Genomic DNA, 72,089 nt, shown 5'->3' with positions numbered 1-72,089 from the left:
TGCCGCCACGGAGGAGGACCGCCATCTACACAGGACTCCAAACAAACCCCTTGCTCAATGCCGTCCTGTAGGCCGGATAAAAATATGTCCATACCAATATCCGTCAAATGCACCCCATCCGGCCTCATGAGGGCCCTGTTATCACCTTCCAACTGACGGTGTCTAACCACCACTCCTCCCGAGAGCGAATAAAACGAGAAATCCGGGCAATCAAGACCCTGCGGCATCTCTCCAGTGCCTCTCCATTCCTGGCTCCGTGCCACACCACATCTCCAACCGGAGACCTAGATCCACCACTTCTGGCAAGAGCTGGGACCAACGAAGCCCCCGTATACCCTTCCAGAAGAGCTCCACATCCCGGAATCCGAGGCTCCGGCCCCCAGGCCTGCAATCCGCCCTTTGCGCCGCCCAAAAGATATAGGAGTGGCCTAACAGCCACACCACCGGACGAACGGCCCCTGAAAGAGAAAAGCCATTAGAGACACACCCTTCATAACACATATTAACATGTACATCTCCATTTCTCACCTTGTCCACATTCCTTTTTTTTTTTTTTTGGCAACCCATGCAAGCGCAGCAACCTCACAACAGCAAATCAGAGCTAATATATATCGCAAAGCAAGCCGACCGCCACCTGCCAATCAGCATCACCTCCGATTCAGACAAACCTGCCCTAGCCGCCTCTGTGGCAGCCCCTATGCGAAAAGAGTGAGTACCGAATTCGCTCGATTCTACCCCTGAGTGCCTCAAGCACTTGCGCAACACCGAAGAAAATTGAAACTTTGCAAACGGGGACCCATCAGCATGCGTGAAAAATTAACCCCCTTTTCCCTCACCAACCTATACTCAGACACCAACCGAACCGGACAAGCAATACCCTGCGCCGGAGAAATCGGCAACCACACCCTGTTCCCAAACTGGTTAGTCTTCGTTCTTCTAATAAGGACCCTGAGGGCATTATTGCCTAGCACCACATCTCCATCCAACAGGCCACCAAGTCTGGAGCCGGAAGGCGCCACAAGTTCACCCACCCTCAAAGCTGCAAAAAAGGCAAGACTGAAACTAGCGGCTACCATAGATCACTCAAATGCCGATGAGCAAACCTCCCCGCAACTCCCAATTAACTTACACAGTAAAGCGAAAGAAATAGGCCGTCCGCTGTCTCGTACCACATACTATCGTTGCTAACCCTTCATGGCCTGCCTCACCACAAAATTATTTGTCACATTCGTCCAACCACACAGCTTAAAGTAGAATGCTACCCCCGCCAGCCGCCGCCGCGCAACCGGGGCAGAAACCCCCAAAGACCTCAGACCCAACAGCCATTCCACCGTGACTTCCAAGCACAAATCATCCCTCCTCGCAACATCCCTAACCCCACTCACCACCAACCAGTCTGCCCAGGCCTTACCATGCGCCTGCCACGTTGCCAGAGACACTGACATCAATTGCTGACCACTATCTGCCACAGGTACTGCGGGCATTCCACTCCATCCGCCTCCGGGAGCAGGTCCCGAAAAACCTGCCAATTAAAGCGAGAGAGAGCATCAGCAATGCAATTTTTAACCCCCGGAACGTGCCTGGCCCTAAAATAGATGTTACGTTCCAGACAACGGAGGACGAGGTGCCGCAGCAAGGACAAAACCGGGAGGGATGAAGAAGACAAATGATTAATGCATTGAACAGTCCCCAAATTATCTGACCAAAAACAAATGTGACGATTCGCCAGCTGCTCCCCTCAAATCTCCACCGCCACCACTATAGGGAACAGTTCCAATAACGTAAGATTCCGAACAAGTCCGGAATCGCACAAATCCACCGGCCACGGAGCCGCACACCACTCGTTGCCCAACACTGTCCCAAAACCACAGGAACCGGCCGCATCCGACCACAATGCCAGTTCAGAGTTCGAAACCTCAGCCGCAAGAAAGCAGGTGTGACCGTTATACGAACCTAGAAAGGAACGCCAAACCCTCAAGTCAGCCTTCAGGGACTTCGTAAGCCGAATATGATGCCGAGGGGAACGGGCCCCCCGCGTGGCCAATGAGAGGCGCCGCGAGGAAACCCGGCCCATGGGCATAACCCGGCAAGCAAAACAAAGCAAACCCAAGAGCGACTGGAGTTGACGCAAGGAAACTTTCTTTACCACCGCAAAACCGTCAATAAAACCAACCAGAGTATTCAACTTCTCCAAGGGGAGCCAAAACACCATGGCAACCGAGTCAATCTTAATGCCTAGGAAGGAGAGACAAGTCACCGGACCCTCCGTCTTTTCCGCCGAAATAGGGACACCAAAACGCGCCATTATCTCCAGAAACGTAGAAAGGAGAAAGCGACAGCCGTCACTATCCCCCGGCGCCACAAAAAGGAAATCGTCCACATAATGAATTACAGACGACATTCCCGATTCGACGCGCACCACCCATTCCAAGAATGAACTGAACATCTGGAAATAATGGCACGAAATGGAGCACCCCATAGGCAAACACATGTCATAATAAAACCGCCCTTCAAAACACCCCCCCAACACATGGAAACACTCAGGATGGATGGCCAAAAGTCTAAATGCCGACTCTATATCAGACTTGGCCATGAGAGCCCCTTGACCTGCCGCCCTCACCAGAGCCACCGCCCTATCGAACGAGACATACGTCACCGATGCCTCCTCCTGCGAAATAGCATAATTAACGGATGAACCCTGAGGGTGAGACAGGTGATGTACGAGTTGAAATTTACCGGTCCCCTTTTTGGGAACCACCCCCCACGGCGAAACCCGAAGGTTTAGGAAAAGGAGGGGCAACAAATGGACCGGCAATCCTCCCTGCAACTTCGCCTCCAACACCCCGGGATGTTCCCTGGCCGACTTAAGAATATCCGAAAAAAACGGGGACCTCTGCAAAACAAACGGGATGAAAAAACCAACCGAAAAACCCGTCTTCAAAGTGGAAGCAGCCTCCCTATTGGGGTACCTGTCTAACCACGGCCCCATCTCTACTACGCTGACCGGCGTCCTTTTGCTCAAAGGGGAGGGATGTTTACCGGGGTTAACTGAGGACCTGGAGCATCGTTTCGCTGGGTGGGGGCCTCCACATGCCGAGCACTCATGCTTGTATCTGCACAGACCAGCGTACTTGCAGAATCCCTTATTAAACAACCTGGTCGTCGGACGGCCACTGAACCCTGGGCTGCAAGGGCCCCGGCCTCTGGGACACCATCAACCGAAGCCAGACATCCGTCGCCTTAACCCCCCACCCCAGCGTCGGCTGCAGCGCCAAGCGCCTCCTAAACTCCTCGTCATATCTCCACCACGCGCTACCACCATGCGCCTTATAAGCGCTATAAATAGTGTCCAAGTAAATGAACAACTCAGCACAGCGCTCAGGGTGCCGCTGACCCATAACACAACCCAGAACAGCAAATGCCTGTAACCAGTTGTTCATGGACTTAGACACCTTAACCCTCCTATCATTAGACTTATCCAGAAAACGCTTCTCCCTATCAACCGTATGCTGGTCCACCGATATCAGGGACCAAATATCCACAAATTGATTGGACCAAATTTTTTCCCTCACCGCATCATCCATGTGAGAGCCTAACGGACTGACCCCACAGAAAAACGAGTCCTTGTGCACACCCGCCAATGCCGGGGAAACCCCACTCGAAGACGACGAAGTCTCAGGCGGATGAGACACCAACACCGGCGGATTAGGCACAGGAGCCGCAGGGGGCAACAACGAGGGAAGCTTATCCAACAACGACTTCAACAACACCGCTAAACCCGTACTTGATCCGCCCGCTCCCCAAGCCCCGGCATATTGGTACTCACCAGCCACAGGAGGCATCGGCGCCGAAACTGCCGGTACAGGCACGACCTCCCTGTGTGCTGCTGAAGTAGCCAGGCTAGGAGCCCTGGATCCATCAGCCGGACCCAGCCTGCCCCTTCTGGAATGCGGTGTCCGCACAGACTCCACCGATGCGCCCGAGGACACGTCTGAGGATGACGGGGAGCGCCACCGCGAGGATCTGAACCGCCTGCTCCTACTCCTGCGATCCCTGGATGATGCAGGAGACAAGGACACCTCCCTGCGCCTGGGTGAGCGGGCAGGGGAAGCCGCAATGGGACGAGGGAGGGGCAAGGGGGAAACGAGAAAAGTCCCAGCAGCGGGAGTACCCGCATCAGAAGCCCCCCCAGCCGTAGCAACCGGCGCTGGAAATACAACATCTGCAGCAGGAGGGGTTAAAATCTACCCCAGGGAGGGTAAGGGAACAGACTGGGACTCAGGAGGGGTTAATGGGCGGTCATCCGCCAGAGTTGCACTATTATTGGCCCCCATCTCACACACGGCCGCCGCTTGCCACGCCGGAGACCACAGTGGCTGAACCGGAAGGGGCGGAGCTAACTGCTGGCGGCGCGAAACCACCGTCGGCCGGCGCGCTGAACCAGCGCTCCTGCGGCCTCCAGCAGGAGCCAACACAGAACCCCTGGAGGAGTCCGGACTATGCCCCAGCCGTACCGGATGGCGATGCGCCCGAGCCGACCGCCGCTCACCAGGTACACCAGGGTAAGGGGCGGAAGGGGTTAAAACATGCGGCGTCCCCGCCACGGCCGAAACCGCAGGCGCATGAGGGACAGAGGAAGGGGGAGCAGACAGACTCCCAAGAAAGGAGCGAAGCCACCCCTCCCCCTCCTCATTAAATCTCGCCAGGAGCGCATTGCGCAGCTCAGTGTCTCCTGCGGACATCTCTGTGGGGACAGGCAGCCACTCACCAGCTTGCCTTCTCCGTAAAGAGAAAGAGGCAGGGGCATGGAGGGCGTATTTAACCCTTCCCCATGCTACCTCCCCTTCCTGCTCCCTAGCTCCACCACTCTCCTCTTTAACCCCTACACTCCTTCTCCGGCATCCCATCCCATTTCACCAATTACCGCCACGTACATCAAAATTAGGGGGCCATACATATTAAACACCCAGGAAAGGGTAGGGGAACCACCAGTCCCTCATCACCCTCCCTAAACCGTCGGGTGCTGTCCAAAATAATAGGCACGGAGTGTTAGCCCACCAAGGTCAAGATACTATAGGACTTTCACACCATGTCCAAATGGATGATGCTGATAGCATCCCACTAAAGTAGCCAAATAAGGATGGTCACATATAATCAATAGTATGCGCCATCTCATTCAAGTTAGATAGTGTTACTTGCGTGCCCAGGTTGGAAATAGATGGTCCCATGTAGTCACTGGGATCTATGGCATGTCACCGGCGGTCCAATTTGACCCATAAGCAATCAGTGCAGAAAACAGGGGATATGAAACAATGTTAGTCCAGATCAATAGAACAACCTCCTTCATGTGGAGACCGGGTCAGAAGTCGCTTCAGAGCAACACTCACATGTGCCGGCGCCTCACTGGTTCCTTGTGTGAGGTCATCGGCTATGTGTGGTTTAAATAGCCCGCCCTGCTTGTTGGTGGAAGGGGCTAATTTTGACGTTCAAACCATCGTCAGTATGCAGCTCTCAATTGATGGGCGTGGACCTGTGGCGTCATGGGCTCCACGTCGCCGCGCCTTCTGGTCACGTGACGGGGCGTCGCCGTCCCCAAGACATTGCCACGCCTCCCTAAAAGGTCAGGGCACTTCGCGATGACGTGGACCAAGTAGTGTCGGATTGAGGTGACGTGATTCGTACTAAGGTGACGTAATTCGCGCCATCGTATTCCCGATCACATGAGGGCACGCCTTCATGTCCTCGATCGCATAGTAGATAATTGTGTGCGGACACTGTGTCGGCCGCTATTCACGATTATTCAAATAACATTTCGTAAGCCCCTGATTCTGACCGGCATATAGTATATGATAAAATATACGATTATCAGGATCCTGGGCCATATAAAGACACTGCGTTGGCCACTATTCACCCGATGATTTTGTGATATTACATACGCCCCCGATTCTTTTTGGCATGCAACCGCCGATTATATATATAATCATCTCTGTCCTGGGCCAAGGCATATACCAAAATGTTAAGGTATATCCGTTGTCCCATTGGAAAACACAGATGCAGACTACCGGTGGTAAAATCAATAGTTCACCATACATGTATAATAGGAATATTCTTGGCTATTAATTCTATTTCTGTGCCTGGACGGTGTGGGCAGAAATATTGATATTATTTGTGTTTGTAATATTACATATCTGGAAAGTGAAACGAATATAATGTAGGAGACGGCTACAGACCACCCCATTTTTGGATTAACATTATATTCTAGTATACACTAGTTCCTTTATGGATAAATCATGGTCAGCTATAGAAAGCAAGAGAAATCAATGTTCTCATTTAATCCTACTGGTGACATAGTATTTAGCATATGGATCCACTTGGACTCTTTTTGTTTTAGAATAATATCTATGTCCCCTCCCCTGATAGAATGTTTAATCGTTTCTATCATGGAGAAGCGTAATGTGTTAGGATCAGTTCCATGTTGGAGTACAACATGTCTAGACAGTGGTTTATCGCGTCTATGGCGAACATCACCTACATGTTCCAATATCCTCTTTTTAAAAGCCCTACAGGTTTTCCCAACATATCTCAGGCCACATCCGCATTGTGCCATATAAACAAAGCCAACAGTGTTACAGTTCGCAAAGCTCCGAGCTGTGTATATGTAGTCTTGCTTGGTGTTTGTAAAGGAGTTTCCTACCTCAATAAATGAGCAGGCCTTACACCTGCCACATTTATGGGTGCCACTTCTTCTATCCACAAGCCAGGTATTAGGCGCAGGAGACACCTCATAGTGGCTATGTACAGCTGGTCTCCTATGCTACGGCCACGTCTAAAGGTGATCGATGGACGTTCAGGGAGTAGATCAGTCAGGTACGGGTCATATTTTAGTAATGACCAATAGCGTCCTATTATTTCGCGGACCTGATTAGATTCAGTGTCATAGGTCCCAATGATCCTTATGACATCTTGTGATGTTTTATTCTTGCCTTCAGAATGAATTAGCGCAGACCGGTCTACAGACCCAGCATGGTTCCAGGCCTCGTATAGACAGTCATCAGAGTAGCCTCTCTGTTTAAAACGATGAAACATTATAGAGGCTTGTCTGCTAAAGTCAGTCTGATCTGAGCAGTTTCTGCGTATCCGCAGGAACTGCCCTTTGGGGATGCCCCGTTTCAATGGCTTGGGATGGAAGCTTTCCCATCTAAGCAAGCTGTTTGTTGAGGTTTGCTTTCGAAACAATGTCGTCGTTAGGGTATTATTGACACTCCTACTGATTTGTAGATCCAGGAAGCTTATGGTCTGATACTGCAACTCACATGTGAAGAATAAACCAATGTGATTTATATTTAAGTCCCGATAGGAACCTTGACGCGCGTTTCGCCTCAGCTTCGTCGTGAGGTAAGTGAAAATGTAGCCATATCCCCATATTCATAACTCCCATAGATCCCAAACACGTGATCTAAGTGGAAAATCACAGCAGCTGATGCCTGGTATCGAGCGCTTCATACCTGATGATGCACGCCGAGCCCACAATGACGACGACGCACTCGTCAGGAGGAGGGGTGGAACGCACGCTATGCGTTCCAGCCCGCCTCCCAAGGAAGCGTCCCCATGTGACCCGGCGCACAGCGCATACAGCAGAGCGCTGCATCAGCTGATCAAATAAACAAGATACCAAAGTAAACGGAATATATCCAAAACATCCACCCCAGTAATAGGGAATCAGGCATATGGGATATATATGGGAGTGGGAGATATCGATCGTCCAGTGGACTAGTATTTTATAAATCATAATGAGTCTATTATAATTAAATAAACTATATTTTTGGAATATTTTGGGCATTCTTTTTGTTGTTTGTTCTTTAACAACATTGTAGGTTAGACGAGGACTTCACGGACAGACTTAGGGGATGCTGGTGGGAATTTCTCCAAGACAACAGGGAGCACGCCCCCCAATTAGCCTTGTTATGGGATACGGCAAAGGCGGTCTTGAGAGGACGTATCATGTCGTATACCGCGGGGGGAAAAAAGGAGGCTAGAGTTAAATTCGACTACGCCACTAAACGCCTTTGTGAGATATACACAGCCTTCCTAAATCAACCTTCAGAACATAACAAGACACTATGGGTAACAGCCAAACACTCCTACGATTATAGCTTAGAGCAGGTATCCAAATGGTATGGAGACCGTAAACGGGCAGACTTATTCCAGCACGGGAATAAAGCGGGCAGGTTACTTTCAAATCTAATTAAATTTTACACAACGCAAGCACATTATCACCCTCTGAAAGATAAAAGGGAGGTGCTCCATACCCAACCAGGTGACATAGTAGGGATCCTGGGAGACTACTTTCAAACCTTATACTCGCGAGACGCCTTTGATGAGGGAAGAGCCAACGACCTTCTGGGAAAAAATCAGTTACCACTCATGTCAGATGAGGCTAAGGCTATGCTTAATAAAGAGGTAACGGAGAATGAAATCAAACATACGATAAAATCCCTCCCGAACGGTAAAGCCCCGGGACCGGACGGCTTCTCGGCAGGCTTCTATAAAATTCTGCGAGACAAAGTGACCCCGACGCTCGTTCCCAAACTTCCCAAAAGCTTTTAGTGAAACTCTTAGCCAACCGGTTAACCATTATACTGCCGGAAATAATTGGGAATCACCAGGTAGGCTTTATGAAAGGCAGGATCAGCGGTCACCAGGGTACTAGCAGTGCAGGATAGCCTGAGGGGACAGAAACGAAGGGGAAATCTGGCTTTATTGGCAGTGGATGCCGAAAAAGCTTTTGATAACGTGAGTTGGCAATGGCTCGGCAAGGTCCTGGACACTATCGGCCTGGACGGAGAATTCCGGAATTGTATAAGGGCCTTGTACTCCCAGCCCCAAGCGAAAGTCTTCATTCCGGGTTTCCTCTCTAATACCATACGGTTAGAGAAGGGGACAAGACAGGGGTGTCCTTTGTCCCCGCTACTGTTCAATCTAGCAATTGGTGTTATACTTGAAAGAATCCACCCTGTGTCGGGGGATAAGAGTAGGCAAAGAAGAAGTAAAACTAGCATGTTTTGCGGATGATTTACTGTTGTTCATAGACTCCCCAGACACCCAGCTTCAGGAGGTACTAGAGTTCCTGTCATACTATGGCTCAGTCACGGGTTATAAAATCAATGTCACTAAAAGCCAACTTCTTTTTTTAACCAGCTTGCCATCTGACACATTGTGTTACAGTAGGGTGGAGGTCAGGAAGGACTATGGGACATACCTGGGCATTAAAATAGGAAGGGATTCTGGAAAACTGTATTCCCTGAACTATCCCCCTATAATACAAAAAATATTACAAGATTTGTCCAAGTGGAAGGACCTCCCGCTTTCTTTGAGTGGCAGGGCACACTTAATCAAGATGTCATGCTTTTCGAGATTATTATACCCCCTGCAGACCATTCCTCTATTACTGAAGCATAAGGATATTATGGGGTTACAGTCAGCTTTCACAGCCTTTCTCTGGAAGCATAAAAGGCCTCAGCTAGCGTACAATAAACTCACGATGCTAAAGTAGGAGGGAGGTCTACAATTACCGAATATTAGGCATTATAATTTAGCGGCCCTATTCCGCCATGCGCGAGATTGGACATGGGGATCCTCTCACTTCTCAGCGACCCCACTAGAGAGGGAACTGCCTCATCCGTGGCATCTGGCAGCGCTCCTTCACACAAGGCTACGCGACGCTCCTCCCTAAATAAAACAAAGTGTGTTACTGAGAGACACGATGATGGCATGGAAAGCTACGAGGAAACTATAGACTCCCATACTATGTGTCCCCACAAATGCCCCTTTGGACACTACCGGCATTCCCCCGAGGTAGGGATAACAAGATGTTTAGAGCATGGAAATAAAAAGGGATTAGCCGGTTGAACCACATGTTAGACCCATCAGGTCAGACCCTGATTATCTGGGAAGATTTCAAATCCAAGTATCAGTTGACGGACACTAATTTTCTCTCATACCACCAGGTAAAATCCTATTGTAACTCATAAGCGACCAAGCTGGGAGAGTCGGACAGACTTGTATGGTTTGAGGCGCTTCTGGGCAGAGAGACTGCAACGCTATCCCTGTCAGAAATATACTTCAAGATTCACAGTACTCAAATAGTGGGACTGGTGGGGAGAGCTTTTCAAGCCTGGGAGAGAGAGCTAGGTGATCAGACCATAAGTAAAAAGATGAGGGATAGTTTTGAATTTATCAGGAAAGCTATTCAAAACGAGCAATGGAGAGAGACCCAATTGAGGATTCTACATAGGGCCACCTATGCATTCAATCTGTCTTATAGGGACGCCCCATCCCACTACCTTAGAAAACAAGTAAGACTTTAGATCATTTTCATGCTTTATTTGCTGTCAAAGCAATATGCGATATTTACTACCCGTATTTTGTCTTGCTAACAATAAAAAGATTTAAAAAAAAAAAAAAAAAAACAACATTGTAAGTTTATATGGTCTCTAATCCCTTGCCTAGACTTATAGCTTGTATATTGAGGCGTTCTTTTTGGTTCTAGAATTTCAAAATAGTTGATACGTTTACAGATGTTGATTCCTCTTCCATATGACTACATTCCTCCGGCGCTGTCGGCTGCGTGCTTGCCTCAAAGGATCCTTTTCTACTAAGTCGGCGATCCTTCTTCGATGTTTCCTCAATTATATTTTCCCCTTCTGCAAATATTGGGAATATGGTTGGAAATGCATCCGGTTTCAAATAAATTCCTTTGGGACCAATGTTGTAGCAATCGTAGTTGAAGTGACACGAGCAAAGTCTGTATTTATTATTTTGCCAATCCATCTATATCCTTGAATTCTTGTCCAGTGTTTTGGAGCCAGATTTTGATTTGAATAATGTCTTTTGGGAAACGATGTAGAATTATATTTTCTTTCTGCCAGACTTGCTGAGACACTGGTTTACTATGCAAGAAGGCATTTTGGAATGGTGTTTGTGACCTTCGTTTTTGGATAAAAAATAAATAAAATGACGTTAATGGTCATTCCCAATGCCATATATTAAATTAACAAAAATATACTGATGTTTTTTTTTTTTAATAAAATATAGAATAGTTTTTTTTTACTGCAATTTGTCAATACTGTACCAAAAAATTTGATCCCCTGACTTGTCAGAATTATGAACTTTAAAGGGGTATTCCCATCACAGACAATGGGGGCATACAGCTGCATACAGCTCGGGTATGCCGCCATTTTTTTTATAGGTGCTGAAATAATAAACAGACAATACCTGGGTAGTGGTAATAACAGGGGATCCAACCTCCAGTCAGCCGTCAGCACACCCCGACGTACGTTTCGCTCCTGCTTTCTCAAGGGGCGTGAGAATGCCCTTGAGAAAGCAGGAGCGAAACGTACGTCGGGGTGTGCTGACGGCTGACTGGAGGTTGGATCCCCTGTTATTACCACTACCCAGGTATTGTCTGTTTATTATTTTAGTATATTGTAGCCTGTAAGCCCACTTTAGGTTACCTGCAGGGACCTAATGCGAGGGTTAATTTATAAGGCCTTTTCTGATATATCAGACACTCCTGAGGATTATACTGGTATACGAATAAAGAATTCCTCTTTTTAGGCACTATTGGTTTTTACTAGGTGCCTAGTTTAATTTAACATTCTGGGATCTTATACCATGCCGGTCAGCATGTGAGCTGCCATTTGCTACATCACCTTTATTGCTGCTTGATATTTTAATCTATTGTCTTATATGGTCTTGTTATTACGTGTATGTAATTATTCACAAAAATTTCATATTTTGTGTATGTATGGGTATCCCGTGTGGATTACTTTTTGGTTTTTTTTAAAGGCATTTTTGCAAAACTCAAATTTCAGAACAAGTTCCATGTAAAAAAAAATATTATAAATGTATATAAAGATAAAATGTAGTGACTAGCATTTAGCTATGTATAAACATCTAAATTTAAAATGTTCTAAACATAATCGCATTACACATTGTATTAAAAAAAAAAAAATTACCTAATAATTTCTAATTGGCGGATAAAAAGTCTTATATTTTGAATAAGCCTGTAAAAAAATTTATATAGAATTTAGGATCACTTTCCGATTCTAAAAATTAACCTACATCAGACGCAAATTGGCCTGCCATCATAGACCCCACCTGACTCAGACTGTTCCCCCATGAGAGCTCAGAACATAATTGTAAAGTACCACACTTGTTTGTTTTCACTGTTCTTTTGCACTTGGACCTGACGTGGAACAGCATGAGGTCATAGTAACTGCACACTCTAATATGCACGACAGCTCGACGGGGCATCTTGTACACTAACCCCTCTTTGGGCCTATGTGAGGCCACTCACCTCCAACAATCTGGCTATGGACTATTGTTTAGGCCAGTGATGCCCACTCTGTGGCCCTCCAGCTATTGTAAAACTACTATTCCGACCATGCCCTGCTGTAGGCTGATAGCTGTAGCCTGTCCAAGCATGATGGGAATTGTACTATTGCAACAGTTGGAGGGACCGCCGGTTGAACATCACTGGTTTAGGAAATACCATCTGGATGTATTGTCCAGGGATCAAAGCTTATGCTTCCTCCACCCTGTGGACATGCCGCTGTTACAAGAAGAAAAGGCGGTAATAACCGCTGCGCTGCATGATGGTGAAGGAGGCAATAGCAGGTTTCAACACTGCAAGTAGTTTCGCTAGATAACATTAGTTACTGAATTATTACGGTTAGTTGCATTACATGAAGGCCTCATTCAGACGACCGTATATGTTTTGCGGATCCGCAAATATGCGGATCTGTTCTTCCGTGAAAAAACGGAAGGTGTCTTTGTAATTTTTAAAAAAAGTGATATAAATAATTCCTGTCAGATAGCTTGAGCGCCATTTTGTCTGGCTTTGATTGCACCGAGAGCTTAGTGTGAGACTTGTGCTTGGTCGGCATCTGTTTCGTGCTATATTTCTGGTCTATCATCGAGAGGTTCTTCTTTACTGGCTAATTTCTCGCAGATTTGGACAGCAGCCAGCTATGCTGTCTGAAGAACCGAGGAGGAGGCAGTGGGTTCATCCCATTGTCTCGCAGCGTCTACAGAAGGGCCACTTTCACAAATTATACTTTGACTAAAATTATTGAATGGCTAGACCAGGGATGGCCAAACTCGACCCTCCAGCTGTTTCAAAACTACAACTCCCAGACTGCCTACAGCTATCAGCCTACTACATGGCATGGTGGGAGTTGTAGTTTTCCAACAGCTGAAGGGCCACAGTTTGATGAATCCTGTTATTAACGAAACTACAGTGTGTAAGGTGCAACCTCTTCCAATCTAGCTTTTTTTTTTCATTATTTTTTTTAAAGAACACTTAAATTAGAAAAAAAAAATGCCGAGACATTTTTTATCAAACAATGTAGTGTAAGAGCTTACATTACCGTGCTCTAGCTCATTGGACACAATCTAGAGTTACCTGAATTAATAAAACAATATGAAAAAGCCATAAATGTGTTTGAACCCAAAATTTTTTATAAAGAAACAAATAGAAATCATAACTCATACAGGTCTTGGGTAAAAGAGTAACCCTCACATGTTGAGGAGGTAGAGGCGGGGGGGGTAAACTCGTGTGACCCTTTGAGGCTGGCTCAATACTGGCTCAAACGTTGGCTGGTCAGCCGTTACATGCAGCTTTTTTCTCGCCTCATTTAAATAATTAAAAATATTTATGGGCATTATTGGCCCTGCAAATAATTCTAGGACAGCAGTCAATGACGACGCGCACATATGCTTCCTTGACCGTGGTACTCTTTGTAGAAATGGTCCCAGTCCTAGCATTATAGAGTCCTTCTGGCACTCCGGCCTGTTTTGGGATAAATACTCGAGAACGTGAGTATCCACCAGGTCTCGATTATTTGATCCCGAAAGGAGGGGGACTCTGTCGTCTCCTCTTCCTGGATGCTCTGCTAGTCTGGGGTTCATCCGGAAGGTCAGCTGGTGGAGTTGAAGGCTGCGGTGGTGTACGCGCTGGAGAGCAGGGGTCCGGAGGTGACATCACCGGATTACTATCCACAGACCGCGTTTCAGGTGGGCCTTCATCCAGACTGTCGACAGTTCTTAATAAGGAATAAAACAAGAATTTTTTTATTAATAATTTTAAATTTATAGAATGTTAATTTTTTTAGAAAAAAAATTAACATAAATAAACTTACGACCGCAATTCAAAAATGGGCTTCAGGAACTAAAGTTGCTTGGTGTATAGATATGTTTTAGTTTTTTTTCCACCACTATCGCCACTACGTCCTTTTTTTTTACGTCTCCTCCCGCCGAAATTGATCACGGCAAGAGTGCCATCTTGTTTTCAAGTTTTTGACTGTATTTAAATAAAATTAATAAAAGAAAAAAATTAATATAGTGTGAATTTTTTTATGTCACAATACAATTTCAAAATGTAAAAAATAAAGTACATGCAAGTACACTAAAAGCAAATGACATGATGCACGTGCACTTAGATAACATGCTATGGATGCTCAGGGAAGTTTGCAAAGTTCTCTGAGCATGCTACACTACAATAAAACCTATACAACTTTAAATTTTTTTCTTTTTTTATACATTTTTAGTTTACTTACCAAGTTTCTTGTGCACCTTGCCATCGCCCTTCGCCCACTCCTCAGGCAGAAGCTCCTTAGAGATTTCGTACCACGACCTATCCTTACGGACACGGTCGTGGTACAAATCAGAGCGTGTATCCCACAGCTCTGGCTTTTCTTTTATTAATACTATCAAGCGCTCCACAGAGAAAGACATCTTTGCTGTCAGACAAATATGGCTCTTCTATCTGATGTTTGTGAGGGGCACATAGACATGTCTGATAAAAGTATCAATTTTTATTGGGGGCAGGGATATGTAAATTGCGGACATTCATCCGTATTTTTGCGGATAACATACGGAAGCACTTCCGTATGATCCGCATTTTTGCGGAACCATAGACTTGAATGGGGCTACGGAACGTTTAATGCGGACAACTATAGGACATGTGAGTTTATTTTTGCGGATCCGCGGAACGGAACTACGGATGCGGACAGCACACGGTGTGCTGTCCTCATCTTTTCAGAGCCCATAGAAATGAATGGATCCGCATACCATCTGCAAAAATGCGGAACGGATGCGGATCCGTTCATACGGTCGTGTGAACGGGCCCTAATATGTATACAGGGGATAAAATTCATTGTGGTTGAGTGCTATAAAAAGAACTTGCATATGACTGAAGTTTTCTATAGTTATTGCTGACAATTAGTGGTTCTTTAACCTTTATAATTTGAGCATGGATGCTCTCTTGTACGACAGCGGATTGTCTTGACTTCCTCTCAAAAGTCAAGTGGAATCTAATAAATAAAGTGGATATAGTGTGTTTGTTTGTTTGAATAAAGGATGTTTCACATCATGGTTTGTTTTGTACATCTTAGTTTTTCATGACCTACCTTCCCCTATATTTCCCTTGAACTGCAATCCACCAGGAAGACAGGTTTTCCCCCACTGCCCTTTTTGACAACAAAATCATAAAAAAAAATAACATGGGGCCCCCCCCCTTTTTTTTTTTTTACTATAACCAGCCAAATTTTAACCACCAGCTGGGGGCAGTGGCGTGCCTAGGGTATTTGGCACCCAGGGCAGGTACTTTCTATATATATATATATTTTTTTTTTCCACCTCTGTGAATGGCTATCAGTACATGGAGGAGGAGAGGAGTTACCAGTGACTGACAGCTATCTCTCTATGCACACTCATACACACAGTGCTATCAATCACCTCCTCCCTGTACTGGTAGATCTTCACGGGGCTGCAAAGATGCAAATCTATAAAACATAGGTTTCACTGAATCTTTTGCAACTCAACTATATATCAATCTGCTCAGCTTCTCCTGCTCTATAACATGTTGCTTTCAGGCAACAGGTCCTCTCCAAGTGCATTTTATGAAGAAGAAAAAAAACCGCAAAATCCCATCTTAACATTCTGCCTTTACGGTCTCTTCTGTCGTGCCTTAATTTCTGCAAAACAATCAATGAACTCATCAAAATTCACCTTGTTTACATATTCATGTTCAATTAAAAGTAAAGCCAGATTTGTCAATCTTGTCTGGCTCATAGTTGATCGTAAGTAATTCTTTATCAATTTCAATTTGGAAAAACGTATTTCACATGAAGCAATAGATACACAGACAGTCAAAAAGAATCTAAAACACAGTGACAAGTTTGGTAGATATTCACAAAAATCCCATTTCACAGTAAACTCCAGAAATTGCAACCCTGTCCATTTCTTTGCCTCTTGAATGCTGATTTTGGCAGCCTCCAAATGCCTCCGCAGTCGTCCAATTTCCACACTGATATCTTCATCACAGAAGTCAGTTTTGGAATATACTTCCTAACTTCTTCTTCGGATGCAACAAGCAAAGTGTTTGGCTGAATAACAGCAAAGATTGATGCAATTTCATCCATTGCTTTAGAACGAGTCTCCAACTCTTGACTAAAGCGATGAGGACATTCCAACATGGCTCTTTTCACCTCCTCTGGCAATGTAAGAACTGCATCCTTTGCAATCTCTCCTGACATTCTTTTTCTTACCCTCCCTCTTCTCTCCAAAGAAATTTCCATTTTCTCACACGTAACAGTTGCATAATGAATGGCCCTCTCCACAATTTCATTTCTGTGATCTTCAAGAAAACATTTTAAAGCCTGGAGCTTCACAATGAACATATCCAGGCTGATTCCAACCATTTGCAAGTACTTTTGTGTAAGATTAATTTGTTCCAGAACTTCACACCAGAAAGAAAGGTAGCTCAAAAACGAAAAGTCACATACAGCAGACAACAAAGTCTGGGATGATCCTCTTGTGTCCAAATTTTCTTTGGGATCACACAGTGCTTCAAATGTTGAGGCCAACTTTTCAAAATGTGCCTTCACTGGTTTCACAGCCTGATATTGGGCACTCCATCTTGTCTGGGAAAGTCTTTTGACTGTCACTCCTACATTCCCTATCAGCATTTCTTATCGATGAGGTGAGACTGAAAAGAAGGAATAGACTCTCTCCAAGGTTCCAAAAAAAGGCACACATGAAGAAGTGCTTCCAAACGAGTGCACTCCACAAAGGTTCAGAGAATGATTTGCACAAGGCACAAGGCACAAACAAAGCCTTTGGATTAATCTCTCTGATCTTTGACTGAACACCACCATGAATTCCAGCCATTGTTGCAGCATTATCATACCCTTGTCCACGGCACAGGTTTATATCCAATCCATTGCTCTCCAGATGTTGCAGGATATTCTCTGTGAGTGCAGCAGCAGTCTTTCCAGCAATAGGCAAGAATCTTAAGAGTGATTCTTTTACTTCAACTTTGTTTCCTTTACTATGGACATATCGCATTACTTCACACATCTTATTAGTATGGGACACGTCAGGAGTGCTGTCAAAAAGAATCCCAAAATACTTTGCTTTCCTGGTATCAGCCACAATTTTTTCTTTGCAAGATATGAAGAGATAAAAGATAGGCGGCACTGCCAGACGTCACATGTGATAATTACCCGGTTCTCAACTACCTGTCTCTTTAACACATTTCAGTGGTGCACAGCCTTGACAGCACGTATGTGAGGATATAGAGAATAATAGAACAGAGTAAACCATCCATGTTCTTAAAACGTTATCGCCATTTGGCAAAGTCTTATAGAACCATGCTGTAGTCAGCTGCCGACTTTTCCCTTTGGATTTCTCTCCTTTTCTTTGAACTTTTCGAAAGGTTCACTTCCCCTCTTAATTAGATCAACCCTCAAGTCATCTGGAACCGGGATTGGCCAATCAGCGGCATCAAAATAAACTGAAAGTCTATCCATCTCCTCTTCTTCATCAAAGTTTTCCTCCTGTTGGTGTGGTCTTCTGCAGAAACCTCGTTATCAGTTTCATTGCTTTCAGTAGATGGATTGCCATCCTCCAATTCTTGCTCTCTCTCATTTGAATCCTCTTGTGAAGGTTCTTTTTGTATTTCCCCTTCAGATTCACCAGGTTGAATATCTGAAGGACTTTCTTCTATTGTACTTGATGTTGAAGGCGTCACATACTTCAAAATTGCTCCAGACATTGTCTGAGCCACCTTTTCTCTTGCCTTCTTCATTCTTCTTTGTTGGAACCCGCTGGGTCGATTTGGCTTCATATTGGCGTTCTCTGCAAAAAGTCGATAGCATAGTTTGTGATATCCACTTGACAACTGTATCTACAGTTGCAAGGAAAAATAAGGGAACTGCATTGATTACTATTCAAATGCAATCTGATTATCTAAGACACATTCGCGTGTTTTATTGAGCACATTAAGCAAACAACCAACTGTGCAGTAAGAAAAAGTAAAGATAGCCTACATCTTAGATTTCAGACGTCTGTTAGTTGGCCGTTGGATAGAGCAATCCCACCATCAAAAAAAATCAACCAAACTGACTCATCAGGGGGCAGTTTAGTTGATTAGTATAAATTCACAGCCAGTGAGTCTGCGCAAGTAGGCAGGTTGGATATTTTAGGACACCCGCAGCAGGTCTGTCATTAAAGTCAGTAAAGAGAAGAGTTAGAGGAGCAGAAGATACTTTAGTCTAATGGTCAACAATAGCAATGGTACAAGATGTGTAATGTTATGTGCTAAGCATCTACACCAGGCATCCTCAAACTGCGGCCCTCCAGCTGTTGCAAAACTACAACTCCCAGCATGCCTGAACAGCCTACAGGTATCAGCCTACAGCAGGGCATTGTGGGAGTTGTAGTTTTACAACAGCTGGAGGGCCGCAGTTTGAGGATGCCTGATCTACACTGCCCCATGCACAACAACCTGTGATGCACTCTTTCCTGACACCTTTCTATCATAGCCAGCATTATTTTTTTCAGCAGCTTGCTCTATAGTAGCTCTGAGCCTCCAAACTGACCCCTTCACTCTCCACACTACGATTTCTCTTCTTTGTATTTATCTATTTTACTTACATTTTGTTCTTCGTTTGGCTATCTTAGTTCAGACAAGCACTGCAGGTCTTTCCTAGTCTTTGTTGTGACTTGAACCTATAAATAGTACATACAAACATAGAATACTCTATTAATGGATGTGGTGAAAGAACAAGGACAAGTCATCAATACCAGATCACCTGGGGTCCGGCTCCCGCCACCCCCATTGATTGGCTGTTTGAAGAGAAGGCTGTGCTCGTACGAGCACATACAGCAATCTCTGCTTAGTTCACTTTCTCGCCATTGCAAGTGCAGTAGTGAGCAGGTGTAATTACACCTCAGCCATCCCATTCATTTCTATGGGACAGCTCCTCCCTCCCTGTTCAAGTGAATGGAGACGCCATAGTTGTAAATACACCTGCTCACCACTGCAATTGTGACGGTGAGCAGGTAGAGAATGAAGAGAAGGCATGTGTCTACATTTTCTGAAAGCCATTTCTTTTCTTTTTCTGCCAATCGTCTTGTGTACAGTCGTGGCCAAAAGTTTTGAGAATTACATAAATATTGGAAATTGTAAAAGTTGCTGCTTAAGTTTTTATAATAGCAATTTGCATATACTCCAGAATGTTATGAAGAGTGATCAGATGAATTGCATAGTCCTTCTTTGCCATGAACATTAACTTAATCCCCAAAAACCTTTCCACTGCATTTCATTGCTGTCATTAAAGGACCTGCTGAGATCATTTCAGTAATTGTCTTGTTAACTCAGGTGAGAATGTTGACGAGCACAAGGCTGGAGATCATTATGTCAGGCTGATTGGGTTAAAATGGCAGACTTGACCTGTTAAAAGGAGGGTGATGCTTGAAATCATTGTTCTTCCATTGTTAACCATGGTGACCTGCAAAGAAACGCGTGCAGCCATCATTGTGTTGCATAAAAATGGCTTCACAGGCAAGGATATTGTGGCTACTAAGATTTCACCTCAATCAACAATTTATAGCAGGGGTGCACAACCTTTTCTGGTTGTGGGCCACATTGTCAACCTGAACCATTTCCAAGGGCCGAAAATAAACTTAAAAGGGGTATTATCAAGTGTTAATACTATGTTTATGGCATATTGAACATACAATATATATTATAAATGTCTAGTTACACTTTTAGTACTCCCATCTAATGGGACAATACATGAAAGATTCATGTGAGCAGCCATAAGACATAGACATACATGTCTGCTACCAGATAGCTGGGGGCCGCATAGAATGGTATTGAGGGCCGCAGGTTGTGCACCCCTGTTTTATAGGATCATCAAGAACTTCAAGGAAAGCGGTTCAATTCTTGTTAAGAAGGCTTCAGGGCGTCCAAGAAAGTCCAGCAAGCGCCAGGATCGTCTCCTAAAGAGGATTCAGCTGCGGGATCGGAGTGCCACCAGTGCAGAGCTTGCTCAGGAATGGCAGCAGGCAGGTGTGAGTGCATCTGCACGCACAGTGAGGCAAAGAACTTTTGGAAGATGGCCTGGTGTCAAGAAGGGCAGCAAAGAAGCCACTTCTCTCCAAAAAAACCCATCAGGGACAGATTGATCTTCTGCAGAAAATATGGTGAATGGACTGCTGAGGACTGGGGCAAAGTCATATTCTCCGATGAAGCCTCTTTCCGATTGTTTGGGGCATCAGGAAAAAGGCTTGTCCGGAGAAGAAAAGGTGAGCGCTACCATCAGTCCTGTGTCATGCCAACAGTAAAGCATCCTGAGACCATTCATGTGTGGGGTTGCTTCTCATCCAAGGGAGTGGGCTCACTCACAATTTTGCCCAAAAACACAGCCATGAATAAATAATGGTACCAAAACACCCTCCAACAGCAACTTCTTCCAACAATCCAACAACAGTTTGGTGAAGAACAATGCATTTTCCAGCACAATGGAGCATCGTGCCATAAGGCAAAAGTGATAACTAAGTGGCTTGGGGACCAAAACGTTGACATTTGGCCACGACTGTAGAGGCTCACGTTTTGCGGGATGAGGTACGGTTTGATAGATACCATTTTGGGGTAGATATTACTTTTTGGACGCTTGGTATTACACTTTTTGTGAGGCAAGGTGACCAAAAAATTCCAGTTTTAGCAGTTTTTATTTTATTTTTACTGAATTCATCTGTGGGTTGATCATGTGATATTTTCATACAGCAGTTCATTACAGACACAGCTATACCCAATATGTCTCTTTTTTTGCAGTGATGGTTGGGTACCATTTTGCGGTACATATGACTTTTTGGACGCTTGGTATTACAATTTTTGCGAGGCAAGGTGAACTAAAAATGCCAGTTTTAGCACAGCTTTTATTTTATTTTTACTGAATTCATCTGCGGGTAGATCATGTGATATTTTCATACAGCAGGTCATTACGGACACAGCGATACCCAATATGTCTCTTTTTTTGCAGTGATGGTTAGGTACCATTTTGTGGTACATAATGACTTTATGGATGCTTGGTATTACACTGTTTGTAAGGCAAGGTGAAGAAAAAATTGCTGTTTTTGCACAGCTTTTTTTTTATTTATTTTTTTATAGGTTGACCTGACGGGGCTGATCATGTTATATTTTTATAGAGTGGTGGGCTAGAGTTTTCACTGATGCCGGACAGGTTAATAAGCCTGGTCCTTTTTCCCATCCATATTTGGGCCCCTTGTAAATTTCTGCCCTGACTGGCCGCAGCAGCCTGGTGACTCCTCAACACCTCCCCCCCTTGAAAATTCAAGGCAGCAGCAAGGCCCTTAAGTTAACTGAAAAAAATCCTCTCTGTCTAGTCTGCCTCAGTGCCTCCTGCGACCGTCTGTCTGTTCTGCACACTCCTAACTGCCACGCGGTACACACACCAGTGCTTTTTTTTTTAACTGAGGGGCAAGGCTCAGTGGCTGTAGGCTGTGGCTGCAGTATCTGCAGAGGCCCTGTCTGCGACACTGTCGTCACTTGACTTCACTAGAAGGCACACAAACAGCCTGGCAGGCCGCACAGAGCAAGCCATGCCTACTGCAAGCAAGGAGCAAGAAGGACTGCTTTTCCCGCCTGGAAACAACAATACACACACAAGAAGTGAATGACTGTGTGAAATAGGCGTGCGCGCTTTCTGACTTTTCAGAGTGCGCGCGGCACGCTACTTCATAGGCTAAAGCGGCGGCGCCCACGTGATCTCCCCGCCCCTCTCTCTGTCACTCGAGTCCCGGCTGCGCTGCTCCTGGTCGTCTCCCATCCCGAGACCCATCAACCGGACTCGCCAAATTGCCATTCATATGGCTGTGGCAGGAATCAGGATGCGCATGCGCTAGAGGCTAGAGTCTACAATTTTATAACATTTGACATCACAGTACATGTCAACGTTTTAGTATTTTAAATTACTAACTGGTGGTCACTATGGACCTAATTACGTTTTTGGATCAAGTACTGTTTTTTAATTTAAAACTTCACTTTTATTGTTTTATTTAATACAGATTGTCCTTTATTTTCACTATATCAACTAATATTCTATAGACTCTTTAAAACTATCAGTGATGCGGGCCCGCTCAGTCTTATTGTTTATATTATTTTCTATTTTTATATAAATGCGTGTTTCGCAGTTATTACTGGCCTATCAGTATATCAAAATTACTACTTTCATCCCTTGTATAATTTTTAGGGGGGGGAATGGGCGCTCCTATATTTTAAATCATTACCCTGGTCTCTAGGGTCGAGGATATAATCCTTACTGTGTTTCTACTCGTTGTTACCACAGCCTCTGCTGCTTCTATGCACCTCTTTTTTCTTATCAGCTACTATTCTTGGCCTGTGTTATACCTATATCTGCTGCCAACTGTGTCACTTTGTATATTTGCTCCTATATTTGAGCTTTGCCCGCTATTCACTGCCTAAAACTTGACACCCTGCACCCTGACATGTTTCGTTGTGTAACCAGCATCTTCAGGGGATAATGCAGGTGTGAGTGTTGGGGGCGAGACCATCTCTTAAGGACTCGTGTTAAATCACGTGCACCCTAATAATACAAGCCCGCAGCCGCCTCAAGAGCAGAACCATCTGATAAAATGGTTCTACTCCTGACGGCAACCAGGCTCTTCCCGGTACCCCTGAGGCTTTGGGTACCGGGGTATTAGAGGTGGAGGGGGTTAATGTCAGCCCTGAAGACCACCGCTGGCCAACACTAAGACCCGGTGATAGTTTTAAAGGTCTCTACCAGGGGCTTCCATAACTAACACATACCCAGAAAAATGTGCAAAATAAACCTTGATGGGGAAAAAACCTTTATTGAAATAAACACTCCCCAACTACAGCCCTCTTTTACCATTTTATTATTAATAAATTCCACTTGACTCTTTCGATTAGTCCGACAAAATGTCGTAGTCCAGTACAAGAGCGGATCTGCGAAATAAGAATAATATTATATAATTTATACAATTTTATATATAGAGAGAGAAAAAAGGTTCGGCGGCACCAGTAAACTTGGAGTCTTGGAGTGTTGTCCCATTTCATGCGTGTCTATATATGTCCCCCACTGTGGCCTCCGCAGTAAAAATATCCCCCACCCACGTCCACCAACAGTAACAGTGGCCCTAAACGGTAGTTATGTCCCCTAGTGGCCCCCGAAAGGTAGATATGTGCCCCAAAAATCGTGGCACCAAGCTGTACTTATGTCCCCCCAGTGGCCCCCAAAGGTAGTGTGAAAGGGTCTAGGGGATGTACTTACCTCTCTGTGACAGGCTCCAGACAGCAGCTCGGCTTTCCTCCTCTTCTCCTGCCCACCTCTGGTCCACCTCCTTGCCGCTGGCCGGCACATGCGCATTAGCGTCAGTGGTGCCGTGCCCACAATGGGCATTGCAGTGTGCATGCCTCGGCCCAGCGAGGGAGAGCGCAGGCGCGGGATCTCGCTGGGAGAGAAGGAGGACGCAAGGGAAGAGAAGGGCAGGCAGAGGCTGGGGCGGGGATATGAGCAAAAGAGGCAGAGCAGCCTGGGCTCCAAAGAAGTGAACGCCGCCCCTGGGCACTTGCGAGCCCTCATTTACATACAAACAAAAGTCTGTTTTTGCCTCGGGTAAACTTCACTAGAACACAACAAAGATACCATTTGAATCATCTACAGTTATGCTACATGTAAGCGGTCTATGATGTCAAAATGTGGTGACAGACTCCCATTAATGAACAATCGCCACTGTAGATGTTTCCTTTCTCATCAGAATGTTCTTGTGGTCAATGACCCATTCTTAGGTAGCAACGTGAATGCAATATTTCCACTGAGATTTTTCAAACTCCAGGTGTGCCAACCATAACCACACAAGGTGATTTGCTTCCAGTTGGAATATAATTGATAGTTACAGGAGAAGAGAAATTATCATCCTATTATGAAATCTGTGGGATATTTCTCAATCCTACAATTTCATGTCATGCGTTTTCCTCAAATAGTATGAATCCCTAACAATTGAGATTTGGTCTTGCATCCATCAGAAGCTTAACAGCAGAATAATGCCGGTAGTGGTTGGCCAGGTCTAAGGCAGTGTAGCCGTCTACAGTAGTAGCACTGATGTTGGCACCATGATGGATAAGGAGTCGGGCCGTGCAGGTATGACCCGTCTCAGCCGCAATGTGTAGAGGTGTCTTCAACTGGATATTTGGAATATTTACGTCACAACCAAGTTCCACCAGGATTCGAACCACTCGGTAATGTCCTCTTTTTGCCGCTAAATGCAACGGTGTTCTTCCGTCGGATGTCTGGCAGTTCAGATTGGCCTTGCATTGCTTGGCAAGAAGCTTCACAATATTTAGATGACCTTGCCAAGTCGCATAGTGTAAGGACACCCAGTTCTCCAGTCCTGGGACATCTATGTTTGCGCCCCGTCGTATGAAAAGTCGGACAATGCTTTCTTGACCGTGCTGGCAAGCCACGTGAAGAGGTGTTCTGCCTTTACTGTCAACCTCACTCAAAGAGGCGTTCTTCTCCAAGATCAATCGAGTTATAACCTCATCTCCATTTTGGGCAGCAAAATGAAGTGCTGTGAAGTGATCTTCATCCTTGGCATTGATGTTGATCTTCTTCGAAAGGAGTAGTTCCACAATGCCTTTCAGTTTCTTTTCAGCAGCAATGTGGAGTGGAGTAGAACCTTTCAAGTTGGTCATATTGGGGCTGGAATTGTAAAGGAGAAGCATTTTGGCACACCCCTCCTGTCCGGTCTCGACTGCCAAGTGAAGAAGGCTTGACCTCCCTTCCAACACTAACTGAGCATCTTGAGGCTGGAGGATCTTAAGAAGCTTAGCATCGTCTCCGGCGACAATGGCGTCAATCAGTTTCTTTTTCTGGATCTCTGTGGTATTAAGGTCTGCATTTGGAAAAAAAGAAGAAATAATCACATTAGAATTTTATAATATGAAATACTTGATATTCACATTGATGTGGATGAGCACCATGTACCGTAATTCTTCACTTCCCTAGTGCTACAGCTGCAGGAGAACTCTTGCTAACAGGTTTCCCTGCAGAATAGCTGATCACAAATGATCCTAGCAGTCCCAGACAACCTCTTCTTAGAATGAGACCACCCTGACAATAAACTGGCCTATATGGGTCCAGCTAACCGTGGTCTAACCAATGCTGCCACAGGTCCCTTACAGTGGAAATGTAGTATTGTTCTTCCATTTTCCCCACCTCCCTAGTTAGCAGTGCCCATTGCAGGAGAAATTAAGTATTAAATGGTGGCCTTTCAGGTGACCAACTGGACATCAAGGATGGATCAAGTTTGCCAGAACAGGAGCCACTCTCATACAATGTCTCTTCATCCTGGCTCATACAGGGGATTCCAAAGCGGGTGAGTCCCTCTATGACGTCTGTATGCCCTAGGAGGACATATAGACACGGGTTGTCTTTATGAAGAAACCACTTGAAAGTACATGGATAACTCACTGTCATTGTATCTACTAATTTTATGCCAACCTACCTTTTACGAAGCCATCCTTTTCGAAGGACAAGTTGAGAGAGCCTCTGGACGAGAATGCCGAGTCAATGGAGGAGATTCTGGAGAGGCACTTGTCGCTAGGTGCCAGCTCCGGCTCAGAAGCACTGTAACACAAGCTCTCTGACCCTTCTATGGTTTGTGAAATCCCAGAATCCAGTTGGGAGAGAAGCTCGGAGAGACTGTAGTCTTTCTCATACATTGGATATCCTTTGGGTTCTGACAGGTTGGTCAAATCCTAAATAGTAAAAAAAAAAAGTATATAGCGATCAGTACGTGCATCTTCAGGACTAACCTTACTAAGCAAATGTAGACTCTCACAAGGGGGATATAATTATTAAATTGTAGGGCGACTATATTAGGAGAGGCCGAGATCAGTCACATGTATATAAATGTCCCTAGTGGTTCTTAGTACTGGAGATATGTCAAACAAAGTAGTGTTCATGGAGTGGAGTCCGGATTCTGCTGCCTGTATTTGCGCATGCACTGTGGATGTGTCTTTTTTCATGATGACTACTTTGTGACTTGCTGTTCGGCGCCTGTGCGGAAATACTAGTAGCCAGGAACAGGGTCAAGAAGTGGTCACATTACTGCCGCCATCTTGCAGGCCATGGACACGAAGGATGTACATTGAGTATGTTTACTGGGGCAGCCGGTATCCTTCACTATGACAACTGGGGTACAGTACAAAGTCATGTATTCTTGTATGGAGCCTACCAGACTGTTTATAGTATTTTGAGAAATATTATAAATTGTCCAAAAAGTCTGCCAAAAAAATACCCTTACAAAAATGCCCTGGACAACCCCATGAAAAATTTTGTGTTTTTGAGGTATGCCAGGAGGACCATAGATTGCACAAGAGCATCATCACTTACCTCCTCTTTGGTGTTCGCAGTTGCTTGGGCAACCGATTCTTGATCCATCTCTGAAATTGACTCGTCTTCATGTTTTGTACACAGTAATTCTGTCTCTGAGGTAATTTCTAGCGGAAAGGAGGAAAAAAATAAAATGTATTATTTTTGCAGTATGACACCCCAGGAGTATAGGTGTTAACAGGCTACTGGTTGGCATTGGCCTCTAAAAAGAACCACATGAACGGTGCCTTCACCGGGTATGCATACTTTTGCTACCATGTTGCATCTGCATTAAAAACCTGCTGTTTTGTGTATACAGCTCCTAGACAGATCTCTGTGTCTAATTTGGCTATGCCAAATAAAGGGGATGCCCTAAAAGGGCATAAGGAAAGAGGTGAGACAACCCCTTTAAGAGGAATATCACTTGACATCACCTACCTTGAAATGTTGGCCGTCTGATGGGCTTGTCCTGCCAGCACTGCTGCATCAGTTTGATCATCTCGTCACACTGTTGGGGTCGAGCCCTCGGTATCTGCGATAAGTCGGGGCGCAGACAGTCTCCTACTTTCATCATAATATGCAAAATGTTTTTCTCTTCTAGAAAGTTAAAAAATAAAAAACAAAAATCGTAAACAATTTTTACAAATTATCACGGCCTGTCAAAACATCCAATGGTAGCAAGACAACCTCCGGGAAAGTGCTGAACATGCAGGGAGTCACTCCAAAACTAGATCAGCGTGAGAGTCTTTGAAGATTTAAAGGGATCTTCCAACAACTACCCCTGTTCCATGGGTTGGGTCTGGTATTGCATCTCAGCTCCACTGGTGACTCCATCAAGTGAATCTTAAAAAGTATATTAGAAAGTTGCAGGGGGTCAACGAAAATAGTGCCACACTTGTCCACAGGTTGTGTGTGGTATTGACTATACAGCTGAGCTGCAATACCACACACAACCTGTGGACAAGTGTGGCACTATTTTCGTTGACCCCCTGCAACTTTCTAATATACTTTTCAAGATTCACTTGATTTGGGTTCAGTTGCAATACCAGACACAGCCAATGTGGCGCTGTTTCTGGAACGACTGTGAAATTATTATTTTTCTTCCTAATCTCATAAAATGTTGGCTCATTGCATAATAAAATGTGCAGCTATCCTATATGCATTTATCTCTGCTTGCTGTCAATTAATGAAAGCATTCTTGATAACATCCAGGGGTTAAAAACCCATCGGAATCAGGTCAAACTAAACAGAAGTAAAACAATTATAGTGCTCTGATGTGTGATCATGACACATTTTCAGCCTCTGCACATAGATGACAAGCATACGTCAACAGCAAGCAGAGATCTTGGAAATGGTGAGGAACTGATACATAAAGCATTCTAGAAAGTTGTTGACTATTTCATTATACAGTAAATAAAGAGATTAGGAAACGGTCTGTCTTTTCCCCAAGAAACAGCTTCCCCCTCATGCCTAGTGGTCGGGTCTGATATTGCCGTTCAGTCGCATCCAAGTGAAAGCCACAATACCAGACACAGCCTATGGACAAGTGTAGAGCTGTGTCCGGAAATAAAAACTCAGACCTTTTTTATCCAATCTCCTACAACCACGTTAAACAAAGCCAATCCCACATCTTGGTCTACAGCCCATGTTATTTATCAGTCTGACGACTTACCTGCAAAGGGCTTCTGCTGGGTGAGGATTCCCCAGATGACAATTGCGAAACTGGAGAAGAAAGAAAACCAGAATTATACTTTAGAAATCCAAGGCATGGAAAACGATTCTTCATGTCACATTGCTCTACAGGTAGTCACTACATTTGCACATTTTTGAAAAATGATTTGATAAATTTCACAATTCCAGCCCCCAGGAACTAAACTGACTGTGCGTGATCAAGTCCTGCCAGAAGATCACCTAAAGGTGCGCCCTCCATGCATTAGCTGAAGAACTCTCACTGTTACAAAATAGCTGTCCCCATGACAGAACTACCTGTCCAGTGGTCTACTAGTCAAGCCTCGTCATAGGGTTGTACAATGAGTCCATATTACCAGCCACATCAATGTCCACCTAGTGCCATTAGGATAACAACAAGGGAGGAGGAGGAGGATGATTTGGGTCCAGGCGATGACCAGACTGAAGTATCAAAGTACAGGACAAGAAGTGTGGTCATGTGGATGGGCTATCAGCTCTAGTTCTGCAACGTCAAATTTTTGCCAAAGGTTTAGAAAGTGGTGGCTTGCTCACCTGTATACATCATGCTTGGTGTCGAGGCTCCTATTCCTCTCCATGAAGTGTTCCGGTGGGAGGTAGGCGATGGTCCCACAGATCCCGTCCAAGCTCAACTCATGGGAATTTGACAAGCCGTTCCACTGGGCAAGTCCAAAATCTGATATCTACAGTAAACAAAAATGAATGTGGATGAGAAGGGACATCAAACTTAATAAAAATCTTCACCAAAACCTAAAAAAACTGGAAAAAAAATGTTCCTTTGAGGAGAAAAAAAGTGTTGCAAAGAAAACTGAAGTTAATCCAAGGTGTGTAGGTTACAGAGGCCACTTTGTACACATGGGCTGAGTGTACAAAGTGCTCGGGACTTGCAAGAACAAGTTTTATCAGAAGAGGAAGAGTTCCAGTTCCAAGTCAAACTAACACTGACCTCCTGGAGAAAATGTGTCTACATGGGCGTAACTGTGGGGCCAGGCTGGTCAGAATTTTAATATTTGCTATGAGGCCTACCCCTCTCTAAAGGCATTTTTATGTCATGCAGTTTTGGTATGAATTTATAGACCCATACCTTGACGTGGTAATGTCCATCAAGCAGGATATTCGCTGGCTTTAGGTCAAGATGAAGTAGAGGAGGGTTCATGCTATGAAGGAAGTTCATCCCCACTGCCGTCTCATGAATAATCTTGAACCTCAAGTCCCATGGCAGGTGTTCAGCAGCCAGGAGCTTCTCCAGAGATCCATTTTCCATATATTCCATGACAAGACCAACTGGGTCACTGCAGATCCCGTAGACAGGCAAGATACAACGGAATTTGGCCATCTCCATCTTCTTGGCCTCTTCAACCAGCTCAAAACGTTCTCTGTGGGGACAATGAGGAACCGGAGATCAGATGTGCACAGAACATATGTACATAAATTTTTAATTAGGAAGGGGGGATTTTTGTTTTCGGTCCATGGCTAATTATAAAACTAAACAAAAATTATAAAAATATATTTAAGTATATGAAAAAAGAAACTGAATGAAAATTTCCAATTTTTAATTCTAACTAGAATTTTTGATTTTTTCCAGCATTTCTAGCACAGTAAAATAACAGCGGTTCTGCGACAAGTCCTGAGAATATCACACCCAGTCTGCAGCTGGGCGACTACCGAAGGGACATCAGGGTCCGGCTAACCTCTGCACTTACTGCTATTAAACCAACCGTTCCATTAAAATCATTGTAAGCCACAAAAATGGCCTCTTGTGAGATCTCAATGAATTGTACCATGTGACAAACTCGGCTCTCCTACATCGGTATGAATTGTATTGCTTATCGATATCACAAGAAACATAAAACTTTTCGCAGACCGACAACAAGCCCCTAAAAAGGGCCCTATACCTAACCCGAAGCAATCACTAATTTAGAGATCTCGATCGCCACATAGTCATTTTTTACATCCAGTCGCTACTGTTCACATTAATTCGATAACTGATCAATAGAAATTGACCTTACATAGCAAATTGAACAATTCCCACACTGCTACCCAGCAGCAGCCCTGCAGTGCCTCCTCCACTCCCTGCCCAAGCTGCACCCTATTACTTCCTGAACAGAACCTTCCAATGTTTCTGTCTGCAAACACAGTGTCACAGCAACAATACTGCACAAACCCCCCAAGAAAGCATCTTTGCCCCCCCCCCCAGTGCCTCCTCCACTCCCTACCCAAGCTGCACCCTTACGGTTTCCTGTTTAGAATCTTCCAATGTTTCTATTTACAAACACAATGTAACACTCCGCACAGAATGATACAGTCAGTGCTCCTGCCCCCAGTGCAAGATACCATGTAGCAAGAAACCTTTAACCCTTTATCTGCCACCCTTGAGCCTCTGCCACTTACTTCTCATCCACATGCAGAGGACACTTGATGGCCAACCATGTCTTCCAGGAGATGTGCTTCACCTTGTAGACCTGTCCAAAGCCTCCTGATCCTATCGTCTCCCATCCATAGAACTCTTTTGAGTCGAAAGTCCTTAGGAGCCCCATGTCCCATGAGGAAGAGGCCTCCTTGTCCATGGTGCTGCAGCCTGTCTCCTGCTCTCTGGCAGCTCTGACTGTGTGAAGCCTGTAGCTCCCTGTCCAGGTGAATAAGGAGTGTTCATCAGTTTCTGACTCTTTATATACTCTTGATATAGGAGATAATTAATATTCATGGGTCAATTGTTGTAGAGAAGCCTTCTGTATTGTTAATCAGGATGTCTACAGTAGTGTTTACAATCATTTACATTTCTAAGGCATCCTGAGGGCAGATGGACTCCCCCATTCAAATTCAAATACAAAATTCTACATAACAAAGTTGATTGTCTGGATGAGTTATATGGAGCTATGAGAGAACAAAAAGAAAATGTAGATCATGTGAAAGTGCTAACTAGAGATATTGAAGCATTAAAAGTTTCTGCTAAAACTGCTGCTGTTGTGTCTGTTAGTAATCAGCTAATTGTAGCAGAGAACAAGGGTTTAAAAGTTGATAACGAGGAGCTTACTGAGAGGCTGAAGGCAGCAGGAAGCCATATTGTTGGGCCGACTGCTTCCTCCAGCACAAATCAGGTTGATCAATGTAAAAGAGAAAGGTGTGAGACACAGAAGAACAGGGTCCGAGTGTCTTCTGTTAGAACTTTTGATACAAATGGTGGATTTAAGCCTTATGTTCAGTATAAGCCAGTAAAATGCTTTTCTTGTAGTCGGCCGGGTCATATTGCGAAGTATTGTCGCTTTTCTGTTAGTGAGTTACAGGAAAAGGACAATAAGGTTAAGTGCTTTGTGTGTGGACATGTGGGTCACACTGCAAGGTATTGCCCAGCACAAAGAGAAAGGAATTAGAAAACGTGTTATTCTTGTGGTAAGACTGGTCATATTTCAAGAAATTGCTACACTATAAAGGGTCCATTCACACGGCATTTGCAGATCCACACTTCCGGATGCGCAATTCCGTTCCTCAAGAAAATAGAACATGTCCTATTCTTGTCCGCATTTTCTATAAGACTGTCGGCGATGTGCAGTCTGCAAAATGTGAAACACACATTGCCGGTGTCCGTATTTAGCGGATCCACAATTTGCGGATCTAAAAAAAAAACATACGGATGTGTGAAAGGGTGCAGCAAGGGTCCCAAAAGTTGAAGAGAGTGAACATAAAATTGAGGAAAAAGAGCGGGAAAATACTGCCTCATGGTGGAAGTATAGACAATGGCAATGTGGGCGCCGAAGACCTTCTCACTGGGTTCCATTTCATGTGGTCAGGGCCCAGAATGAAAAACTACAGAGTGAAATAATGCAACTTAACTTGCAGCTAAGACCAGCAGAAAGTGAAGGTTTAAAATCGCCAAATTGTGTTAAGAGAGCAGAAAAGGGGCCTCCTAATTTGAACCTTTCTTGAGGAGTTCTGTCTGTTGTTAGTAATATTTTACTAGTTTTGACTTTCAGGGAAACGTAGAGATTTACAGAAGAACCTGGAGATGTGCGGTTTTCACAGTATTTTTCCTTGTGGACAATAACTAGATATTAGAGGACCTTTCTGTATTGTTTAAGTTGTTTTACTTTTTTTAAGGAGAAGTCCATAAATTTGATAATCTAATGCAGTCAGGAGGTTAAAATCTAAATAGATTTTTGTTTTTGTTTTATTTCCCCCCCCCCCCCCCAAAGCCTGCACTGTAGTGGAAGAAAGTAGCTGCTATTGTGAGGCAAATGTGATGGAGAGGATTGTATTTGGGGACAATCGCTCCTCTCTAGGAATGTAGCCAGGTGTGAATTGGGCGTTGTCTCATTTACACATTCTGATGGTGCAATAGTCTGCATATCTTTGACTTTTTTGTGCATTGGTCTCACTGGCAGCTAGTTTAATGATTTTGTTATCAGATTGCATGCTCCTTTAATACCAGCAAAGTTATCCATGAAAAAATAATGGTATAGGAAGCAGCATTCAATCTGGGATTTTTATTTCAACTTGTTGTTTGGTTGTCTATGTGTGTTTTGGAAGGTCTGTCTCAATAAATCCATTGTCTGTTGTCTGTAGCTCACACAGGAGCTATAATTACACTGTAGTTTGTTAATCAAGTATATGACAAATACGCAATATTATATGATACACTTACACTACATTATGGGTTTTCTAAATTTTCGCAAGGTTCCTCCAAAAGATCTTTTCTCAAAATGAGCTCTTTCCTTAATAAACTGTGTTTTGTGTGTCTTAGAACTTGGAGCTGATAGAAGTGCTGAGACAAAGGGGACATGGACAGCCTTAGCAATTGGCTGGTAGTGCAATACCTTAATTCGGGTTAGTTTAGTAATAATTCCTGAAGCCACCAGTATCCCGTTATCTTGTATCACAGGCGTCATATGTCCTATGTGAATATGTTTTCATTTCTGCTCCAACCTCAATAGTGACTGCTCCAACACCAGTGCGTCAGTGAGCAAAAAATGTGTCCGATAAGACGGCCGTGATGGACTAAAGACTGTGAAAATGGACTTAATGGTGAGAGTGGCACCGAATAAAGGAACAAGCACAGTCAAGTGAGATCCTAGCAGACGACCGGAAGGAGCCTCGAAGGAACAGTGTGAGCTCGCCTAATGGTGGTGGTGGTCACAAGGGTATTAAAGAGCGGAGAGTGTGGACTTTGTTGTGTTGAATATAAAACTTGTTTGTGCGGTGCGAGGTCTGATAAGGTGGCCGGTGGAGCAAACAATACATTGAAGTGATATGAAAGCACAATGAAATTCCAGCACTCACGATTTTGGTAGCTAAAATCTTCGTCTTTTATTCAGGCAGTAGACATATAAACAGGACATCCACCCACAAGTGCAGCAACCTTGACGCGTTTCGAACAGTAGTTCTTAGTCGTAACAATGAGCAGTGTCTCCTCTGGCACCTTTATACCAGTCTGAACTAAAAAATGTAATTGCTTTCCCCTCACCTGAGGGGTGGGGGAGTGTAGGAGGCAGGGAACATTTTAACCTCTTGTTTTCCAGGTGAGGCACTGCTCATGTGTTTCACAATAGAAAATTCATGCATCTATACAAAGTCACTGATTATTACAAAATTATGTATTGAAAAATAACCATTAAATAAAAACAGTGAACATATTAAAATTATCAAAGAATGTCAATTGTCAGGATAGCATCAGAACACCATATTGGTTATATATAGCCAACTTATTTGTATGGATCCACACATGTTAGTGCTGTGTTGCTAATTCTGGCATGGATCCCTTTTCTCCATTACTGCTCTTGATTGAATTGAAAAAATGCATACATAGCTATGATGAAAAGAAGTGAAAAAATAGGAGAGTCATGAGTTAGTAGAAATACATAAGTTCATTTTTCTTATTGAGGCCATTTGGATGTCTGGTATTCAACTTAAAAATCCAAAAAGCCTCTCTGAGTCTCACTAAACGTTTAAAATCTCCTCCTCTGTTAGGTAATTTCACCTGTTCAATTGCAAAGGCTTTGAAATTGCGCACCTGGCTTTCGTGTTTGCAAATAAAGTGTTTAGCCGCATTGGATGTGTTCACACTGTGCAGATTTTTTATGTAGTTGAGGTGCTCCAAAATTCGGACCTTAAATTTTCTAGTGGTACATCCCACATATAACATGTCACAGGCTATACATTTTATGATATATATCACCCCTATAGAATTACAATTAATATAAGATTTGATTGGATATATGTGTGAATTATTTGCATCGTGAAAAGTTTTGGTATTTACTGCGTATGTACAAGTGCGGCAGCGCAAACTTCCGCATCTGGTAAAACCCTTGTATATAAGCCAGGGATCCCGTTTATATTTGTTTCGATGTATATACATGGAGGGTGATAAATCATTTCCTATAGTTCTTGGCCGTCTTGACACAATTCTACAACCTTGTTTTAGCGCACAGTGCAATATTTCGTCATCATGAAGAATAGGTAAATATTTTTTAATAATTTGTTGAATTTTTTCAAATTGCTTACTGTACGTCAAAACGAGTGTAGGTAAATTATCTTTTTCGTTTTTATTTACATTTATATCTGAACTCTCACTTTTTGATATCTGTTTAGAGATATTTTTATTTTTAGGAGTTGAAAAGAGTAAATCTTCTCTATTTTTCTTTTTAGTTATAGCTAGGCCTCTGGATATCATCCAGTTTGGATATGCTCTTTGTTTTAATCTATTTTTAATAGTTTGAGCCTCTATTTCAAAAGCCGCTGCGGTACTGCAGTTTCTGTAGGCACGTGTGAATTCTCCCACAGGAATTGATTTTATTGTGTGTAGGGGATGATGGCTATTTGCCCGTAGTAGTGTATTTCCTGTTATTTCCTTGCGGTAGGTTTTAGTTTGTATGATCTGGTTCGGTTTTCCTGTAAGTGTTAGATCAAGAAAATTGATACTTTGCGGATGTTCCGTATATGTGAATCTTAAATTATATGTGTTATTTTCCAGATATTGCATGAAGTGTTGTATGGCAGGCACATCACCACTCCAGATAAGGAGCATATCATCGATGTACCTGCCATACCACACCACATGTTCCGCAAATGGATTTTTAATATTATATACATATGCCTCCTCCCAATAGGACATCGTTAGATTGGCCAGGGAGGGTGAGTACTTCGCACCCATTGATACACCAGATATCTGTACATAGTATATAGAGTTGAATGAAAAATAATTGTGAGACATCAGAAATTGAGTAACCTCCAGAGTATAATCTATAAAATCCTCAGAAAAATTGCTGTATTTGTGCAAATGGAATTCAAGTGCTAGCATCGCCACATATTGTGCATATTCACAATACATTGAAGTGTCTGAATGATATGAATGTGTGCAAATTTAACTTCACAGAACATGAAATTAGATTGATGGTTGTCAGGTTGGGTCTGTCTCAGTAATTCTTATCACTTCCAACAGTAAAGGTATCAGCCCAACCCCATTACAACAACCACTCATGTCAAGTTATCATTATGGACTATATTTTATGTATTTAGAGGGCTCATTCCTCTGAGTTTTTCGCCCACTAGTGGGGGAATCTGTAAGAAATACAGGTTTGGGAAATAATATATGCGTTATATATATAGATTATGAGGGATTTATTTGTGTGATATAGAGACGGGCAGGCGACTGTACCTGGGTATTCTTCATTAGTATGTATCTGGCTCTTTTTGTCTTACTCTGATTCTCACAGATAAAGGCCTTGTAGGATCTTGTATCTCTTCCATATGCTGATTGGTAGAGAACAAAGGGCACTCAAAATGTGTGAATAGCAGTGAAATATACAACTACAGCTTATTTGGTTTGCAATTATGTTGATTCAGGTTTTTAATTGACTTGAGGCAATATTCATATCGTATAACGTTTCGGCACGCAGGCCTTCTTCAGATACTATGCCGCAGGATTGGAAGAGGGAGAATTGGTAGCAGGAAGGCAGACGCAGAAGGAGACAATGTGTGTAAACCACACTAGAGTGAGCAGGTGAGGCGTCTCAAGACCAAGATCCAGTTTCTGGGCAGGCCACAGACTCTCAGATAACCGATAGGAGGTGAAAGAAGATGACATCAGAAAGGAATGGACTGAGGTTCACACAGACGCCTTTAATTCATTGAAAAGGGCTGTTATGGTGGCAACGGCTTTGATCACCCCAGATCCTGCAAAGACTTTTCATCTAGAGGTGGCGACCACAGATCAAGCAGTATCAGCGTTCTTATGCCAGGAAAAAAATTGACGGTGGCGTCCCATTGCTTATGGGTCACAAGTATCAACTCCTCTGGAAATTAAGTATCCTGCATGTGAAAGACATCTATTGGGGACCTTCTGGGCCCTGCAGCATTTTACTTATATTACGGGACGACATGGTGTCACTCTTCACAGTCCACATACATGCACCTTTGAATTTGTTGTTGAGACCAGGAGAAACCATGATTTCCTCAGCCCGATTATCTATTTCTTATATAAATGCGTGTTTCGCAAATATTACTGGCCTATTAGTATATCAAAATTACTACTTTCATCCCTTGTATAATTTTTAGGGGGGGAGGGGAGCTCCTATATTTTAAATCATTACCCTGGTCTCTAGGGTCGAGGATACAATCCTTACTGTGTTTCTACTCGTTGTTACCACAGCCTCTGCTGCTTCTATGCGCCTCTTATTTCCTATCAGCTACTATTCTTGGCCTGTGTTATACCTATATCTGGTGCCAACTGTGTCACTTTGTATATCTGCTCCTATATTTGAGCTTTGCCCGCTATTCACTGCCTAAAACTTAACACTCAGACACCCTGCATCCCGACATGTTTCGCTGTGTAACCAGCGTCTTCAGGTGTGAGTGTTGGGGGCCGAGACCATCTCTTAAAGACTCGTGTTAAATCACGTGCTCTTGTGCTCCAGTGACATTCCGATACGTCATCTTTCCTCTTTTACTTTTCCCGCGCCTTCTATTTCCTGATTGGTTACAAGCCATCATGATTTGATGACTCACAATGGGAATTCGCGCATGCGTCTGAACTTACCTATTCTTCCTCACACCTCTTGTTCGCATTCTCGCGATGTCTTTGTTATGTTCGTGCATGCGCGCGGACTCGGACATTCGTTTCTCAGCATCCATACCATCACGATACTATCTTCACATATCTCGCGCATGCGCGTGCACTTTGTATCTTTTCATCGCTGCTTGTCCCCCTGTATCTTAGGCTTGTACTGGCGCAGTCGCAAGGACTTTAAACCCTTTACTGGGTTTTTCTCTTTGTATCGTCTACTCAGGTGCTTGTGCCCCATTCTTTTTCATCACTGGGCCTACTTAGTAATTCTTATGTATTCATCCTGCACGTTTTCTGCCTGCACCAATTCTTCATAGTGCCTGCATTGTTATAATTTTTGAGTAGATCCATTCTAAAGCTTGACTTCTTTTTATGATCACTTTCTATTTTCTCTTGTCGATCATGAATACTTTCTCCCATGGTATATATATATGGATATGGGGGCTTATTTTTCCACTCGTTGAGAGATTTCCTTGTCTGGCATCACTTTATATATTTTTAATAGGTATATTAGTTTTCCTTTATCTTCAATATTTTGAATTCATTGCGCTTTTCCATATTTTCTCCAGATCTCTGATTAATAGATTGGAAATACCCCTCTCCAATGGCCCCCACCATGGTAGACGTCCCGCCCAATAAGATGGACACTCTCATCAATGTTCCTGGTAAGTATTTTTGTTTTTCTTTCAGTTATGTATTTTTTTTAGATGGTCTTTTCTACCTCTATTCTTTTCATGTCTATTTTCTATTATTATTTGTTCTGTTAAGATGATTTCTTATATTCTTTTTTCTTATTACTGTTATATTGTTCTATAGGAATGGTGAGAAGGTAAACCCCTCATTTATTCCAATCAGTGACAGGGATTTTAGCCGATATATCCACTTAGCCTCTTCCTGTTGCAGTTTATTATCTACATCTCCCTGTCTGGGGCCTAGCTTAACCTTCTGTATTCCCCAGATTTCTACATCTGTTGGATTACCCTTATGGTGTTTGTTGATGTGTCTTACTAGGGGTGTAACATCATCAGTGTTGAGAGTACTTAGATGTTTGGAAATTCTCCTTCTCAGTTCCTGTATCGTTTGTCCTACATAGATTTTGGGACGTTTTGCAATTAATGCATTCTTTGATAGTATATTTTTTCCCATCGTGGGGGTTTGTAAAATCTTTTTTTTTGCACCATGTACTGTGTGGATAGCCAGTTCTTTTTTGTGCATATCTTTTTTTGAAAGTGACTGTGTACCATTACATCTTTTATGTTTTTTCCCCTCCTATATGGTACTGATGGGCTGCTAGGCAGTACTTCCCTTAGGTCTTTGTCTGATCTTAAAATGTGCCAATATCTTTTGAGGATCCCATAGACTTTTTGATGTTGATAGTCAAAGGTACCTATACAGCGTATTGTTTTTTCATTTTTTGGTTCCTTCCTCTTGAACAGACTATCTCTCTCCATCTTTTTAACTGTGTTATAGGCTCTATACAGTATCTTTCTAGGGAACCCCCTGTCCAAAAACCTCTGGTATAGTATTTTACATTCCTCTTCGAAGGCTAGCTCGTTGGTACTATTTCTTTTTGCTCTCAAGTATTGAGCTACAGGTATGCCTTGGTTTTGGGTGGCAGCTCTCCCAATGGAGGAGGCTGTTACTTGCTGTTGCCTTCCTATATAGATCTTTAGGTCAAGAAAGTTGAGACTTCTCATGAATCTCAGCTGTAAATTGTAGGCCTACGTCATTTTCATTAAGGCCCTTAGGGAATTTATCAAATTGTGATATAGTGCCGTTCCAAAAAATCAAAACGTCATCTATATACCTGCCCCAATACATTATGTGATCCATGTGCTGTGAGTTTTGTTCTATAAATACATGTTTGTCTTCCCACCACCCCAAAAATAAATTTGCAAAACTAGGTGCACATACCGTCCTCCATCGCGGTACCAGTGATCTGTAAATAATATTGCCCATTAAATATAAAATAATTATGTGTGAGGAGAAAACGTAATAAAGTGATAACAAAATTATTGTGCTCGTGAAACTGTGTACCTTTAGTGTATAAAGACTCTACTGCCTTTATCCCTAATTCGTGATGTATACTGGTGTATAAGGCCTCAACGTCTAGGCTCGCTATCAGGGTATTATCATTTACATGTATTTCTTGTAGCTTTACGACTGTATCGCTGGTATCTTTGAGATATGAGGGAAGGGTCTGTACAAATAGTTTTATAATGGCGTCTACATATGTGCTTATGCCCTCACACATGCTGTTGTTACCTGAAACTATAGGTCTTCCGGGTATAGGTTCATGTTTTTTGTGGATTTTTGGCAAAGCGTAAAATGACGCTATAGTCGGATGTGGTTTATACAGGATTTTGTACTTTTCTTTCGTGATTAGTTCTTTCCCTCTTGCTTCCATCAATATCTTTTTTAGATCTTTATTGTATCTTTCTGTAGGGTTGCTCTCTAGCTTTTTAGAGGTTGTATTATCATACAGTAATCTCATCACCATCCCAATGTACTCCTCTGTGTTCCTCAGGACTACATTTCCCCCCTTATCTGAGGGTTTTATTGTAAGGTCTTGTCGCTCTGTAATGTCTCCAATAGCCCTCTTCTCTTCTAGGGATGAATTCTCCCCCATCTCATTCTTTTTTTTCTCTATCTTTTCCAGGTCACCTGTCACTAAGTTCACAAAGGTTTGAATATTTGTGAATCTTGCAATTGGTGGGGTGTATTTTAATTTGGGGCGCATGTTACTAAAGGGGGCAACAGGTCTTATTATCTCGCCCGCTCCTTCCCTATATAGCTCTTCTAGCATCTCCAATACTTGTTTCTCCCCACTTCCTGCCCCATTTCCATGGTCGTCCTTCTCCTTAAAATCTTTATGTAATGCAAGTTTTTGGGCGAATAGATGGATGTCTTTCACCTATGTGAAACAGTCAAATCTTGGAGTTCGGGTATATCATAGTCTCTTCTGTATCAGGGATTCATGCTCAGGTTTTAATGTTACAGAGGACCTATTTACAATCTGCATTGTTGTTTTAGTCTTTACACTTTCTGACTGTACCCCCATTTGTCTCGGCCCCTGAGTTGTATACCCGACATTAAAAAAGGAATCTGGGTATTGGGTGCCATCATTTGGGACACATTGGTTTGTGTGAATGATGGAGTTACTGATGTAGAGGCAGGCTGCAAACAGGGCAATGATATTTGTGGATTTGTGTTTGGCCCTTGAATATTTTGTACCCGATATTGACTCTGTTGCCATTCCTGGTTGGTGTTTTTGGACTGAGGATATCTCCTTTGTTGGTACCCCCCCCCCCCCCCCCCCCCTCCTAGATCTACCTTTTCCTCTCCTATTTGTTTTGGAGATGCTCCCTTCAGACTCAGATGCTTCAGATTCAGAGATATCTGTATATTGTTTATACTCTGTCCTACCAATGTATGATGACTGACTATTGGGTTTACTATATATCTGGCCTGTCTCAAAGTCTCTCTTGTCCCTGATGTATTTACGGTGCTTCCTCTCCTTCACCTCAGTTTGTACGTTTTCAAAGTTTTTTTGTAATTTAACTTCTAGGGAACTAAATTCTGTCTGGGACCTTAGTTTTTGTATTTCTTGTGTCTCTTTTTCTAGCTGGGCTGACACCTTAATTAGTTGTTTCTTCTTGTATTCCAAGATGTATGCTTGCATACGGAGTGAATTGTCAGTTAATAGGGATTCCCAGCCTCTGATGAATTCAGTATCTTCCTGGTGTGAGTTGGGGATGATGTTCACTCTCATACCCCTGTATACAATTTTTTGTTGTAAGTATGTTTCCAAACTTGTAATTTCCCAGATAGATTTAATATATTTTTTGTATGTTCTATTAATTTCTCTAAATGCCTGTGTAATATCTTGAGTATTAATAGGAAGACTTTCTGTAGAGAATACCTTGTTCGCTTCCGAGAGGTAGTTTTGGCTATTGGGTTGATTGGACAAAAATCCTGCCATATCACCTTAATGGCTTAACAAAAGTAACAGTAATTGAAGAGGTCTATAATCTATTGGGATTTGTGACTGTCCCACTCATTATTTACAATTTTATAACATTTGACCTCACAGTACATGTCAACGTTTTATTTTTGGATCAAGTACTGTTTTTTAATTTAAAACTTCACTTTTATTGTTTTATTTGATACAGATTGTCCTTTATTTTCACTATATCAAGTCTTATTGTTTATATTATTTTCTATTTCTTATATAAATGCGTGTATCACAGTTATTACTGGCCTATTAGTATATCAAAATTGCTACTTTCATCCCTTGTATAATTTTTAGGGGGGGGGGAAGAGGCGCTCCTATATTTTAAATCATTACCCTGGTCTCTAGGGTCGAGGATATAATCCTTACTGTGTTTCTATTCGTTGTTACCACAGCCTCTGCTGCTTCTATGCGCCTCTTATTTCCTATCAGCTACTATTCTTGGCCTGTGTTATACCTATATCTGCTGCCACTGTGTCACTTTGTATATCTGCTCCTATATTTGAGCTTTGCCCGCTATTCACTGCCTAAAACTTAACACTCAGACACCCTGCATCCCAACATGTTTCGCTGTGTAACCAGCATCTTCAGGGGATAATGCAGGTGTGAGTGTTGGGGGCGAGACCATCTCTTACGGACTCGTGTTAAATCACGTGCACCCTAATAATACAAGCCCGCAGCCGCCTCAAGATCACAACCATCTGATAAAATGGTTCTACTCCTGACGGCACCCAGGCTCTTCCCGGTACCCCTGAGGCTTTGGGTACCGGGGTATTAGAGGTGGAGGGGGTTAATGTTAGCCCTGAAGACCACCGCTGGCCAACACTAAGACCCGGTGATAGTTATAAAGGTCTCTACCAGGGGCTTCCATAACTAACACATACCCAGAAAAATGTGCAAAACAAACCTTGATGGGGAAAAAACCTTTATTGAAATAAACACTCCCCAACTACAGCCCTCTTTTACCATTTTATTATTAATAAATTCCACTTGACTCTTTCGATTAGTCCGACAAAATGTCGTAGTCCAGTACAAGAGCGGATCTGCGAAATAAGAATAATAATTTTATATAATTTATACAATTTTATATATAGAGAGAGAAAAAAGGTTCGGCGGCACCAGTAAACTTGGAGTGTTGTCCCATTTCATGCGTGTATATATATGTCCCCCACTGTGGCCTCCGCAGTAAAAATATCCCCCACCCACGTCCACCCACAGTAACAGTGGCCCTAAACGGTAGTTATGTCCCCTAGTGGCCCCCGAAAGGTAGATATGTGCCCCAAAAATCGTGGCACCAAGCTGTACTTATGTCCCCCCAGTGGCCCCCAAAGGTAGTGTGAAAGGGTCTAGGGGATGTACTTACCTCTCTGTGACAGGCTCCAGACAGCAGCTCGGCTTTCCTCCTCTTCTCCTGCCCACCTCTGGTCCGCCTCCTTGCCGCTGGCCGGCACATGCGCATTAGCGTCAGTGGTGCCGTGCCCACAATGGGCATTGCAGTGTGCATGCCTCGGCCCAGCGAGGGAGAGCCCAGGCGCGGGATCTCACTGGGAGAGAAGGAGGACGCAAGGGAAGAGAAGGGCAGGCAGAGGCTGGGGCGGGGATATGAGCAAAAGAGGCAGAGCAGCCTGGGCTCCGAAGAAGTGAACGCCACCCCTGGGCACTTGCGAGCCCTCATTTACATATGAATAAAAGTCTGTTTTACAACAACACAACAAAGATACCATTTGAATCATCTACAGTTATGCTACATGTAAGCGGTCTATGATGTCAAAATGTGGTGACAGACTCCCTTTAATGAACGGTCGCCACTGTAGATGTTTCCTTTCTCATCAGAATGTTCTTGTGGTCAATGACCCATTCTCAGGTAGCAACGTGAATGCAATATTTCCACTGATATTTTTCAAACTCCAGGTGTGCCAACCATAACCACACAAGGTGATTTGCTTCCAGATGGAATATAATTGATAGTTACAGGAGAAGAGAAATTATCATCCTATTATGAAATCTGTGGGATATTTCTCAATCCTACAATTTCATGTCATGCGTTTTCCACAAATAGTATGGATCCCTAACAATTGAGATTTGGTCTTGCATCCATCAGAAGCTTAACAGCAGAATAATGCCGGTAGTGGTTGGCCAGGTCTAAGGCAGTGTAGCCCTCTACAGTAGTAGCGCTGATGTTGGCACCATGATGGATAAGGAGTCGGGCCGTGCAGGTATGACCCGTCTCAGCCGCAATGTGTAGAGGTGTCTTCAACTGCATATTTGGAATATTTACGTCACAACCAAGTTCCACCAGGATTCGAGCCACTCGGTAATGTCCTCTTTTTGCCGCTAAATGCAACGGTGTTCTTCCGTCGGATGTCTGGCAGTTCAGATTGGCCTTGCATTGCTTGGCAAGAAGCTTCACAATATTTAGATGACCTTGCCAAGTCGCATAGTGTAAGGACACCCAGTTCTTCAGTCCTGGGACATTTATGTTTGCGCCCCGTCGTATGAAAAGTCGGACAATACTTTCTTGACCGTGCTGGCAAGCCACGTGAAGAGGTGTTCGGCCTTTACTGTCAACCTCACTCAAAGAGGCGTTCTTCTCCAGGAGCAATCGAGTTATAACCTCATCTCCATTTTGGGCAGCAAAATGAAGTGCTGTTAAGTGATCTTCATCCTTCGCATTGATGTTGATCTTCTTTGAAAGGAGTAGTTCCACAAAACCTTTCAGTTTCTTTTCAGCAGCAATGTGGAGTGGAGTAGAACCTTTCAAGTTGGTCATATTGGGGCTGGAATTGTAAAGGAGAAGCATTTTGGCACACCCCTCCTGTCCGTTCTCGACTGCCAAGTGAAGAAGGCTTGACCTCCCTTCCAACACTAACTGAACATCTCGAGGCTGGAGGATCTTAAGAAGCTTAGCATCGTCTCCGGCGACAATGGCGTCAATCAGTTTCTTTTTCTGGATCTCTGTGGTATTAAGGTCTGCATTTGGAAAAAAAAGAAGAAATAATCACATTAGAATTTTATAATATGAAATACTTGATATTCACATTGATGTGGATGAGCACCATGTACCGTAATTCTTCACTTCCCTAGTGCTACAGCTGCAGGAGAACTCTTGCTAACAGGTTTCCCTGCAGAATAGCTTATCACAAATGATCCTAGCAGTCCCAGACAACCTCTTCTTAGAATGAGACCACCCTGACAATAAACTGGCCTATATGGGTCTAGCTAACTGTGGTCTAACCAATGCTGCCACAGGTCCCTTACAGTGGAAATGTAGTATTGTTCTTCCATATTCCCCACCTCCCTAGTTAGCAGTGCCCATTGCAGGAGAAATTAAGTATTAAATGGTGGCCTTTCAGGTGACCAACTGGACATCAAGGATGGATCAAGTTTGCCAGAATAGGAGCCACTCTCATACAATGTCTCTTCATCCTGGCTCATAGAGGGGATCCCAAGTGGGTGAGTCCCTCTATGACGTCTGTATGCCCTAGGAGGACATATAGACACGGGTTGTCTTTATGAAGAAACCACTTGAAAGTGCATGGATAACTCACTGTCATTGTATCTACTAATTTTATGCCAACCTACCTTTTACAAAGCCATCCTTTTCGAAGGACAAGTTGAGAGAGCCTCTGGACGAGAATGCCGAGTCAATGGAGGAGATTCTGGAGAGGCACTTGTCGCTAGGTGCCAGCTCCGGCTCAGAAGCACTGTGACACAAGCTCTCTGACCCTTCTATGGTTTGTGAAATCCCAGAATCCAGTTGGGAGAGAAGCTCGGAGAGACTGTAGTCTTTCTCATACATTGGATATCCTTTGGGTTCTGACAGGTTGGCCAAATCCTGAATAGTAAAAAAAAAAAAAAAGTATAGAACGATCAGTACGTGCATCTTCAGGACTAACCTTACTAAGCAAATGTAGACTCTCACAAGGGGAACATAATTATTAAATTGTAGGGCGACTATATTAGGAGAGGCCGAGATCAGTCACATGTATATAAATGTCCCTAGAGGTTCTCAGTCCTGTAGATATGTCAAACCAAGTAGTGTTAATGGAGTGGAGTCCGGATTCTGCTGCCTGTATTTGCGCATGCACTGTCGATGTGTCTTCTTCATGATGACTACTTTGTGACTTGCTGTTCGGCGCCTGTGCGGAAATACTAGTAGCCAGGAACAGGGTCAAGAAGTGGTCACGTTACTGCCGCCATCTTGCAGGCCATGGACACGAAGGATGTACAGTGAGTATGTTTACTGGGGCAGCCGGTATCCTTCACTATGACAGCTGGGGGACAGTACAAAGTCATGTATTCTTGTATGGACCTACCAGACTGTTTATAGTATTTTGAGAAATATTATAAATTGTCCAAAAAGTCTGCCCAAAAAAATACCCTTACAAAAATGTCCAGGACAACCCCATGAAAAATTTTGTGTTTTTGAGGCATGCCAGGAGGACCATAGATTGCACAAGAGCATCATCACTTACCTCCTCTTTGGTGTTCGCAGTTGCTTGGGCAACCAATTCTTGATCCATCTCTGAAATTGACTCGTCTTCATGTTTTGTACACAGTAATTCTGTCTCTGAGGTAATTTCTAGCGGAAAGGTGGAAAAAAATAAAATGTATTATTTTTGCAGTATGACACCCCAGGAGTATAGGTGTTAACAGGCTACTGGTTGGCATTGGCCTCTACAAAGAACCACATGAACGGTGCCTTCACCGGGTATGCATACATTTGCTACCATGTTGCATCTGCATTAAAAACCTGCTGTTTTGTGTATACAGCTCCTAGACAGATCTCTGTGTCTAATTTGGCTATGCTAAATAAATGGGATGCCCAAAAAGGACATAAGGAAAGAGGTGAGACAACTCCTTTAAGAGGAATATCACTTGACATCACCTACCTTGAAATGTTGGCCGTCTGATGGGCTTGTCCTGCCAGCACTGCTGCATCAGTTTGATCATCTCGTCGCACTGTTGGGGTCGAGCCCTCGGTATCTGCGATAAGTCGGGGCGCAGACCGTCTCCTACTTTCATCATAATATGCAAAATGTTTTTCTCTTCTAGAAAGTTAAAAAATAAAAATCAAAAATCGTAAACAATTTTTACAAATTATCACGGCCTGTCAAAACATCCAATGGTAGCAAGACAACCTCCGGGAAAGTGCTGAACATGCAGGGAGTCACTCTCCAAAACTAGATCAGCGTGAGAGTCTTTGAAGATTTAAAGGGATCTTCCAACAACTACCCCTGTTCCATGGGTTGGGTCTGGTATTGCATCTCAGCTCCACTGGTGACTCCATCAAGTGAATCTTGAAAAGTATATTAGAAAGTTGCAGGGGGTCAACGAAAAAAGAGCCACACTTGTCCACAGGTTGTGTGTGGTATTGACTATACAGCTGAGCTGCAATGCCACACACAACCTGTGGACAAGTGTGGCACTATTTTCGTTGACCCCCTGCAACTTTCTAATATACTTTTCAAGATTCACTTGATTTGGGTTCAGTTGCAATACCAGACACAGCCATTGGACAATTGTGGCGCTGTTTCTGGAACGACTGTGATATTATAATTTTTCTTCCTAATCGAATCAAATGTGCAGCTATCCTATATGCTTTCATCTCTGCTTGCTGTCAATTAATGAAAGCATTCTTGATAACATCCAGGGGTTGAAAACCCATCGGAATCAGGTCAAACTAAACAGAAGTAAAACAATTATAGTGCTCTGATGTGTGATCATGACACATTTTCAGCCTCTGCACATAGATGACAAGCATTCGTCAACAGCAAGCAGAGATCTTGGAAATGGTGAGGAACTGATATATAAAGCATTCTAGAAAGTTGTTGACTATTTCATTATACAGTAAATAAAGAGATTAGGAAACGGTCTGTCTTTTCCCCAAGAAACAGCTCCCCCCTCATGCCTAGTGGTCGGGTCTGATATTGCCGTTCAGTCGCATCCAAGTGAAAGCCACAATACCAGACACAGCCTATGGACAAGTGTGGAGCTGTGTCCGGAAATAAAAACTCAGACCTTTTTTATCCAATCTCCTACAACCACGTTAAACAAAGCCAATGCCACATCTTGGTCTACAGCCCATGTTATTTATCAGTCTGACGACTTACCTGCAAAGGGCTTCTGCTGGGTGAGGATTCCCCAGATGACAATTGCGAAACTGGAGAAGAAAGAAAACCAGAATTATACTTTAGAAATCCAAGGCATGGAAAACGATTCTTCATGTCACATTGCTCTACAGGTAGTCACTACATTTGCAAATTTTTGAAAAATGATTTGATAAATTTCACAATTCCAGCCCCCAGGAACTAAACTGACTGTGCGTGATCAAGTCCTGCCAGAAGATCACCTAAAGGTGCGCCCTCCATGCATTATCTGAAGAACTCTCACTGTTACAAAATAGCAGCCTGAAGGTCCCTTGTCCCCATGACAGAACTACCTGTCCAGTGGTCTACTAGTCAAGCCTCGTCATAGGGTTGTACAATGAGTCCCCATATCACCAGCCACATCAATGTCCACCTAGTGCTATTAGGATAACAACAAGGGAGGAGGAGGAGGATTTGGGTCCAGGCGATGACCAGACTGAAGTATCAAAGTACAGGACAAGAAGTGTGGTCATGTGGATGGGCTATCAGCTCTAGTTCTGCAACGTCAACTTTTTGCCAAAGGTTTAGAAAGTGGTGGCTTGCTTACCTGTATACATCATGCTTGGTGTCGAGGCTCCTATTCCTCTCCATGAAGCGTTCCGGTGGGAGGTAGGCGATGGTCCCACAGATCCCGTCCAAGCTCAACTCATGGGAATTTGACAAGCCGTTCCACTGGGCAAGTCCAAAATCTGATATCTACAGTAAACAAAAATGAATGTGGATGAGAAGGGACATCAAACGTAATAAAAATCTTCACCAAAACCTAAAAATCCAGAAAAACAGAAAAAAAGTTCCTTTGAGGAGAAAAAAAGTGTTGCAAAGAAAACTGAAGTTAATCCAAGGTGTGTAGGTTACAGAGGCCACTTTGTAGACATGGGCTGAGTGTACAAAGTGCTCGGGACTTGCAAGAACAAGTTTTATCAGAAGAGGAAGAGTTCCAGTTCCAAGTTAAACTAACACTAACCTCCTGGAGAAGATGTGTCTACATGGGCGTAACTGTGGGGCCAGGCTGGTCAGAATTTTAATATTTGCTATGGGGCCTACCCCTCTCTAAAGGCATCCTTATGTCATGCAGTTTTGGTATGAACTTATATACCCATACCTTGACGTGGTAATGTCCATCAAGCAGGATATTCGCTGGCTTTAGGTCAAGATGAAGTAGAGGAGGGTTCATGCTATGAAGGAAGTTCATCCCCACCGCCGTCTCATGAATAATCCTAAACCTCAAGTCCCATGGCAGGTGTTCAGCAGCCAAGAACTTCTCCAGAGATCGATTCTCCATATATTCCATGACAAGACCAACTGGGTCACTGCAGATCCCGTAGACAGGCAAGATACAACGGAATTTGGCCATTTCCATCTTCTTGGCCTCTTCAACCAGCTCAAAACGTTCTCTGTGGGGACAATGAGGAACCGGAGATCAGATGTGCACAGAACATAAGTACATACATTTTTAATTAGGAAGGGGGGATTTTTGTTTTCGGTCCATGGCTAATTATAAAACTAAAAAAATTATAAAAATATATTTAAGTATATGAAAAAAGAAACTGAATGAAAATTTCCAATTTTTAATTCTAACTAGAATTTTTGATTTTTTCCAGCATTTTTAGCACAGTAAAATAACAGCGGTTCTGCGACAAGTCCTGAGAATATCACACCCAGTCCTGAGAATATCAGACCAGGCTGCAGCTGGGCGACTGCCGGAGCCACGTCAGGGTCCGGCTAACCTCTGCACTTACTGCTATTAAACCAACCGTTCTATTAAAATCATTGGAAGTTACAAAAATGGCCTCTTGTGAGATCTCAATGAATTGTACCAAGTGACAAACTCAGCTCTGCTACATCGGTATGAATTGTATTGCTTATCGATATCACAACAAACATAAACGTGACTTTTTGCAGACCGACAGCAAGCCCCTAAAAAGGGCCCCATACCTAACCCGGAGCAATCACTGATTTAGAGATCTCGATCGTCACATAGTCGTTTTTTACATCCATTCGATACTGTTCACATTTGATAACTGATCAACAGAAATGGACCTTTCATAGCAAATTGAACAATTCCCTGCAGTGCCTCCTCCACTCCCTGCCCAAGCTGCACCCTATTACTTCCTGAACAGAACCTTCCAATGTTTCTGTCTGCAAACACGTCACAGCAACAATACTGCACAAACCCCCCAAGAAAGCATCTTTGCCCCCCCCAAGTGCCTCCTCCACTCCCTGCCCAAGCTGCACCCTTACTGTTTCCTGTTTAGAATCTTCCAATGTTTCTATTTACAAACACAATGTAACACTCCGCACAGAGTGATACAGTCAGTGCTCCTGCCCCCAGTGCAAGATACCATGTAGCAAGAAACCTTTAACCCTTTATCTGCCACCCTTGAGCCTCTGACACTTACTTCTCATCCACATGCAGAGGACACTTAATGGCCAACCATGTCTTCCAGGAGATGTGCTTCACCTTGTAGACCTGTCCAAAGCCTCCTGATCCTATCATCTCCCATCCACAGAACTCTTTTGAGTCGAAAGTCCTTAGGAGCCCCATGTCCCATGAGGAAGAGACCTTCTTGTCCATGGTGCTGCTAGCCTGTCTCCTGCTCTCTGGCAGCTCTGACTGTGTGAAGCCTGTAGCTCCCTGTCCAGGTGAATAAGGTGTGTTCATCAGTTTCTGTCTCTTTATATACTCTTGATATAGGAGATAATTAATATTCATGCGTCAATTGTTGTAGAGAAGCCTTCTGTATTGTTAATCAGGAAGTCTACAGTAGTGTTTACAATCATTTACATTTCTAAGGCATCCTAAAGGCGGATGGACTCTCCCATTCAAATTCAAATACAAAATTCTACATAACAAAGTTGATTGTCTGGATGAGTTATATGGAGCTATGAGAGAACAAAAGGAAAATGTAGAAGATCATGTGAAAGTGCTAACTAGAGATATTGAAGCATTAAAAGTTTCTGCTAAAACTGCTGCTGTTGTGTCTGTTAGTAATCAGCTAATTGTAGCAGAGAACAAGGGTTTAAAAGTTTAAAATGAGGAGCTTACTGAGAGGCTGAAGGCAGCAGGAAGCCATATTGTTGGGCCGACTGCTTCCTCCAGCACAAATCAGGTTGATCAATGTAAAAGAGAAAGGTGTGAGACACAGAAGAACAGGGTCCAAGTGTCTTCTGTTAGAACTTTTAATACAAATGGTGGATTTAAGCCTTATGTTCAGTATAAGCCAGTGAAATGCTTTTCTTGTAGTCGGCCGGGTCATATTGCGAAGTATTGTCGCTTTCTGTTAGTGAGTTACAGGAAAAGGACAATAAGGTTAAGTGCTTTGTGTGTGGACATGTGGGTCACACTGCAAGGTATTGCCCAGCACAAAGAGAAAGGAATTAGAAAACGTGTTATTCTTGTTATTCTTGTGGTAAGACTTGTCATATTTCACAAAATTGCTACACTATATTTTTTATAGGGGTCGGAATGTGCTGTCCGCATCCACATTTGCGGATCCACACTTCCGGATCCTCACTTCCGTTCCTCCAAAAAATAGAACATGTCCTATTCTTGTCCGCATTTTCTATAAGAGTGCCGGCGATGTGCGGTCTGCCAAATGTGAAACACACATTGCCGGTGTCCGTATTTTGCGGATCCACAATTTGCGGATCTAAAAAAAAAAACATACGGACGTGTGAAAGGGTGCAGCAAGGGTCCCAAAAGTTGAAGAGAGTGAACATAAAATTGAGGAAAAAGAGCGGGAAAATACTGCCTCATGGTGGAAGTATAGACAATGGCAATGTGGCCGCCGAAGACCTTCTCACTGGGTTTCATTTCATGTGGTCAGGGCCCAGAATGAAAAACTACAGAGTGAAATAATGCAACTTAACTTGGAGATAAGACCAGCAGAAAGTGAAGGTTTAAAATCACCAAATTGTGTTGAGAGCAGAAGAGGGGCCTCCTAATTTCAACCTTTCTTGTGGAGGTTCTGTCTGTTGTTAGTAATATTTTACTAGTTTTGACTTTCAGGGAAACGTAGAGATTTACAGAAGAACCTGGAGATGTGCGGTTTTCACAGTATTTTTCCTTGTGGGCAATAACTAGATATTAGACGACCTTTCTGTATTATTTATGTTGTTTTACTTTTTTTAAGGAGAAGTCCATAAATTTGATAATCTAATGCAGTCAGGAGGGTTAAAATCTAAATATATATATTTTTTTGTTTTATTTTTTTTCCCCAAAGCCTGCTCTGTAGTAACACAAAGGCAATCGCTAAAAAGCAGGAAGAATCAGCAGATATCATCACACCAGAACCAATTATATGGTTCTAGTCAGCAGTCAAAGTGGATTTTTTTCTTTATCAACTTCTATGGACTTTATAAACAGACTATCGTGATTAACATTCACCGATATTTGTGAGAGCTCTCTCGGAAATTTGTTCGCACTCAGGTCGGGGATTGTAAGATATGGTCATATATAATGTCTTTTTGGTTGAGTTATAATTTAATAAATTGAGTGAACTAGATCAGATTTTTTGAGTGATTGATATAGGAGATGGAGAGGTTTTCTAATTAATATTCTGGAGGTCAATTGTTGTAGAGAAGCCTTCTGTATTGTTAATCAGGAAGTCTACAGTAGTGTTTACAATCATTTACATTTCTAAGGCATCCTGAGGGCGGATGGACTCTCCCATTCAAATTCAAATACTACATTGCATCACAACCAGTCAGTGTGATCTCATCACAATGTGCAAATGACGGGAGAATAGAGGTGTCACTTCTAGTGCATATTGGGAGGGAATACGAGAGAGCAAACCCGGCCTGGCAGTTGGAAAAATGGGAGGGAGAGTGAGTTTCAAGATCCCCCCCAAAAAAATAGTATAAAATATAGGCAAAATTTGGCATAGGACAGGTCAGAGAGAGCCTTCCTGGAAGAAGGTGGCCTGTGAGCTCAAAAGGGAAACTTATTCTGGTTGCTATAATTCAATGATTCTACATTACTGAAAGGTTATTATGCATTGTAATATTGTTGTGGTTGACAGGTTTTGTTTTTATGATTTATGTCTACGATTCTTTCGGCCAGGAATTTGTGAAATAGTTTTGTGATCAGCATACGGGTGAGCAGCCCGTCTAGGGACGTCAGGGCAGCCAGGTGTCAGTTTTAGGTGAGTTAGGGGTCACCACTCCCCCCTGTCCCTAGTAATAGGGTGCCCTCCTTCCCTCCTCTCTGTGCCTATGGCAGGTAGCAGACATGATATTATATCTGGCCCTTATTTTGTAAAAAAAAAAAATATATATATATTATTATTTTTTTTAGATCCACTATGAATCCTATTGCTGCTTTGGCAGTTGCAAGGTCTGTCTTTTGAAGTGACAGAATTAAGGGTGTCGGTCCTTCAGCAGCTGCAGGAGACCTCAAACCCAGTGGTTGCTATGGGTAACCAGGTAGAATCGGAACCTAAGGCTCATTCTCTGACAGATTTTCTGGAGGGAGAGACAAATCTGTGGTGATCCGTGAATCATGTCAATTATATTTCAGGCTGCGCCCAAATTCCTCTGGTAATGAGGAACAGCGAGCGGGTGGGGATTTTTATCTCCCTTCTTCAAGGGGATCCTCAATCCTGGGTCTTTTCGTTGCCAGCTGGTACCCAGGCCCTGCGGTAGATGAGTTTTTTGAGACCCTGGTTCTCATATACAATAACCCTAACTGAGTCTCCCCTGCTGAGTCGAGATTACGGCGGCTTCAGCAGAGAGATCGGTCAGCAGAGGTTTATTGTTCCGAAGGTGGGCCACGGATACTAAGTGGAATGACCCGGCTCTCAGGAGCCAGGTTTGCCAGGGATTGCCAGAAAAAGTAAAGGATGCGCTTGCGCTGTATGAGACTTCTATATCCCTTGAGGCCCCTATGTCGCTATCTATAAGAATTGATAGACGTCTTAGGGATAGGCTGAGGAGTTCTGGTCCTCCAGAAACTTTTCTTTAGCAGGAGTCAGTGTGCTCTGACCCAGACGAACCTATGCAACTAGGGGGTGCCACTCGTCAGGTTGGTCCTCCTGGGACTCGCCGTAAGTCTGGGGTTTGTTTTTTCTGTGGTCACAGGGGTCATTTCATTGGTGCTTGTCCATCCGTACCCAAAAAGAAACAACCATCGGAAAACTACTGACCCCAGTTTGTGCGGAGGATGACAAACTGGGTGTATACATCTCCTCCATTCGAACTTGTTTTGCCAGCTACGGTAGTTTCAGGTAATAAAACTGAAAAGATTTCTGTTTTCTTAGACAGTGGGGCGGGAGTCAATTTGGTGGATGCCCAATTTGCTCGGACTCTGGGTTTTATTTTAGTCCGTTACTTAGATCTATCCCCATATTCGCTATCGACTCTGCTCCTCTTACTTAGGGGAACCTGACACATATTGTACAAAACATACTGTTCATATTCGGGTGGGGGCCCTCCATAATGAGTTTATTTCTTGCTATGTCCTGGAAGGTCTTCCTACTCCTATGGTATTAGGTGTTCCCTGGTTGGTAGAGTACAATCCTGTTGTTGATTGGCAGGCCAAGAGATATTGGAGTGGAGTGAGAATTTGTGTCCGATTTTGAAGACACTTTCTCTGAGAAGGGGTGTCAGGAGTTACCACCCCATCGTCCGTATGATTGCCCGGTAAACCTGCTCCCTGATGCAAAGTTACCTAATACCAGGTTATATAATCTTTCTGGCTCCGAAAGACAAGCCATGAAGGATTAGATTTCCGAGAGTCTGGCTAAAGGACATATCAGACCCTCTTCTTCACCCGTAGCTGCAGGGTTATTTGTGAAGAAAGATGGGGGCCTGCGTCCTTGTCTAGATTTTCGGGAACTAATTCGGATAACTATCCAAGACCCCTATCCTCTTCCTCTCATTCCCAACCTTTTTAATCAGATTGCGGGTGCAAAATGGTTTTCCAAAATGGATTTAAGGGGAGCCTACAAATATGATTTGCATTAGGCCTCATGCACACAACAGTTTTTTTTCCACGGTCCGCAAAAACGGGATCCGTGACCGTTTTTTCGTCCGTGGGTCTTCCTTGATTTTTGGAGGATCCACGGACATGAAAAAAAAGTCGTTTTGGTGTCCGCCTGGCCGTGCGGAGCTAAACGGATCCGTCCTGAATTACAATGCAAGTCAATGGGGACGGATCCGTTTGACGTTGACACAATATGGTGCAATTGCAAACGGATCCGTCCTCATTGACTTTCAATGTAAAGTCAGGAGTCCCTTTACTTTCACACTTGCGTTCATATAATGCAGACGGTGGCTCCGTTCAGAGCGGATCCGTCTGCATTATATTGTTAAAACATTTCTAAGTGTGAAAGTAGCCTCAGACGGATCCGTCCAGACTTTACATTGAAAGTCAATGGGGGACGGATCCGTTTGAAAATTGAGCCACAGTGTGTCATGTTCAAACGGATCCGTCCCCATTGACTTACATTGTAAGTCTGGACGGATCCGCTTGCCTCTGCACGGCCAGGCGGACACCCGAACATAACTTGAAGCGTCCCCATCACCATGGGAACGCCTCTATGTTAGAATATACTGTCGGATATGAGCTACATCGTGAAACTCATTTCCGACAGTATATTCTAACACAGAGGCGTTCCCATGGTGATGGGGACTCTTCAGGTTAGAATATACTGAAAACCTGTGTACATGACTGCCCCCTGCTGCCTGGCAGCACCCGATCTTAGGGCCGTGATCAGCACAATTAACTCCTCAGGTGCCGCACCTGAAGGGGTTAATTGTACTATCATATCCCCCAGAGATCAGGGCTGCCAGGCAGCAGGGGGCAGACCCCCCCCCCTCCCCAGTTTGAATATCGTTGGTGGCACAGTGTGCGCCCACCATCGCCCCCCTCCCTCCCTCCCTCTATTGTAATAAATCGTTGGTGGCACAGTGTGCGCCCACCATCGCCCCCCCTCTCTCTATAGCAGTAACAACATTTGTGGCAGTGTGCGGCCTCCATCTCCCCCCCCCCCCACCCCGATCATTGGTGGCAGCGTAGTTCCGATCGGAGTCCCAGTTTAATCGCTGGGGCTCCGATCGGTAACCATGGCAACCAGGAAGCTACTGCAGCCCTGGTTGCCATGGTTACTTAGCAATAGTACAATTGTAGAAGATTCATACTTACCTGCTTGCTGCTGCGATGTCTGTGACCGGCCGTGAGCTCCTCCTACTGGTAAGTGACAGTTCTTTAGCAATGCGCCGCACAGACCTGTCACTTACCAGTAGGAGGAGCTCCCGGCCGTTCACAGACATCGCAGCAGCCAGCAGGTAAGTATGAATCTTCTACAATTGTACTATTGCTAAGTAACCATGGCAACCAGGGCTGCAGTAGCGTCCTGGTTGCCATGGTTACCGATCGGAGCCCCAGCGATTAAACTGGGACTCCGATCGGAACCACGCTGCCACCAATGATCGGGGGGGGATGGGAGGCCGCACACTGCCACCAATGTTGTTACTGCTATAGAGAGAGGGGGGCCGATGGTGGGCGCACACTGTGCCACCAACGATTTATTACAATAGAGGGGGGGCGATGGTGGGCGCACACTATGCCACCAACGATTTATTACAATAGAGGGAGGGGGGGGGCGATGGTGGGCGCACACTATGCCACCAACGATTTATTACAATAGAGGGAGGGGGGGGCGATGGTGGGCGCACACTGTGCCACCAACGATTTCTAACAATAGAGGGAGGAAGGGGGGCCCAATGGGCGGCGCACACTGTGCCACCAACGATATTCAAACTGGGGAGGGGGGGGGGGGTCTGCCCCCTGCTGCCTGGCAGCCCTGATCTCTTACCCTGGGTTCACACCTGAGCGTTTCCCAAACGCGCGTCAAACGCGCGTTTTTGACGTGCGTTTCTGACGCGCGTTTTTGTAATAGTGAACGCGCGTTTGACGCGCGTTTGTGTCATTGACTGCAGTGTCCTATGGCCACAAACGCGCGTCAAAACGCCCCAAAGAAGCTCAAGTACTTGTTTGAGCGTCGGGCGTTTTACAGCGCGTTCGTACGCGCTGTAAAACGCCCAGGTGTGAACCATTCCCATAGGGAAGCATTGGATTTCATGTCTTGAGCGTTTTACAGCGCGTTTGAACGCGCTGTAAAACGCTCAGGTGTGAACCCAGGGTTACAGGGGAATATGATAGTACAATTAACCCCTTTAGGTGCCGCATGGGGTCGTGAACCGTTGTCCGTCAAAAAAATAGGACAGGTCATATTTTTTTGACGGACAGGATACACGGATCACGGCCTCGTCTGCAAAACGGTGCATTTTCCGATTTTTCCACGGACCCATTGAAAGTCAATGGGTCCGCGAAAAAAAACGGAAAACGGCACAACGGCCACGGATGCACACAACGGTCGTGTGCATGAGGCCTTAAAGAGGGGGATGAGTGGAAGACAGGTCTTAACACTCCCGAGGGGCAATATGAAAACCTGGTCATGTCTTCATGGCCTGACTAATGCTCCTGGTGTCTTTCAACACTTTGTCAATGATATTTTTTGTCATCTTATTGGCAAATTTGTGGTGATATATCTTGATGATATTTTAAACTATTCACCCGATCTGGAGACACACAAGGTACATGTCAGGCAGGTGTTGCAGATTTCCGGACGAATAAGGGTCCATTCACGCGGCTGCAAAATGGGTCTGTATCCGTTCCACAATATTGCGTAACGGGTTCACTTTGTACTTTTGCAGTCTTATTACTGCATGGGACATTGTCTAATGGACCTTTTTCTATTGATGTACTTTTAGTCGGTTGTGTGGAGCTACAATGGTAGTAGTTATGTCTGTACTGCCGTTTTGGTGCATGACCTACCATGTACTGCTGCTTAGGATCTGCTTTTAATCGCATTGATGTCATTATATTATGTGGTGTATATTTTCTAATATTTACTAATGCGTGGTTACTTGTTTGGTGCACCTCCTAAACAACCCTAATCTGGGCCCTAACTACCTATCAATATGAATAGACCTTGAAGGTAGGAATATTCATATGCTGTATACCTATAAGGCCCTGGATGAGGTTAGGACCAGAGACAACCCATTCCACCCCAGATGGACGAATGGAAGTCTCTCTTTCAGGCCCAGATACAAACAACAGGGAATATAACAAACACAAAACCGTACAACCGACCAGCTAGTTAGAAGGCAGGAAGAAAATCTATAAACTGCACCTCCAAGAGTGAGAAGCGGCTACTTATGAGAAAAGTAAATTACCAACAAGCAACACCTGAAGCAAGGGGTGTGGCATTCACCAAAACACAGACACAATAAGATCCACAGGGAACTTGTCAATTTAACCCACGAGTTACCAGTCTCTCCGATCTCCTGGTACCTGCCACGGGAACGTCAGTGACAGTAGGGATCACCACTCCTCCCTCTACCTAGTAATAGTGTTCCCTCCTCTCTGCGCGGCACGTCTGCTACTTGCCATAGCAGACATGATGCAGAGCATGTGCCAAACCACCCTGCCCATAGTATGCCCTCCATCAGGCCCTTTAGTTATAAGGCTCTGTTCACACGTGGTCTGTGACATGGTTCTCATGTGACGCATACAGTGGATATAAAAAGTCTACACACCCCTGTTAGGTGTCAGGGTTCTGTGATGTAAAAAAAATGAGACAAAGATAAATCATTTCAGAACTTTTTCCACCTTTAATGTGACCTATAAACTGTACAACTCAATTGAAAAACAAACTAAAATCTTTTAGGTAGAGGGAAGAAAAAAATATAAAAATACAATATAGTTGCATAAGTGTGCACACCCTTAAACTAATACTTTGTTGAAACACCTTTTGATTTTATTCCAGCACTCTATCTTTTTGGGTATGAGTCTATCAGCATGGCACATTTTGAATTGGCAAGACTTGCCCACTCTTCTTTGCAAAAACACTCCAAATCTGTCAGATTGCGAGGGCATCTCCTGGGCACAGCCCTCTTCAGATCACCCCACAGATTTTCAATCGGATTCAGGTCTGGGCTCTGGCTGGGCCATTCAAAAACTTTAATCTTCTTCTGGTGAAGCCATTCCTTTGTTGATTTGGATGTATGCTTTGGGTTGTTGTCATGCCGAAAGGTGAAGTTCCTCTTCATGTTCAGCTTTCTAGCAGAAGCCTGAAGGTTTTGTGCCAGTATTGACTGGTATTTGGAGCTGTTCATAATTCCCTCTAGCTTAACTAAGGCCCCAGTTCCAGCTGAAGAAAAAACGCCCCTTGGCATGATGCTGCCACCACCATGCTTCACTGTGGGGATGGGGTTCTTTTTTGGCTTTTGCGCCAAACTTATCTTTTGGAATTATGGCCAAAAAGTTCAACCTTGGTTTCATCAGATCATAACACCTTTTCCCACATGCTTTTGGGAGACTTCAGATGTGCTTTTGCAAAATGTAGCCTGGCTTGGACGTTTTTCTTCGTAAGAAAAGGCTTTCATCTTGCCACTCTACCCCATAGCCCAGACATATGAAGAATACGGGAGATTGTTGTCACATGTACCACACAGCCAGTACTTGCCAGATATTCCTGCAGCTCCTTTAATGTTGCTGTAGGCCTCTTGGTCGCCTCCCAGACCAGTTTTCTTCTCGTCTTTTTATCTATTTTGGAGGGACGTCCAGTTCTTGGTAATGTCCCTGTTGTGCCATATTTTCTCCACTTGATGATGACTGTCTTCACTGTGTTCCATGGTATATCTAATGCCTCGGAAATTCTTTTGTACCCTTCTCCTGACTGATACCTTTTAACAATAAGATTCCTCTGACGCTTCGGAAGCTCTCTGTGGACCATGGCTTTTGCTGTGGGATGTGACTAAGAACATTTCAGGATAGACCAACTAGAGCAGCTGAACTTTATTTGGGGTTAATCAGAGGCACTTTAAATGATGGCCGGTGTATGCTGACTCCTCTTTAACTGGATTTTAAATGTGATTGTCTAATTCTGAACACAGCTACACCCCCAGTTATAAGAGGGTGTGCACACTTATGCAACCACATTATTTTAGTTTTTGTTTTCTTCCCTCCACCTAAAAGATTTCAGTTTGTTTTTCCATTGAGTTGTAAAGTTTATAGGTCACATTAAAGGTGGAAAAAGTTCTGAAATTATTTATTTTTGTCTCATTTTGTTACATCACAGAAACCTGACATTTTAACAGGGGTGTGTAGACTTTTTATATCCACTGTATACCCATACATGTGCGGGATGTAGATTGTCGAAATCTGACACATATAGTATGTAGTCGCCTTCATGTTTCAAGGGGCACTATGCCAAGTCCATTATCAAATGGTGAGGGCCCTTTAAGAGAACTGAAGTGCGTTGGTATTTTTACTCAACTTCCACAGACTTCAATGGAGAAGTCCACCTTTGCAGCCATCATCTTGCTCCAGAGAGCCCCCGTTTTACTGATGGGGGTCCCAGCCTCATATTTCAGTGAGGGGCGGTGAATCCGATAAGAGTGATACCACAGAAAGGGGGCTCCGTACTGGAAATAAACCAAGGACTGTCAGGGACACGAAAATAAACGCGTGGGCGGCTGACTGCGTTATCAGGAAGATGTGACAATGGGCTGAGATAGGGAGAGCAGTAAAAGCCTCATCAGCACATCAAAGCCTCCACCTCAGTGCAACTCACACCCAACATGGTCAACAAGGGTCCGGCTGAGGAGGTGCGAACCATTAACGAGCATCTGACAGATCCTGTGTATGACTGCAGGGGTCAGCCGTTTACGGCAACTTAGAAACAATGGGGCGTTAAGGCCCTCAGATGCCGCGTTCATCGCGGCATCTAAGATGAACATTGAGGGTTTTTAGGAGTTAATTTGGTGGGGGGGAAAGAAAATACTCACCTTATCCACTTGATTCTGTAGAGTCCACCTTGATTGAAGACACTACGCAAAATATCGCGCAGTGGCGTAGTAACGTCACCACGCGCAAGATTTTGTGCGGGATCATCAATCAAGATGGCCGCAACAGTCTTTTTGTGTGCAAATGGGTGAGGCAAGTGAGTTATTTTTTCCCTGGAAAATAGATTCGTTACCACGAAGCACAAGGAAATTCAGCCTCGCGGCGAATTGAATTTTCCCTGAAATTCAGATGGCCCAGTATTAGAGAAACAGCGTCACCTCGACCACAGGCTCTGTGTGGTACTGCAGCTCAGTCCCATTCCGTTCAATGAAGCTGGAACAAGTTACCCACGGTCAGATCCGGCGCAGCCGTGTTATTCTAATTCTGTACGATTATTGCACCAGAGGGGATAGTAAGAACTACACAGTGTCCATTAACAATGTTAGGTCACCTGTGTAAAGCAGGACTAGATAGGTCCTCCAAAGATAGAGAGACGCTCTTTATAATGGCAAACTGGACAATCACTTTAAAAAGCCACTTTGACTTTCACAGAGGCAGTAAGAACTCAGCAAGAACCGAGAAAGATAGGCCAAACCACCAGAAGAACATTTCTAGAAGCAACAACTACCTGACTCGGATTTGTGGAACATGTAGAAGGTAACTTAAAAGCCCAAGACTTGGCCTTGTGTGATAAGACAACTGACAAGACTAAAAGCCCCTCCAAACCGATGCTTGACTACATGAAGAATTACATCAAAGAAGTAAAATGTTGTAATCTGGTGATCCCTCACAGGTTCTGAAGAGCAGGATGTGACCTGTACGCACCACACATCAAATACACACAACTGACAACTGCATACAGTTGCGCGATTTGACCCTCATCGTTCTTATTAGAAGCTTCTACTAAAATCCTCAATTCAAAGCAAAAATTATAAGCAATTATAAACCTCACTCACCGCACAAGAAACCCTTCCCCTGAGCTAGGTGGGATTTAGAGAGATTGCACTCTTTGAACCCCCCCCCCCCCCCCCCATGCAATAGGCACTTCCCCCAAAAATGTGCAGATCCCTCAAGGACAATTTGGAAGAGATGAAGAAGTATCGAAATAACTGGAATTGTCTATGTAATCTATAGATGCTACAGGTACTCAAGGGTAAAATACATTCTTTGTAGTGGCTTCTTACTACGGCTAGGACATTTGAAAAAGGGTTGTGTAAAGTAGACACCCCTTTATATAACTCGTGGGGAGACTATACATTTATTTGAGGCTCACATGTGGCCTCAGATGTGACAGAGGAAACTCCTGGAGTGGCTTTTGGCCCATTAAAAAGATATTCAAAGCTCAAGATAACCCTAACTACCTTCTCAGTGGATATTGTGAATCTAAGCAGAGCCTCAGAGGTGTGGCTTTGAGCACGGGGCCACAATGCAAAATGTATAACAGGGTCCCCCCTTTCTATCTACCATAAGCTATATACACAATGCAGCTGTCTTATTATGTGAAATAGGTCTTCAGGTCTAATTAGGCACCAAGGCATGGGTGTGACTGCTCCATCTGCACCTCTTATAGCTCCACCCCTGCAGAACATCTCTCTAACATTGGCAAATTAGAGAGGGGGGAACTTAGTGAGAAGGCAATGTGTCCTGCTGTCCACTGTTCCACGCTGAAGGTAAAATTAGCCACCACAATAATTAGGCCCTTATTTTGATATTTGCTATGGGGCCTACCCCTCTCTGGAGGCATCCTTATGTCATGCAGTTTTGGTATGAACTTAAGACCCATACCTTGACGTGGTAATGTCCATCAAGCAGGATATTCACTGGCTTTAGGTCAAGATGAAGTAGAGGAGGGTTCATACAATGGCCATGTGGCCAAGGAAAAACTAGAAGGGAATAAACTGCTACACTGTGGCCCCTTTATTCTCAGGAATAGTGGGGGTCCCAGAGGCAAGACCCCAACTAATCCTAGCCGTATGCCATATTTTAAAATGAATGTCGTAGGGGAGCATACCCTTACTAGAGACCCCTCTCTATTATATTCTATAAAGCCCATGTGGTATTACTTTTGGGCACTGTTGCTACAAGGGGCACTGCAGGATTTGTAGCTGGCACCTTATGGGCACTGATATGCTGCTGGCACGATATTTCTTGGTCAGTTCAGTGAATATTTTGTTACCCTGCCCGGGCATGTGCCAAACCACCCTGCCCATAGAGTGCCCTCCATCAGGCCTTTAAGTTATAAGGCTCTGTTCACGGAATAGCATCACATTCTGCTGCAGATTTGCTGTGGGTGTGTTACTGGGCTGATTCAGTCCTGTTTATTAATAATTAATATCCCTTTTACATTGGTGAGCCAGCCAGGAGACAATATTAATTACTGTGGCTCGAATGCGGCCTAGAACGGTCGTGTGCATGAGGCCTACCATTGATTAAGACGGGCAGCAGTATTGTAATGATATTAATGAAAAACTGACTCTGTTATGCTGAAATCAGTGAGTTCAGGCATGAACTTGATACCAAGTCACTGGAGACTAGTTTGCAGAACCGCATTATGAGTTATCCAAAATGGTGTCAGACTTTTCCTTGTCCCAAAGCTCACAGGCACATCCATTGTCATGTTTGCCCTCTAAAGAAATCTGTGTTTCAACGAGGGCAACAATTGAGAAAATGTAAAATTGTTAAAAGTGCTTCATTAGCTTTGGAGCAGTACAGAAAATCAGTGAAAAGTGAGATATGCACTGTAAAAAAAGCCCTAGGCCCGATGTAGGATGATACAGGGCCAGCATACCTTGGAGTGCTAAAAAGCTGCAGGCTTGTTGTAAATCTCACAGCACTGAAAATCACAGAAAATATTATTCTATAAAATGTTTTTTTTTGTGTGGTCAAAATGGCCATATTTCTAAAAACTGTTAGGCCTCCTGCACACGAACGTTATTTTTCTCAGTTTACGGGCCGTTTTTTTGCGTTCCATATACGGAACCATCCATTTCAATGGTTCCGCCAAAAAAATGAATGTACTCCGTATGCATCCAGTTTCCATATTTCCATTCCGTTGAAAGATACAACATGTCCTATTATTGTCCGCAAATCACGTTCCGTGGCTCCTTTCAAGTCAATGGGTCCGCAAAAAAACGGAACACATACGGAAATGCATCCGTATGTCTTCCGTATCCATTCCATTTTTGCGGAACCATCTATTGAAAATGTTATGCCCAGCCCAATATTTTCTATGTAATTACTGTATACTGTATATGCCGTACGGAAAATCGGAAAGAAAAAATGGAAAAACTGATCCAGAAAAAACGGCCCGCAAAACACTGAAAAGGCCATACGGTCGTGTGCAGGAGGCCTTACTCTGTAGTTAATATAAAACAGAGAACATATGATAAGCCCAGTTGGACTGGGAAACAAAATAAATATTTTTCTCCAAAAGTCATAGGCACATGAATTATGGCGGGAAAAAGGGTCCCTCTCAACCTGTTGTGTCTGATATACAAACCGACAATGGCCAGGAGAAGGTTTTAATGCAGTGGTCATTTCTGCAAAAATTACCATTCTAATGTAGTTTCATCTGATTCTGAAGCTATTGTCTAGGCCAAGGAGATGGTGCCATGGTGCTGTTTATGGTTAACACCTTCTCTGTCTGTGTCCTTTTGTGTAGATGTGTGTCTTTGTTTACATGTGGCACCATATATTAACATACAAAAGACTGGCTGCTCCCCCACTAACAGGATGTCTCAGTGTGGTATCTACCTGTCTCCAATAATATGCAATTGCACAGAATGGGTGGGTCCATATCTAATAAACTGTATGTTGTGTAGCAAGCATATATAGCTGCACAGGTATGGTGAACAGGGGGACCCAATAAGGTTTGAAGGACGTCATTCAATAAGTTTTACAGGGGACGTCATCGATAAACTTCTTGGCCTTTTGGCTAAGATCAAGTGTAGCCTGCTCTTTCAGTCTGCCTTGACTTGCTGGCTCAGGTCCTTTAAGTACCCCCTGCACTCGGCCTTTGGGCATCGTCGATTAAATTCGTCTTCAGCTCACTGCTGCTATTGGGTGTAGGGCGATTCTTCTAGGAACGAGAGTGTTCCAGTCTTCGACCACCTCTCGACCTGCTGCTTAATAGTCTTGGTGTACGACGTTAGACAGTGCTTACTTGGATTTCGACAGCCGAAGACAACTACTGAAAGATTTTTCTCTGACTGCGATCAAGGAGAAGATCTTTGCAAAGACTCGACGAGTAACCCCTGAAGCTGAGGACCTTTGACCCCGGGGAACCCCGATGAGGAAAAAGACGCTCGGCGAAGAGCTTCCCCCAGCAAGGAGAAGATTTGCATAGCCCCGCCCGCCCCATGTGGCAAAAGGGACACTTTGCAAAGCTTCTCCAGGGAGAGGAAGGTAAGGAGGAAGAAGCCAAGCCTCCCAAGACCAACAAGGATGCTGTAGGGCCAGCCAAGAAGCTCCAAGCCACCCGGATGTAGAGGGAAGTGCCAGGTAACATAGTTTATAAGGCTGAAAAAAGACATTTGTCCATCCAGTTCAGCCTGTTATCCTGTAAGTTGATCCAGAGGAAGGCAAAAAACAAACAAACAGTGAGGTAGAAGCCAATTTTCCTCACTTAAGGGGAAAAAATTCCTTCCCGACTCCAATCAGGCATCAGAATAACTCCCTGGATCAACGACCCCCTCTAGTAGCTATAGCCTGTAATATTATTACACTCCAGAAATACATCCAGGCCCCTCCTGAATTCCTTTATTGTACTCCCCATCACCACCTCCTCAGGCAGAGAGCTCCATAGTCTCACTGCTCTTACCGTAAAGAATCCTCTTCTATGTTTGTGTACAAACCTTCTTGTCTCTGTATGCTGCAGATATCAAAAGCCGATTAAAAACCTTTGCATCGAAAAAGAGCCTTATCCCCACTATTTTCTTTGATTCCACATAAAATGGTCTAGGAATGTAGTATAAGGCGGGTGTGCAGACGGCCTCCTCTACCACCTCCCCCTCCATTCCTGCCATTTTCCAGTGCTCTGGCTACTATGTAGTGGGCAGAAGCAGAAGAATATGCAGGGATTCTTTATGGGCCCCATTGCATTATATATACACAGTAAAATTTAAGTTACATACTAATTTTTTAAATATATGCTTTATTTAAAAAGTTTCCAATAACTATCATTTGTCCTATGTGTGCATAGATGTAACTGCAGGGAACACTGCACCTTAATGTAAATTGTTCTGAGAGACCATGAATAAAATCAATAAAGATTGATCGTCTATTTCCAGCCCCCAACACCATAAAAGAGACACAAAGTGATAAACCAATATGTTTTTAATAAAGTGTTTGTTCCTGACATTTCAAAACTATTTACAGTTTTATACATTACATACAGACTTACATATGAAAAAAGTACAAAATATTGCCAAAAACAAGAGAACTCAACTGCAATGACGCACTGGGGATAAGATTAAAGATAAAAAAAAACATTTCTATGAAAAATCTGTGTACCTCAAAAAAGGTACAGAAAGGATTCACACAAACTGTGCTTACTCGTCCTCTTCTGTTTTCCTGGCGCTCCAGTCTACAACGCGGTTGTCTCAGGCGCCGGTCTGTTTTCTATATGTAGGAAGATTAGACAGGAATCGAGCACTTAGCCACTCACTGTAGCTGAGCACATAGTTCCAGTGCTATGACATTGGATGAGTACTTTGATACACAAGAAACAGACTGGAGCACCAGGGTAACAGAAGAGGTGAGGGAGCACAGTTTTTATGGTCGCTTATGACGACATACCTGGCCTGTGGGAAATCAGGTGCGCTTGGGGAACAGGGTGGTTTGTAATGGCACAACGCAGCCCGCGGGACATCAATAAAACCAAGAAAGGGACCAGCCAGTCGAACTTGTACTATTTGTACAAATTGGGCAAAAAACAAACCAAAAAAACGCTTTTTGGTGCTGACATTTGTCTCTTTTGTGAAGATTTACACTACACAAATAGTACCACGACTTGCACCCAGAGCATTCTATCATGGCCTCACTACTTTATAAATGTGGCAAATGCAATATGTCGTGAGTACTACCTTGTTCGTAGGTATTCTCCTCCTTGTTTGTTCCTTGTAGGGAACAGGGTAAGTTCTCCCCTTTTAGGCATGAAATAAGGTAAGGCCGCATTTCATGCCTGGATGAATTGTACAGTTCTTAAATTGACCCCTTCTAGCAAAGTCAGGGCATTTGCAATTGCAAAAAGGCCACAATCGCTGGCCCCCTTCTGTGTCTGATAACAGGTTGCATTTATTTCTAGTGTTTGTTTTTACTAGTAAATAATGGTCTGCACAGCTTGATTAGCAGTTTTTTTTAGGGTTTCCGAAAAAGAGGTTACGGCCAAAGAATCATAAATTATAACATTATTATCAAACTGATGAGACAGCAACCAGTGCATGCCGACATGATGTATCTGAATGACCTGGTAACACTTAGCCAATGTTACCTCTGAGTGTGCAAGGACAACACATCCACATGTTTTTGAGACATAATGAACTGACTCTCATTAATTATGTGGTCATCCAACCACAGGCCTTTAGATATTACCTCTCTATCTTTAAATGTCAACTTAAACTTATTCCCAGTTAGCCAGATTGACTGTGGTGTCTCCTCATCTGATGATATAATGTCTGGCTCATCAGATAACCCAATTGTCTCCCAGAGAGCCTCCTTGATTTGGTCAGCTTTTTTGCTAAACCGTTTCAACTCCGGCTGCTTGGATTTTCCATATCTTCTTTCTGGTAGATCTTTGAATGTTGTTGTATCTGTCACGGATGTAGTAGGGGAGAACACCAAAAGACAATCAAGAAGGAAGGGGAAAGACACTAGGCCTCACCACTAGGGAGGCCTATAAAACTCTGCTCCTGGCCCTAACTCCTATCCGTATGGGCACCGCTCGGTAGAGATACCCATACACGGGAACCTAGAAAACCCTGGTGACCCTCAGATGCCCTAAAGATTATGACAGGGCAGAGACCACCTGTTCCTTCCCTGGTGAAGGAACTAGCGTCTCACTGAGGCCTAGTAAACATCCGGGGGGGGAGGGAATACAAAACACGACAAGCGGAACACTTAACTTCAGAGGATGAAGGATGAACAGGACTTCAACACGAACCACACTCCAGCTCTTCCAAGATCAAATTAAGCTATCCCAATCAAGGAGTGATAGGAAAAGTCAGACTAAATAGGGCGAGGTAAAGGTCATATGATCCACACCTGAACAGGAGGTGTGGACATACCAGCAACACACAGACAAAGTGAAACCAAAAGAGGCTGTCAGATTACTAATGCGTAGATAATCTTTCAGATCTTCTGGGACCTGTCACAGATGTGACAGTATCCATATTTGGGGTGGAATCCAGTAGGATCAACCCATGTGATTTAGGTGTCTTTTCACCTAAATCCACCACAAGTTTTTTTTAAATGCAAACTAAAGTCTTGCAATGTATGGTCACCCAAAACAAATGTCAAATCCTCTAGTCGTTTTAAACTTTTCCAACATTCCCTAATGACACCAGTGCGTTTTCTCCTTCGCCGTGGTGGTAACCCTTGTTAAACTTCACCTGAAAAATCAGTTACTAGCTTTGAATATGGCCCAGGAGTTAAAGGGTTTCTACCACTTTGATTTCACATAATTAGGTGTCAGACAATAGCGATCCGCTAGTGTCTGCTCTGCTAAACAATCCTGCTATAATAGCTTTTGGGGCAGCCGTTTACCTAAAAAAAGAACTTATATTAATATGCTAATGACCCTCTAGGTGCTATGGGGGCGTCATTAGCACCTAGAGGATCGGTCTACCTTCACAAGATGCCGCCGCCCAGCGCGTCCCTCCAGCCCGCCCATCTTCTCCGGAATGCGATCAAACGGACACTTCACGCGCATGCGCCGCACGCGGCTGTATTCGGCGCATGCGCAGTGAATGTCCGACCGCTTCCCTGCTCAGACATCTCCACTGCGCCTGCGCCGATGACGTCACAGTGCTCCATCGGCACAGGCGCAGTGGAGATGTCTGAGCAGGGAAGCGGTCGGACATTGAAAATATTGTGAAATATGCCATAAATCCTTATAAGTCCAATATTTGGCCTCTTTCAAGACGGTAGCATTACCTAACCTCGTATTATACCATAATGGTGTGACTTTAATCTGCCCCTCTAATTTCAGTGACTTTTTGACTTTACGACTTTACTCCATACCCTCACCAATAATTTTACCAATGGGATTTCATATAGGTGCGTACTTTCCAGTTGTTCCTGATTCAAGTAATGTGAATAGATCCGGTAGGGCACCCTAACTCTTATATACCAAATGGCTCAGAAAGTCCACCTGTGTCCAGTTCATCATTGTTGCAATATTAGCTACCATATAGTACAATCTGATATCTGGGACCTCTAATCCTCCTTGTTCGTAAGGTCTTGTAAGCCAATATATCTTTTTCCTTACCCTTTTATTTGACCAAATTAATACATTGAATAATTTCTCTATGTCATGAAAAACCGATTCCCCTAAGTAAATAGGACTGTTTCTAATGACGTAGAGCAGCTGAGGTAGCAGTATCATTTTAATTAGTCCAAATTTTATCTGCTTTATTTATTGGTAGTTTATTCCAGACTTTAATCCTCTCCTTCATCTTATCAAGTAATGGTTTAATGTTCAATGCTACAAATTTATTAGGGTCCTTAGATATTTCCAGGCCTAAGTATTTGAAACTGTCCTGGGGACTAAGAATCTTTAATTTTGCCTCTGAAATCACATTCTTGTCATTCAGAGGAAGGAGAGTCGATTTATCCCAGTTAATTAGTATACCTAATTGTCTACCAAACTCCTCCACCAACGACATGACACGTTGCAGATCCTTATTTGTATCATCCAGGAAGAAGAGCAGATCATCTGCATACAGAGAGATTTTGTCCTCACTCCCCCTTAGTCCAAAGCCCCGCAAATCCACGTCCTGCCTAACCTTTATAGCCAGGATTTCTATTGTCATATACCATTAACTGATATTCTGGCTTTGGAATCTTTATATATAATCTTCATCCAGTCTATAAAGCCTGGGCCAATACCAAATTTTGTCATAGCTTCCCATACAAAGTCAAAGTTCACAGAGTCAAATGCTTTATGCGCATCTAATGATAGAATAGAGCATAATTCTTTATTATTCTCTGTAAACTGTATATTTGCAAAGACCCTCAGCAAGCTCATTGTTGTGGACCAATCCGGGATAAATCCGTTTTGGTCCTCATGGATCAGATGTACTATGACCTTCCTCAACCTTTTCGCCAAAATCCTGGCCAGAATTTACAATTATTCATGAGTGAAATTGGATGGTACGATATGGGATCCAACCGGTCCTCATCTTTTTTTGGTATTAGAATAATCGTCGCGTCTCCCATAGACTCTGGGAGACATCCTGTAGCTTTTGAGTATTCAAATACTTCCATAAGTCTATTTGCCCAGAATTCTTTATCTCTTTTATATAATTCATTTGGAATACCGTCCGGGCCTGATGTCTTACCAAGTGGTGCTTCATTTATTGCTACTAATGTCTCCTTTACGGATATAGGCCGGTCTAATGCTATTATTGAGTTTTGGGGTTCCTATTTCTCGCACATATTTTATCATCTCTTCTCCATGTATCTGTGTATTTACTGAGTACAGTTCTTTATAAAAGGTCTTGAATATATCCCATATTTTTTCCTGATCATTATATAGTAGGCCATCTTTTCCTCTAATTGCAGCGATATTCTCAACCGCCTCCATGTTCTTGATTATCTTAGATAGAACTTTACCCGGTTTACCTACTTCCCAATAATTCTTTATTCTGCGCCCTTTCCTTGATGTAATTATCATAATTATTAACCGCTTTTATCCACTCATCTTTGGTTTCCTCTGTTTCTTCCCTTATCATCTGTGCCTCCTTATTTATCACCTTAGTTCTTAAATCTTCCTCTTTTTTATTATATCCCTTTTTAAGCTCAATAATCTTTTTATTTATCAATCCTCTGATATAGGCCTTCGCAGTGTCCCAAACCACATTCACTCCAGCTGTATCCTTATTAATTTGAAAAAAGAAAGTCAAATCCTTTAACATTTGATCTTCTTTACCTATAAAATTGAGCCATATGGGATTTATCATGTAGTTTTTACGCTTCCCTTTCAGATTCTAGACTTTCAAACCCACCTTTACCAATACTGGAGAGTGATCTGAGATACATCTCGGTTCATACAAGACCTTTATATTTTTTTGTAATGTTAACTGATTACCAAATATCAAGTCTATTCTTGACAAAGAATCGTAGCTCTTACTATAACATGAGTACTGTTTTGCTTCTGGATTCTGAATCCTTATATATATTGAAAACTCATTCTTACTTTTTGAAGGTATCTGGAAAGAATCCGTGGTGAAGAACACTGATCATGTCGCTTAACAAGCAGTTTCTGTAGCCATCCAAATAGGAATGCTTCAAGGTCTCATGTTGCCGATCCAAACCGTTATTAGTATTAACACCAATCACTTGGGTACTTTTTTCTATACACATGAGCCTATTATTAGAAGAGATTGAAGAAATAATACAAATAAATAATAGTACACATATTGGGGGTAATTTATTACCAGATATACACCACTTATGTGTCTTATATCTGGTGCAGATTCTGTCACGCCATGGTATGACAGAATCTGTGACTTCTTAAATGCTCACGCCTTGTCTAAAATAAATGGGCATGGCTGGCAGGTATGTCTCATTCATCATTTTCAACCCCCGGCTTTGGCGTGGAAAATGGTCTAAATGTAAGACTGCAAGGAAGCTGGCTAACATTGAGATGGGCGCTGGATACACCAAAGTTATGTAGAGGCCTGCACCTTTACATAACTTTGGCAGATCCACCACCAGCTATAGGGCTTATTAAGGCCGGAGTCTAAAACGTCAGACTTAATAAATTTGCCCCGTAATGTTTGCTTTAACTTATAACTATAATCAAAAACATTTAATGTTATAAAGTACCAAAAATGAGTCACACAGTTTATACTTCTGAGTAGAGTTGAGCGGACGGATGTTCGGGTTCGGACAAACTTCACAAAAAAGTTCGAGTTCGGGACCCAAACTTGACCCCAAACCCGAACCCCATTGAAGTCAATGGGGACCCAAACTTTTGAGCACTAAAATGGCTGTAAAAATGTCATGAAAAGGGCTAGAGGGCTGCAAATGTCGTCAAAATGTGGTTAAGAGCATGGCAAGTGCTCAGCAAACAAATGTGGATAGAGAAATGACTTTAAATAACATAAAATACGTAAAAAAAATAAAAATAAATCTTGATCTAGGAGGACCAGGTCCATATGGAGTAGGAGGTTGAGGAGGCGGTGGATGTGGCGGTGGAGGAGGAGGAGGTAGCCTACACTGGTTTTTGGTTTAAAATTTATTTTTATTTTTTTAAATTAGGGTACACCCCAAAACATTGGGAAATATAACTCTCCAGTCGTGC

The 72,089-nt window shown here is 43.6% G+C and overlaps 2 protein-coding genes across 2 annotated transcripts; both read right to left on the bottom strand.

Annotated features, from left to right (window-relative positions):
- Positions 1-24,406: 24,406 nt before the first annotated feature.
- On the bottom strand, positions 24,407-31,063 carry LOC122931682 (receptor-interacting serine/threonine-protein kinase 4-like). Its single transcript, XM_044285750.1, has 8 exons — positions 30,888-31,063; positions 29,581-29,872; positions 29,031-29,179; positions 28,462-28,511; positions 27,228-27,386; positions 26,811-26,917; positions 25,921-26,173; positions 24,407-25,308 (listed from the first exon to the last, which is right to left on the bottom strand). Exons 1-8 carry the CDS (start codon positions 31,061-31,063, stop codon positions 24,407-24,409), a joined length of 2,088 nt encoding a protein of 695 aa, XP_044141685.1.
- Positions 31,064-40,461: 9,398 nt separating this feature from the next.
- Positions 40,462-50,287, bottom strand: LOC122931681 (receptor-interacting serine/threonine-protein kinase 4-like). Its single transcript, XM_044285749.1, has 9 exons — positions 50,112-50,287; positions 48,815-49,106; positions 48,260-48,408; positions 47,677-47,726; positions 46,456-46,614; positions 46,039-46,145; positions 45,146-45,398; positions 43,640-44,533; positions 40,462-40,493 (listed from the first exon to the last, which is right to left on the bottom strand). Exons 1-9 carry the CDS (start codon positions 50,285-50,287, stop codon positions 40,462-40,464), a joined length of 2,112 nt encoding a protein of 703 aa, XP_044141684.1.
- Between the last annotated feature and the right edge of the window lie 21,802 nt (positions 50,288-72,089).

The sequence above is a fragment of the Bufo gargarizans genome, chromosome 3 (genome assembly GCF_014858855.1).
Source record: "Bufo gargarizans isolate SCDJY-AF-19 chromosome 3, ASM1485885v1, whole genome shotgun sequence".
In the NCBI taxonomy this organism is placed as follows: Eukaryota; Metazoa; Chordata; class Amphibia; order Anura; family Bufonidae; genus Bufo; species Bufo gargarizans.
The sequence above is the reverse complement of the archived record's forward strand: the minus strand, read 5'-3'. Positions and strand labels throughout refer to the sequence as shown.

Coding starts and splice junctions, on each gene's coding strand:
- LOC122931682 (XM_044285750.1), bottom strand. CDS start 31,063: ATGGACAAGGAGGCCTCTTCCTCATGGGACATGGGGCTCCTAAGGACT. Junction 27,387..28,461: donor CCAGCAGAAGCCCTTTGCAG/GTAAGTCGTCAG, acceptor TTAACTTTCTAG/AAGAGAAAAACATTTTGCAT. Junction 26,174..26,810: donor CTGCGAACACCAAAGAGGAG/GTAAGTGATGAT, acceptor TTTACTATTTAG/GATTTGACCAACCTGTCAGA.
- LOC122931681 (XM_044285749.1), bottom strand. CDS start 50,287: ATGGACAAGAAGGTCTCTTCCTCATGGGACATGGGGCTCCTAAGGACT. Junction 48,409..48,814: donor ATGGACATTACCACGTCAAG/GTATGGGTATAT, acceptor TGTTTACTGTAG/ATATCAGATTTTGGACTTGC. Junction 44,534..45,145: donor AAAGGATGGCTTTGTAAAAG/GTAGGTTGGCAT, acceptor TTCCAAATGCAG/ACCTTAATACCACAGAGATC.